At 39.3% G+C, this 72,089-nt stretch overlaps 3 protein-coding genes across 3 annotated transcripts in view; 2 read left to right on the top strand and 1 right to left on the bottom strand.

Moving 5' to 3' along the window:
• Positions 1-17,313, top strand: part of SLC9A2 (solute carrier family 9 member A2) — a 31,784-nt gene extending 14,471 nt beyond the window's left edge. Inside the window, exons 4-12 of the mRNA XM_042866783.1 lie at positions 2,269-2,486; positions 3,369-3,571; positions 5,999-6,088; positions 7,449-7,519; positions 8,999-9,160; positions 9,750-9,846; positions 10,737-10,868; positions 12,930-13,020; positions 15,137-17,313. Of these exons, the coding sequence (XP_042722717.1) occupies positions 2,269-2,486; positions 3,369-3,571; positions 5,999-6,088; positions 7,449-7,519; positions 8,999-9,160; positions 9,750-9,846; positions 10,737-10,868; positions 12,930-13,020; positions 15,137-15,507 (1,435 nt within the window). The 3' untranslated portion in view covers positions 15,508-17,313. The remainder of the gene's footprint in view (positions 1-2,268; positions 2,487-3,368; positions 3,572-5,998; positions 6,089-7,448; positions 7,520-8,998; positions 9,161-9,749; positions 9,847-10,736; positions 10,869-12,929; positions 13,021-15,136) is intronic.
• Positions 17,314-22,476: 5,163 nt separating this feature from the next.
• Positions 22,477-32,687, bottom strand: MFSD9 (major facilitator superfamily domain containing 9). The gene is made up of 6 exons (XM_042868466.1): positions 32,581-32,687; positions 28,743-28,830; positions 27,366-27,409; positions 26,052-26,181; positions 24,599-24,808; positions 22,477-24,094 (listed from the first exon to the last, which is right to left on the bottom strand). Exons 1-6 carry the CDS (start codon positions 32,665-32,667, stop codon positions 23,307-23,309), a joined length of 1,347 nt encoding a protein of 448 aa, XP_042724400.1. The 5' UTR covers positions 32,668-32,687; the 3' UTR covers positions 22,477-23,306.
• Positions 32,688-41,659: 8,972 nt separating this feature from the next.
• On the top strand, positions 41,660-65,281 carry TMEM182 (transmembrane protein 182). The gene is made up of 5 exons (XM_042868476.1): positions 41,660-42,044; positions 42,429-42,528; positions 43,566-43,664; positions 52,716-52,853; positions 63,826-65,281. Exons 1-5 carry the CDS (start codon positions 41,904-41,906, stop codon positions 64,047-64,049), a joined length of 702 nt encoding a protein of 233 aa, XP_042724410.1. The 5' UTR covers positions 41,660-41,903; the 3' UTR covers positions 64,050-65,281.
• Positions 65,282-72,089: the final 6,808 nt, after the last annotated feature.

Below are 72,089 nucleotides of genomic sequence, written 5' to 3'. Positions count from 1 at the left end.
TGAAAAGGATATTCTATATATAAGAGCATAGTCCCTTTAAATTCTTGTAGTTAAACATGGTAGGTGTTTTAGGTTACAGCTTGTAAAGATCCAGATTAATCTGGTGACAGATTCTTACCAGACATCTATTTCAGTGTCTCCATTACCTCAGAATCCAAAAACAAACTGTTCGGAGCTTCCTTCCTCACTCCCCAAGCTGCAGGGCTTTCCTAAATGGACATAATCATGAAAACTATTTATTTTAAGGGGGTAATAAATAGTACTGACTGTTGTGTTTTTTCTTTGATGCAGACCCAACAGCCGTAACGCTTCGGACAGTGTGCTGCAGCTGTGAGACCCTGAAATGACCATGTGTCTGAAAGGGGCTGTTTTGCAGCCTGCCTATTGCTTTCTTGCTAAATTGCCTTTACTGCCCCTGCACTTGCCCCAGTGCCATCCATACTGTGTGTGCAGTTGATTGAAGGTAGCCAGGACTTGTTACACCTGTGCAGTTAAACTTCACAGGAGGGCTATCATTGGCCGTGACATAACCTGACATATCTATAGTCCGATCAGTGCAGTCTCTGTCTTGACAAGAGCTGATTTGCCAATGAAGGAGTTCTGGAGGCTTAAAATGATAAGGAGATCTGATACCCTTCTTCACATGTACTTTTGAAGCTGCTGAACTGAAGAACCCAGGAATATTTCCAAGGCTTGAGTATATGTTCCTGGCTGGATCATCACTACATGCCAGGACAAAATCCGTGTATAGCCAAGATCCTCTACCACTTTCTTCCAGAGGTGTATGGGCATATATATATTTGGGATCTATGGTAGCATCTATTCTGAGATCCTTTTGGAGCTACTGCTCATTCTGAGATTCCGCTTTCCACTTTGCAAAAAAGTTTTTCATGGAATTGTTGGAAGTTGGAATGGACCTCTAAAGTTCACCTAATCCAACTCTTCTGCAATGAACAAGGGCACCTACAGCTCAATCACGTTGCTCAGAGCCCCGTCCATCCTGATCTTGAACATCTTCTGGGAAGGGGCATCCACCACCTCTCTGGGCAACCTGTGCCAGTGCCTCACCACAGAATCATATAATCACAGAATGGCCTGGGTTGGAAGGGTTCTCAAGGATCATGAATCTCCAGTCCCCTCCTGCTATAGTCAGGGCCACCAGCCTCCACATTTAACACTAGACCAGGCTGCCCAGGGCCCCATCCAACCTGGCCTTGAACACCTCCAGGGATGGGGCATCCACAACCTCTCTGGGCAGCCTGTTCCAGCACCTCACCACTCTCTCTGTAAAGAACTTCCCCCTGACATCCAACCTAAATCTTCCCTCCCTCAACTTAAAACCATTTCCCCTTGTCCTGCTGTTATCTACCCTTTCAAAGAGTTGACTCCCCTCCTGTTTGTAGGCTCCTTTCAGGTACTGAAAGGCTGCAATGAGATCACCCTGCAGCCTTCTTTTCTTCAGGCTGACCAAAACCAGCTCCTTCAGCCTGTCTTCATAGGGGAGATGTTCCAGCGCTCTAATCATCTTTGTGGCCCCTCTCTGGACTCCCTGATTAGAGAAATTATGCTTACTAACACAGGCCTAGAGAATGGACATATAGGCATAGTAAGCCCTATCTGTTCTTTCACTTTTTAGATGATATCCCCATTTCATTCTTTTTTGGGTGCTTTAAATGCTTAATAGCAGGTTGTGTTTTTCTCCTCTGAGGCCTTGCTCAGCTCTATGCATATGGAAAGCAGGCAGTAGCCTTGAATGGAGAAGTTTTCTGTGGCCTTGCTGCTTATGTTCCCTGGAAAAAGGAGCTGGCTGCTGTCATTGTCATCAAGGGGGAGATGATATGGTGGGCAAACTACTAATGGGAAGGGTGTGCAGTCCTGCCCCAGGGCTTAAGTTGCCATCCTGTCTGTTAGTATCTGAATAATGTCTTTCTGATGTCCTTCAGCAGCAGTAGGAGTAGCAATTCCTGTTCTCCAGAGCTGTTCTGGCTCTCCTTAGCTCTGCCTATCTCTAAGTGCATAGTTTGAGTGACCTCTGAACATCGCATGTGGATTTGGAAGATGGCAAAACTCTCCATACTCTTATGTGTTCTCAGAAAACTTCCTATCATGGAGAAAAAAAAAGAAAAAAATCACGTGCCCCAAACAGGATTTCACTAAATCTATAACTTTGAGATTTGTTGGTGATGGAATAAGTCATACTTTGTATCTTAAAGAGCAGTATGGAAAAGTGAAAAGGCAATGAAACAGAGGATTGTGTTTCCCTTTCAGGATTACAGCTTGTGCCATGACCATGAATAAATATGTGGAGGAAAATGTTTCCCAAAAATCCTATACAACAATAAAATATTTCATGAAGATGTTGAGCAGTGTCAGTGAGACCCTGATCTTCATTTTCATGGGAGTGTCTACAGTTGGAAAGAACCATGAGTGGAACTGGGCCTTCGTTAGCTTCACTCTCCTGTTCTGTTTAATATGGAGGGCACTGGGTAAGCAAGTCTCAGAGCATTTGTCATGTTATTTACAAGTGATACTTCCTACTTTTCTTCCAACAGAAAATAACAGTATTTAGAAAGTCCCATAATCTTGTTTGTAACATATCCTAGATCTCAGGGTTAGCTTCCATCTTGCCCCAAAATGAAATCCAGAAATCATTTTGATCTTGGTCCTGCCCATCTGAAGGCAGAGGCAACCAAGTTTGTTAATGAGAGTGAATGTATCTAATTACTCATTTCTTTACAAACACTTTTCTTAAAAGAATATGCTATTCTGCTCAAACTTTATGCTGAAAAATACCCTGACTGCTCCTACTCCTGGCACCTAGGCTTGCTCCCTTATACCCTGCCCTTATGTTTTCTCCAGCCTGCTGCATCTCTGTAGCCTGTGCCTTTGGTACACCACCATGCACTGATATTTTCTTGCTCCATTCCCAGTACTCCATCTTTCCTGTCTAAGGAAATAAAGTTAAGTAACTGAGTAGGATTGTGAAGATACTTCAATCACAGCACAGATTGTTGGAGGTGGCAAGCCAAAGTGCTCCAATGTAACATAACTCCCATTAAAAAAAGTAATTTAGGATTCTGGCCCATGCTGAAACAAGACTTACTACAGCATTAGAAGTGGCTGTCTCGTGGATATCAGTTAGGTGCTTCAGGTCCTAAATCAAGCTGGCCTGAGGTCACTAAATATGATTAAGAAGAATTAAAAATCTTTCTTTGGTGGTGTTTTCAAGCTGCTGTGTAACATTTTATTCCTTCAATAACATGCAAGTGCAGGTGTTTCAGAACAAGTACTGGCACTGTGGGAGATTTCAGTGTGATTTTGATTTCCTTTTTTCTCTTTCTTGCATTTTCACTTTTTTTTTTCCTCAGGTGTTTTTGTTCTGACTCAGATCATTAACGTGTTCCGGACAATACCTCTCACTTTTAAGGACCAATTTATTATTGCCTATGGAGGCCTTCGAGGAGCTATTTGCTTTTCACTTGTATTTCTGCTTCCTCCTTCTGTGTTCCCCAGGAAGAAATTGTTCATCACTGCTGTTATCGTGGTGATATTTTTTACCGTTTTTATTCAGGTAATGCCTTTCCTCTTCTGGACCTTTTCTTTCTCAGGCAAGATGTAAATAAGCTGTGGGTAGAAAAATAGATGTCCTAAATTACTGGAAGGAATGTACTTGAAGTAACATGCTTCTATATTGCTCCATGGTCATACTTAAGAAAAAAAAGCTATGCAGTCAGCGGACAGATAGCAAAACTATGTCAGATATTAAGTACTTAGGTGAATATTTAAGTAGTATTAAGCATTTAGGACCCAATGAGGTTGGAGTAGGGATTAAAGATAATCTGGGTAAAGCCCCAGTACTAATTCCTTGTTAGAATATTTAAGTTGTATGTTTACTAAGGAGCTGGGTATTGGGTGCAGAGAAGAGTGGAAAGAGGAATGGAAAGCACTTAAGGGCACTGAAAAGTGAACTGCAATATTTTAATCTGGGTGTTAAGCAGTAATATTGAATACCAGTTGAATGTCCATTCAAAAGCACCACTGATGTGAAAGAACGTGAAGAACAGATCTTTGGTATCACATTGGTCATGGAGAACTGGCCTGAATGAACAGGAGGAATGAGAAGAAGGAAGTGAACACTGACTTCGAAGGATAGAATACTTTAAAATGTGGATGTATCAGGAATGTGTTATGAAATGCATTGGGGTTTACTAAAGAGAAACCTGATATCATTCTTTGATAAAGAAATTTGAGAGTAATCTCATAAAACTAGATTATTGTAAAAGTTTCCCTTTTTTTAATTTTTTTATTTTATTTTATTTTTTTAGGGATGAGGTGGAAGACAGGGGAGCTGTACAGGAGATTATTAGCTTAACTGTTAGTAACACATAGGTTTAGCTTGGCTTTCAGGTGATTGCAAAGTGAATGAGGAAGTGAGGAAGGAGCTAGCAATTTCTCCTATAAAGGGAAATAGACATATAGGGCAGTTTGGGTCTGAGGATGTCTAGTGCAACCTCATGCCCAGAACAAGGCCATCTGCAAAACAAGATTGACTTACTCATGAAGATGGCCAGTTTTATTAAGTATCTCCATGAATGGAGATTCCCCAGCCTCTCTTGGCAGCTGCTTCAGTGCTCAACCACCCTCATGAAATAATAGGCTGATGAGTTGTTGTTGACAGAATTCCTCAAAAGGTGATTCCAGGGGATGGTTTTGTTTAATATTGTTGTTACTGACCATAACATAGGAGTTTTTTGGTGCTGATGTTTCTTAATGACGGGCCTTGGAAGGTGGCAACATGATGGCATTAAAGCATTAACAACATGAAGCATTAACTAGAAAGAAAAGAGTAAATGGGGACCAATATGATGGAAATAGAATGAACTTTAATAGCAGCATGTGCAAGTGTTGTTCTTTCTAGGACATTCTTAACTTTAATAAATAAATAGGCACCTCTCATTTGGAAAAAGAATAAAAAGGGAAAAAGACACAGGTGCATTGGTTGATAATGTGCTGGAGCTTAAGCCACCAATGCACTCCAGGCATTAAAAAGATGTATTGAGACAGGTGTTTCCAACAGAGAACAGAGCTGTGTTCTAGAGTAATCACATTGGACTGGTAAGCTTGTGTGAAAGAAGACCAGAATGTCTCGGTCTTGGCAAAATGAAGGAGAAGAGGGAATGTAATTACTGTTTATATCAGGGAGTGAACATCAGGGAAGGAGGAGCACTGTTTAAGCTAAAAACACAATGTTGGCAGAAGAACAAAGTAGTACAAAGTGACCATGGTGTAATTAAGAGGCAGCTTTCTAATTATCAGAACAATGAGGTTCAGGAGAAGTGTTCCACGTGAGCAATGGGGCAAAGAAACCTAACTATTTTTGAGATAAAGTTTAATTTGTTTATGAAAACAAGTACAGGGCACAGTTGTCTTGGATAGTGGGGACTGATCTCAACATGATGAGATTTCTCTCCTCTGTCGGTACGCCTGTACAAGTAAACGGTGATGTCGATTCTTCCACAAATAATTGTTCAAAAATCATTATATCCTTCTGGGTCAGCCAAAACTTTTGTTCTTTCTCTGAGAACTGTGTAGTATGGATAAGTATTTACCAAAAGTCTTTGTGTACTGGGTCTGGTCTGTGCCACTGTTGAGGCTACCTGAAGGTTACTCAACACAAATCCCATTAGCAGTACGTCATTTACTCATCTTGAGCCTCTCTGCTTTTAGACAGTGGGACTTTCTTTTCTTCTGTTGTATCAGTGGAGTTTGTGTGTTGACAAGAACTTTGCAACTGTGTGCAACACCTGCTTATTACAAGAATTATTTGCTATTAGGATTGTCAGACTGGATTTTTGGGAGCTAAAAGAAAAATTTTAGGAGCTAAAATGTTATCCTCTGCCATTTTCACTGCTCTGACAGAGATGGAGAAGATTGAAAGGTTTTGTTCTTCCTTAATGTTTATGGAAAAACACAGAAAGATTTGCTTTTTTCTTCACAGGGAATAACAATTCGTCCGTTGGTGGAGTTTCTTGATGTCAAAAGGTCAAATAAAAAGCAGCCTGCTGTCAGCGAAGAAATTTACAACAGGGTATGTTGTAGCTTCATTGTCACAGATGAAACCTTCATAGAGATGAAATTCCCAATGGCTTTCAATATGATAAGGATTTAACGCACAGCATTACAGAGAAACATGCATTCTTTAAGATTTCTTTTCTAAATCTGTTTTAATCAAAACAACCACAAAGTTTATATTTTACTCTTGATAAGTATCAAAATTATCATTATTCGGTATTTTTTAATTTGAGATCTTCACTTGGTGTTGCTCACTTGTTGAGGTAAATTGTCTTTTTGTAATCTGCTTCACATAGGAGATCTGTGTTATTTTAGAACTTGACTACGTTGAGAAACCTTTGGCAATTTAATTACATTACATTATAGTTGAGCGAGTCTAATTAAACACATGTAAAATCCTCCTAAAGACGCATTTAAACTTCCTGAACTCTCACATCATCAGTGTCTTAATAGATTTGTGTTTTGAATGCATGTCTCTAATGATGGTGGTTCATTAGCTGTGCATTTTCTTGAATGTAATTATCCTTGCAGCAAATCAGCTGCAAAAACCCAGTGATTTTTAAACTACAAAAATGAGGAATAATAAGGGTCACATCCAGTAGAGAACCGAATCTAGGCACCCAAAAAGTCAGTCGTTTCTGAGCTTACCCTTTCAATATATCTAGCAGGATTTCCCCCTGAAATTTAGAGACCCCTGCTGTGGTACTTGAATCAAGAGCACAGTTGGCTGTGAGCTGCTGTGAGTATCCAGTGAGATCTTAGCTGAATTGATTTACCCTTTTGTAACTGGTAAAAAAACTGAAGAAGAATGTGGTTCTAATACCAGTTGCTCAGGACATTTTGAGGTGAGGCTGGACCACAGTACCCTGAAACAGGAGCTCGGGATGTTGGTTATGGCAGATCTGTCCTGTGCATACAGAAGGGCAGTACTGGCTACCCACTTGGGCTGTCTCCTCCACAAAGTCACACCTGACTGACTGCCAAACCTGGGGAAGTCCCTGGAGAAGTTCCAGGCTTAGATCCAAGCAATTGGAGAACTTGAAAGAAATGAAAATATGGCAAAAACAACTCCAGATTTAGTCAGGAGCTCAGCAAGTTTGATGTTGTAGAGATTGGCTTCTGTCTTTCTGGGTCTATGAGCTCCAGGGGAGAGCAGGAACCAGGTGTCCCCCTGGGCATGTGAGTGAGGGAAAAACTGACCCCTTTCAATATCTGTAAGCCAGGCTCATGCTTATTTGCTTAGACTGCATTTAGTTAAGCATCGTCCTGAACTCTGCCTTGACTTTTCTGTTTCGAAGTAAGTTGAAAATTAAAGTCTAATGGTAAGCCAAATTATATCCATATATTTATGTAATGGATCAACATTTCTTATTTAGTTCTTTGATCACGTGAAGACAGGAATTGAAGATGTGTGTGGACATTGGGGTCACAACTTCTGGAGAGATAAGTAAGAACGGCATTTAAAACTCTCTCTTTGTTATAAAGGGAAGAATGAACTGGCTCTGCAGCAACAAACTAAAGCTGCTGGGCATCAGATTTCGTTTTCAGCATTTTATTCTTGAACGCAGATGGTTGTTTTTAGAACGCGTGGGTTACAAAGAGAGAGCGGTAAAACAATGTCTTTTTAACTAAACCACAAGCAAGTAGTACAAAATTTCCAGCTGGGAAAAAGCACAGCCCTTTGGTCCCAGGGTAGATTATTCTACCTTCTGAGGGTGTGGGTAATCTCACTGTTTCTGACGGTTTCAGAGCATTTCCTGCATGTCTGCTGAGCTTTTGATCCTGAGCTGGCTTTCCTGCTGCAAACTATCTGTCTCCGTGGTGTTAAGTGAGGGGTTAGTTCCCTAGCTGATGAGAAACAAGCGAAAGCTCTGGGACTTCCGCTAGGAAGATCAAGGCACTGGCTGGCATGAGGTGCATGAGGGATCCTAATGGCAGGCAGCTCCACAGTTGCTGATGGTATTATTTAAAACTCAGCATCAGTTAAGAGGATTACCAGTGGCTATACCTGAATTATTTATGTGTGCAGTTGAGCTGCTGAATCATCATCATTGTTTGTTTGGATCTTACTCCCATTTCTCAGAAGCACATTCTTTTTCACCCAAATCCTTCAGAAACAAAGCAAGGGCATTGCTCACCCACCTTCTGGTCATTGCTCTGACAAGAATTTAAGCATTTTATACAAAGAGAAACAGCATCAGCAGCAGAGTCTGAGGATCCCTCTCCAAATGACTTGAGGGCATGGCTGAAGATGCTGTCCTGACAGATGGATGACATGGCTACAGCTTTTCTTAGCTTGGTTCTCCACCAGTTTGTGTGAGATCTTTAACCAACAGATTACAGACTGAAGGAGGGTACCACCTCTTCGTGACCTTCTGAAACATTTTTGACTGAATTTCAAGAATAATTTCAGAATGACTGGAGTGCAGGATATTTTCTGACAAACAAAGTCACTCTGCTCCAATCAATATTTTTTCACTAAGCATCCAAGAGGGCTGAAGTTGCTCTAAATAAAAGGAGAACTTTCAAAATTTTACAAGGGCAGGCTAAAGTTTCAAAGAAAAAGCAGTGGGTGCAAACGTAGATCTTTTATTTGTTATTACAGTAAATATTTAATGTTCCCTTTGTCTCCATGAAAATGGAGAATTAGAAATAATATTGTGCAATAGCACAGAGTACATAGAAGCTAAAAGTTGCTGCTAGGGACACTGTGCTTTAGCAGATTAACCAAAACATAGGTTAAGACTATCTGAAGCAAGGATGAATTTGACCTTTTATTATGATACCCAGCAGTAAGTTACAAATATGAACAGACACATTCCGGAGGAATAAAATCCTTCACGATTGCTTTAGCAACAGTATGGAAACATTCCTCAGCTCTGCCTAGTAAAAATTAACTGGTTGGGTTGGTTTGCTTCATGCACAGGTTTAAAAAGTTTGACAATAAATACCTGCGAAGACTTCTCATCCGGGAGAACCAGCCCAAATCCAGCATTGTTTCTTTGTACAAGAAGCTGGAAATAAAGCATGCCATCGAGATGGCAGAGAGTGGCATGATAAGCAAGGTGCCTTCATCAGTGTCTCTCAGGTAAGGCAGACAGGCCTTTTCAACTCAGTGTTACAGCAGGGCCACATTGTGTACTTCACAGTCTGGTCCGTAGGCAGGATAATTGCTTTGACTTAGGACATTCTGTGTCCTAATATCACATGAACAGTAACCAGACGTGGAACTGGATCATTTTGCCGCAGCTCACATACAAAGCATGAGTGAGCCTTGCTCTTCCGGAGCGTGTAGTTTTTCAGGGGCAGCTGCATCCAGCTTCCAGAGAACATTGCTGTGCTATGTGGGGCTGAACTGGGTTTGATCCAGTGCCTGCACATCTGCTGCCAGGAGCTACAGGGGAGCCTGAAGGATGTGAAAAGTGCCTTAGTCGAATTTACAGCTCTGTGCAATCGATACAGATTTCAGAGGGTCGGTTTTGACCCTTATCACTTGAGTCAAATGAGATCAAGGTTTTGTTCTCACCCACTACATTTTCACCTTTTCCTCAGTTGTTTTAGAATGCTGTTTCCAATACAAAAGAAACAGTTAAAATGTAATTTCTAATCATAAAAACAAAAATATTCTCTCTTTCTCATTTTTTTTGTGTATCTTCCTGGGTTTTATTCTTCCACAGTGAATATCATGAAGGGAAAATAAAGCCACTCTCCCCCACTGAGATGGAAAACATGCGGGAAATACTAACAAAGAATCTCTACCAAATACGTCATCGAGTAAGAATAAAGTTTTGCATACGTAAATATCCCTCTACTCTTCAACTATACTTCTTACCTTCATTAAATATCTTTGGGCAAGTGTAGTTTCTGCTGTACAATATGTACCATTTAATGCTGTTATTTACTTCTATTGCCTATGAATAAATGTCTATAACATTTTCAGCAACATATGCATACTCCTTCATGTAAACAGCTTATTTCATTTTATACTGTTGATAAAGCTTAATGTTTTTGCATATTATCTGCAACATACTTCCATTACTTAAAAAGGATCATAGGTGCAAATTCGACCCAATCTTGTCCCACTTCTATTAGTTTTTTGTTCACTTTACAATATGCGATTAGATTTCTCATTTGCCTCCAGTTGTGAAGTTGCTTGTATTAAAAGCAGAGGTGATGAGCTGGAAAAATAGTGAAATAAAAGCAAAAGGACATTTCACAAAAACCATCCTGTGGCTAAGTAGTTTGAATGTCTGTGCCCTTGGAAGACGTTCAAAAGTTGAGCTTGTCTCAGCTTGCTGGAGGTAAAAATGACTTCCCCCTAGGTGACTCACCCTATCACTTTCAAATGTGCATCCTCCATTGGCATATTGACTGAGCAAGTACAACGTGGGGATAAGCACTGTATTAAGCCAGCTTTTTCCAACTGCTCTTTCGTTATAAATATTGGCAGGCTTAAAAAACAAACAGGTGCTCATGAAGCCTCTGACTAAAAAAAAATCTGGCGTAGTTATTGCCCTTGTTCTTAATTGTCTTTAACGTGACTTTATTTGCAAGACTTTATGGTAATTATTAAAATAACAAAGCAAAAAGGCCTGTTTTGTAATGTGCATAGAGATCAACACATTTGTGCTTTTCAGAAAGTAACCACAGCTTTTCTATTTCAGACCATGTCATATAACCGACATAGCCTGGCTGCAGATGCAAATGAGAAGCAGGCCAAAGAAATTCTGATCCGTCGCCGACACAGCCTTAGGGAGAGCCTGCGGAAAACTAACAGCCTGTCAAGAGAAAGACCGGTATTTGCCCTTTAGTTGATTTATAGAAAACAGTTCTCCATAGCTATATGCCATGCAGAAAAAATCTTCTGAAATGCAGGAAAAATAAATCCCCAACTTGAAAGACAGCTGCATGTATAATGTCGCACTTACACCCTGAAATGCACACATAGGCCCCTTAGTTTGCATTGAACCCTTCTGAAAAGCTTCCATATTGTAGAATGTAATATGGAAGTGGGATCTGCTGCCATGATTTTATCTCAGAGGAACTGAGAAAGCTTCATACCCAATGTAGCTCTATGGCATGGTGAGAATTCTCTATCAGAATTCTGATGAAGAGTTGATGACTGAGGTAGAGTATAGCTTTGAGATAAACAAATTCCTTGCAGTACGCTCCAAAATGTGGGAAGGAGGAGAGCTTCTGGTCACACCAAAAAGTGTGAACACTTCATTTGAAAAATGCTGTGGGCTCCTTAGGAATCTTAAAAAGTGGCCAGTGCTTCAGGTTTTGACACAGGATATGAAAACCACTACAATATGCAAGAAATGGTGTGTCATGGTGACATCTGACTTTCTGAAGCAGTCCTTTTATATCAGACTGTTTTTGAAAAGAGCACACTGATTAAACAGTAAATCCGAAGCCCCCCTTTTAACTCTGAAGGAAATTAATCCCCCTATAAATAGGTATTTTCAAGTTGCAGGAACACTTAGTGACCTCTACCTTCACTGATGCAGTTGTCCTTTAGCTACTGAGGCTGCTGCTGCTGATGTCCACAATAAATGTTATATCTCATTTGTGACCATTACCTGGGTTACCTGTGGCATTAGTTGTAACAGTAAGTCTGTTTCTGAATGATTTTTTTCCTTCTCAACCACAGTTACTTATATTGATTTTTTAGGGGGAGTAATGAAGAGGCTTGGCAGGAGTAAGGCATTTTTTTGGGTCTGAGAGAGAGGTGGTGTATGTCAGCTTTTTCAAACTCACAGACTGTAATTTTAAAAATAATTGTCCTTGAGTAAATGATCATCCAGTTTCAACCCTCCTGCTACATGCAGGGTCGCCAACCACCAGACCAGGCTGCCCAGAGCCACATCCAGCCTTGAATGCTTCCAGAGATGGGGCATCCACAGCTTCCTTGGGCAACCTGTTCCAGTGCGTCACCACCCTCTGTGTGAAAAACTTCCTCCTAATATCTAACCTAAATGTCCTCTGTCACAGTTTAAAACCATTCCCCCTTGTCCTATCACTATCTACCCTCATAAACAGCCATTCCCCCTCCTGTTCATATGCTTCCTTAGATTACTGGAAGGCTGCCATGAGGTCTGCCTTCTCTTCTCCAAGCTAAACAATCCCAGTCCTTCATCCTTTCCTTGTAGGAGAGGTGCTGCAGCCCTCTGATCATCAAAGGAAGGATACCCTTAAGAAATTTCTAAATTTTTAAGAATGGTCCTGTCCTGGAAAGAACCTCATATGTTCCAGGAAGCATGAGGTGCACTCTGTACCTAGAGACTGCAGAGTTTAAACTTGGGAAAACAAGGCTTCTGTGACCTGTGCTGGTAAACAGTCACACTGGTGCCCAGCTTCCCCATCATCCTGAGCGGGATTAATCAACTGTGTAAAGTCATTTGTATGTATAAAACATTTGTGGGGGTAGAATACAGATTAGCTTTTGTGCCCGAGCTTCAGTCTCAGCCTAATTTTTCCAGCTGAGTAATAAAGTTCCAAAACAGAACTGCACAAAATGAAGCTATGTTTGCCTTCCACTGAAAAACCCGTGCAGGTAAAGCTAGAGTCTGAGAGCATACATTTATTAACTCTGATCTCAGAGGGCACAGCAGTAGGTTTTGCTTTGATTGAACTGCTTGAGATTACTCAGTCCTTACCTTAGTTAGTAAAGACCTCAACCAGCAGTAAGTGTTAACTTAAGTATGTAATAAAAGATCACATATTAGCTAATCCCAAACTACTTGTGAGCCCTTGAGCTACGTAAGCCTATTCAAGCCTCAGCTGTGTATCTCAACATGCATTATGCAAGTACTTCAGTCTGCTGTGTCTTAATGATTCTGTTATTCTTTGCACAGGCTGCTGCAAATACAAAAAGATTTCTTTCACTTCCTAAAAACACTAAGCTCCCAGAGAAACTACGTGTGAGAAACAAAACATCTTCCAGAGGTAATGGAAAATTTTTTGCCCTCTTGTGTGCTGCACTCATTTTGCCTACATAAAAGGAAGGTTTTTCCAGGGATGATGTACAGGAATTAGTATTTCAATTTCTAAAAGATATGAACTACTTTATCTGCAAGGGCTAGAATTTTTCTAGCACTTGTACTAAAACACGTATTTTATTGTGAAGAAATGCCCCAACAAACAGTCCTGTGGAGTCCTTAGCCTAAAACATTTGCACCAGAATTGCTGATTCTTTGTATCTTTATTGGGTAATATCCAAATCTACCTCTTAGATTATGACCCTATGTGGTTTCTTTTCTCACTGAGGTCAGAGTAGGCAGTGCCCTGAGAACCAAAACAGTGAGGAAAATGAGTATGTGATGAGTGATATATAGATCTCACATAGAAATCTTCAAAATTCTCTGCTTAACAACCTAAAAGTCTTTTTTTTTTTATGCCTAAACTCACTAATGTGTCATTTTGGAGTTCTTGAATTATAAAATTAAAAAATAAAAATAAAAATCCAGAGGAATGCAACTATCTAATGTGAAAAGTTTGATTAGTTTTGTACATTACTTTTGCTTGTTACCATTTGCATGACCACGCTTATGCCATGAACAGGAACAGTCTCTTGGTGGGATTAAATCTCTACACACTCACTAAAATTCCCTGACCACACCCCAGACCAATTAATTTCCCACTCTTCCAAATTAATTTAGCAATAGACTATGTCTTTGTCTATTGCTAATTAAATCTTTGCTCTCCTGAGTGCAGGATGTCTTTTATTCTGTAGTTATGTCTACAGAGGTCACCTACTGTCACCTAGCATTAAATACTAAAAAGGAAATGTGCCTCCAGATTATTCAATTGTCAAAAAAATGTACAGTTTGATATATCTAGGAGGAAAAAAGCCTGCAAACATAATCTGATGAAGACCTTCCTTGATATAAAATTATCTGGGTGAATGGATAACTATGTGGTGATAGGTTTTGTTGACCTCTTTCTCACCTTTTAAAAAGAAATAATATGCAGGCTACTAATGGAAGCTGTGCTTATGACAGTTGCACAATGTGCTATTCTTTGCTTTGATTTGTTTGAAATCCATATCTGACTTAAATCTGAGAACAAATTTGAGTCATTCATAAATAATTCTTAAAATGAGTATTGAGTGACTGAAACGTGCCTGTTTTGTTGAAGGTATTGGTCAATTAAAAAAAAAGGAAAAAGTTCTTCACTGTGTGGGTAGTCGGGCACTGAAACAAGGCAGTGGTTACAGCCCCAAGCTGCCAGAGCTCAAAAAGCATTTGGACACTGCTCTCAGACACAGGATTTGAATTTTGAGTGATCCCGTGTGGAACCAGGATTTGGACTCCATGATCCTCGTGGATCCTTTCCAACTTGGGATATTCTGTGCTTCTTAGTCTGCTGCAAAAACATATTGCACATCTACACAGCCTGATTGCTCCCAGCTTAGTTTACCTGATAGTGATCACTGCATTCCTTAAATGATTATCCCAGCTTTCCCTTGGCATTTTCTACTCTGCTGCAAGCAGGTGAAGGAGTCTGTGGCAAGCTGAGATTTGCACAGTGGTTGTCCTTTGATACTGTACATTCTGGCATCTTAAGGATGGGATGTTTCCTTTCATCTGGTCAATTGCCCTCCTTTGTTTGGTCAAGCATTGATGCTTCTTTTCCAAAGCCCAGTTTTTCTAGAGTCCCTGGAAATGCCTCAGATTAGGCTTGTTATGTGAGGATAAAAAAATCTCATTTCTTTGTCTTGCTTAGGCACCACTAGGGACTAGACCCTAAGTAACACAGGGTCAGGTGTATTCCATTTATTCCATGTCCTGACAGATCTGAAAAGCTTAGGGAAATGTCAGCTTAAAAAGAGTAGCACCCTTTGACAGTGGAAGATTTCTAAATGTCACTGTTTTGAGGAAAGGGATGTTTGTAAGTCAAATCTTAAAGTGTTTGATGCTGGGCCTAATCTCAAAGGAATGAATTTAAGAAACCCAGTTAACCTTTTTACTATGGCTGTTGCTGCTCAGTATGCTGTTGTATGAGTATTCCTGAAGCACAAACATTTCACAGCTAAAATCTTTATTTTGTTTTCAATTAACAGTGGGTGACAGCAGTGACTCTGAAATGGATGCCACTACTACAGTGCTCAATTTAAGACCCAGAGCAGGAAAAATCTTGAGAGAGCAGAGACTGAGACAGCAGCGGCCACCCTCTGAGTTTAGCATGGAGTGGAAGAATGAAGTTGATGGAAGCCAGAATGGACAAGGAGAGCAGCAGGAGCCAGGCAGCCTGCCTCAGCCATCCATTGGGTTCAGGCAGCCGCTGCTGACAAGACCAAGATTTGGCACTTTGAGCAGGGAAGATTTGACTGCAGACCATGGGTTGGCAAGACCTGTGCCACCACCACGATTAGTTAGGCAGGCATCACAAGGGGAAAGGCAGAGAAGTAAGCCTGAGAACCAGCCATACTGAACATAGCAAAGATTGAACTGTTGATATCAAACCATGGATGTACCAAATTCAGATTCTAAACTATCTGATCAGACGACGGGATCCATTAAAGAGAAGACAAACTTCAATGTGGATCTAAGCATTTCCATTTGGGTAAAGCCAATGCCATTAACTAAGTGAAGGGAATACTGCAGCAATTGCAAAACTGAAGACATAAAAATATCTATTTTATAGATAACTTATGGCAATGCTTTGATTACATTATTTCCACTATTAAATAGGATGGAAATGTGCCTTATCACATCATCTCATGGAACCAAATCATGCAGGCTCAATACCCAGCTATCCAGTGAAAATCGCTGTTGAAAGTCCAGTGATGAAGGGATTCTTTGCAGAAATCTGTGTCATTTCAGATTTTATTTATGATCAAATGATATTTGTTTTGACCAGAGCATTAATATGAGTAACACTGAAAATTGCACAATGCACCTATCATATAGACTTTGTAAGAAGCATAAATATATTCCTGAAGCCCAATTTGTTTGAAGAGCCATGATGTGGAACAGAGGAAGAAGAGAAGGAACAAGCTATAGGAGGAGAATTGCATGTGCAGTTCATAGAAGTTGCAACAAAGACAAGACCTGAATAGCTTGAACTTTTAGTTTCTGAATTTTTGCCAATATGTAGCTTTTAAAACGGTACTGAAAATCACCAAGGGAAATCTAAATGACTTTGATTGTCACTAATGTCAGTAAGAGCTGAGGGTACCTAAAGGTATACCAGAAGCCCTAAAATAGGAAACTTCAGGTAGATGACTAGTTCTCCTGTTCAAGATTGCTTTTTGCACCTTAGCATCTTTGCAGTGCAAACATGGCAGTAGAATAGTTGTGGAGCTCTGCACATAGAAAACTGAGCGGTGTCCTGTTTGAGTCAGGGACCACTGAGACTCAAGAAAGCTCCTTCCCTCGTGCTTGTGATCCTATTTTCTTTTTATTTCTTCATCTATGAAAGGGGAAGGATATCCTTTCTTTCTCTCCCACTGATTTGTTTGTACAGAAAAGTAGCACTCCAGGGGCTCTGGAATCAGTTGCAGTCACTGTGCACCTTAATAGCGCTCATAAGAAACGCAGACTTTCTTCATCCCAGCATAAATAGCAGTCACTTAAGAACACATGGGTAGGAAGGATGCATTAAAATAAATGATACTTAATAGGTCTCAGGAATTTGCACTTTCTGTCCTACTTTATCCTAAGTTTTGAGCTTGCTTCAGCACAGATACACATTTCAGCACAATGCAAAAATCATTTTAATTCTTCTTGTTACAAGATTCGTAACTTTCATTTGAGAATGTACACTGTGAAATCATAATTTTTCATTAGCACATTTCTAAATCTGTGGGCAATAAGATTCACTTTTTTATTTAAGCTTCTTTTGAGAGGACTATTAAAAATCAGAATTTGCTTTTAAAATCACAAGGTAGATTTCTTTGAAAAAATTTGTGGGCAGGGATGGTAAATGAGCTTAAAAAGGGATGATGACTTAACAGCTATTCCAAGATATTCATTTCATGTACGTATTTGAAATGCCAAACTTGCCTTTTATTGGCTCATGTCTTTTAATTGTTTTACTGTGTTCCAAGTATGTAATTTCTGCCAAATGCAAACTTTAAGCTGTGGAGAGATGGCTAGGTCAACCCTAGGAATCTTGGTCAGATATTCATGGCTGTTCTCAAAAAAATTTTGTGGAAAGCGTTACTTATCTACCCTTTAATGGTCACCTCCTGTTTGGGAATAAAACTGGGCTCAAACAAGCTAATAAGCTTTAAAATCAAATGTGATTGTCTTTCTACATGGAAAATATGTTTCAGCTGTAAAGTTGTCAGCAAGCACTTTGTCACTGTGTTACTGACAGAATGATTGAATAAGAAAGAGGCCTTGAATTTGGATTTCGTTATTGAAACTTCTTTGCAGATTGGACTGTTTAGGTTAGGTGTTTTATAGCAGACCCACCTGAAATCTGACCAAATAAATACAAAATGTTGCACATCAACCTTCAGTTAGTTCCCTGCAGAGCTTCTCCTTCATACGCTGTTAATGATAAATTGACTTGTGTCTGGGGAAAGGTGTCTTATTTTAAGAATTGTTGTTGGATTTGTTGGCATAATTTTAAACAGTGAATGCGGGTTTCAGGAACCTGACAGCTTTGCATGTCGCCCGTTAATGCAGCATGTGCTTGGATCATTGCTACTTAAACTAGGCTCCCCATAGCAAAAGCACAAAGTTGGAGGATGTTTGATGTAATAGGGTCCTAAGCTCTTCGTGCTTCAAAACACACCAATATTTTGTTACTTTTTCAAAACACTTTGAAAGCCACAGAAGATGAGCAGTAAGGCAAATCTCCAGGATGGTTACACTGTGAAGCAGAATCACGGGTCTCCTGAGACTTGCACTCCTCCCAGGTACTCTCTCCCTTCCCCTCTGCTGCTTATCACACCCTTTTCAGGCTCTTTTCTGCAGCTGCTGGTCCAGAGCTATTCACCTACAGAAGCTGCTTCCCTGAGCATTTGAATTTCAGTAACAAAGAGAACAGCAAGTGATATAGGCTGTGTCCCAGGTAGTCCATCTCATTCAGCTCTTGCTCTCATTTAAGTCTCATGTTTGAAGTTTGTCTCTTCCTTATTCTTTTACTTCCCTGCAAAAGGAAAACAAATTCAGTAGCACTTCTGGCTCTTCCTAAAGTGTCCATCAAGCTTCAGCTTGTGGAGGAGATTTTTCCTTAAGGTTGTAGCAAAGAAAAGTTTTCCTGCTAGAGAACGAGATGCCCAATAAATCTGTCCTTGAGCACCATCTGATGGGGAAAATCATGTATTGACTGGGAACGTTTTTTGCTTTGGAAAAACACATCTTCAGCAGTGACTGGGACATTTGCCAAATCCACAGGGGTTGTTTTTTTTTGTTGTTTCCAGATGGACTCCTCAGTGAAATCTGTATTATCAATATTTTACTGCCTTTGAAATGCCCAGCTGTCCAGTTTTAGGGATGAGAATGTAGAGAATACATTGTGTAAGCCGTTTCTGAGATTCTGAAATTCAGCTGCTGAATTTGAAATTGGAAGTAATTAGGATAAGAAAAGTGGCAAAGCAAAGGCTAGAGTGTAGACAGACACCAGCTACCTGTTCTAACCAGATATCTGACAATGAAAGCAACAATAATTTGCTGTAAGAGACCAGATTTTAAGGGCTTTGCTACCTGGTACTAAAGTGTAATGCAAGGTCCACTGAAAGCACAGGTATTTTGTTAAATAAGACCATGCTGCCTAACAATCTAGCAACTTGAGAACATCCTCTGTTGAAGCTGCATATAAATAACATAGGGGAACAAACTAGGTTGAAAATTTGGCCAAAATAACATGCTATTCTGCATGCTATTCTGAATAGTGCCTTAGGATCTCTGGAAGTAAACACAGTGCATCAGCTTTTTCAAGAGATGCCAAGTTCATCAGATCCAAACACCAGCAACATTTTAAGGCTGACACTGCAAGTAGTTTTTCAGCTGGTCACCATTCTCAGAATTGTTCTGCCAACTTCTCTCGGCTTCTGAAGAGAAGATGAAAGATCTTGAAATCAGCTAGAGGAATGCTTTTTGTACTTCAAGAGCTCTGATTCTGTAAAACTGTGCTTTTGAACATGCTTACAGCACAGTTATACTGGCTGTGTTTTAATACTATATACAGTGCATAGTAACACTACTATACACCGTGCCAGCCAGGCCAACAATAGACTGGAGGAGAAGCCTGGCAAATAAAATGCAGGAGGTATCAAGTCCAGGCAGTAGAAAGAGGATCTGCTATAGGACACAATAGAGAGGTAAGTCATAGGCTACCTAACTCACCTTATTCAGGTGCTATTTAAATTCTGGAGAGAAAGGACTAACAGTCCTAAAGTGATTTAGCATACTATGATGTAATTTGTACTTTCTAGATAAAGCTGTAGCTGTACTTGACACTGTCAATTGTGTGAACCACCATGAGGAAGCTGTCTTAGGACACTCAAAAGGTTTAATATCCCTCTTGGCTTGTTAGATGGCCAATTAAACAGGAAGCTACTTGAAAAAAAAATCAAAATTGTTAATAAAAATATATGGCAGCTTCAGCTTGATTCTCCTGCAAACATTTAAAAATACCTCAGCATTTGGAAGCTGATCAGATTTGGGTTTGTTAAGTCTCTCTTGGATACTGTGCTGCACTGCTTGAAAGTTAACTTCATCAGAATTCCTCCTGCAGGTGCTAGGCAGTTTTCTAATAGGACAACACAATGGGATATTGGGTTAGCATCATTTCTAAGGCAAGTACTGATGCATTTCCTGTACAGGCGCACAGGAGAGATTGTGGAAGCTCTGGAAGCCTCTGCGTCCTGTAACATTCAACAGGATATCAGTGAGTAAACACAGGAGGGAATACAACAGTTATGGGGATTACTCCATTTCTTTATCTGAAATGTGCTGGGCTTTACATTTGTGTGTTGTGAATTGAACCCACATTCTTATTGCAAAAGGTTTTGTTTCAAGAAGTAAATTTTGGAAGCAAGAAGGTAAATTCATTTTAAATACTGCAAGTTATTTCGTTATTATTTTACATCATTTCCAAAATCTTCTGTTTACTACATTTGAGAGAACAGTCCCTGTTCCAAAGCTTTTGTCAGAAATAACTCCTAGATGCTAATATTGAGTTAAAAATAACTGAAAATGTATCTTAATTCCTCCTTGTAGGTTGAACTATGAGGTTTTCAAGGCTTACCTTTAAAAAAAAAGCTCCCTTAGCTATTTTATTTCGCATAGGGAAGAGATCTGAGCTCCACTCAAAATAGGTTGATTCTCAAAATTCAGGCCACAAATAACTGCCTTACAAGATTCCTGCACAGCTATTTGTAAGTGTTCAAAAAGTATCTGTTGGAGTGTATGAAACAGTAACCAAAATGCAAAATATATTTATTTATATAGAAAATAACAAATTGAGTATCTCTCATAACCCATCAGTTATTTTACAGAAAAATTATTGCACTGTATATGCAGCTCCTTCAGCGTCAGCTGATCACGAAGATAAGTGCTAAAAAAGTGAAAATTTCAAATGATGAACAAAACCACAAGCAACACATCTGAGAAAACTAACTCAAAGAGTGAGCAAGGGAAAAATCTCATTTTGCAGTTATTTCAAGGTTGAACTTTCCACCTAAAGACACACACCTTTAGTCCTGGATCTTTAGTCCTTTGGAATCTTGAGATCCCAGAACTGGATTCAGGAAACTGCTGAGTAATTCAGTGTAGCCCCAGACAGCTGCAGCTTCTCCTCCCTCAACTTCAAGGGAGTCACACCTTCTCCTCCAGGGATGTCACTTACTCATCTTGCTGAATTTTATCATGGCAACCAAGAGACAACACAAGGGATTTAAATGAGGTCTCCACACACTAGGAATGCTAGCTTTCAGCATCCCGTCTCAAAACTGGTGAATTCATTCTTTGCCTTTCTTTCCTCTTTTCCATTCACTGTCAGGTGACTTCTTGGTTGAATCCTAGGGCTCCTTCACCTTTTATGTGAAAAGTTTATTATTATAAGTAACAATTAGACCACGAAGAAAAAAAAAATTTGCACCTCTTTAAATTGACCATCTGTATTTCACACCATAGTTTCAGCAGAGTGAAAAAAAAAACAAAAAAAACAGTGACAAAATGATAAAAGTAGATCGTAACTTCATTTTATTACTTTTCCTTAATTAATAAATAAGTAAATAAATAAAATAGTGCAACTTTTCTGTAACTGAGGCTTTCCAAAGAAATGTTTGCACAGACCTTTATTTTGGCCTACAATTAAGAACCTTTTGTTCTGTAGCATTACTTGTAATGTCCCTGAGATCACAACCTCCTAAAGGTTTCTCAATGCAAATATTAATTTCATTTTTATTTAGTGTGTATTGAGACCTACTTTTCAAACAAAAACATTAAATGTGTAGGCTTTGAAGATTTTATAAGCAGAAAAGTAACATTCCGGGAGTTTTACAGTAAAGCTGTATTTTGTGGTGTTTACAGAGTTTAGCCTTAAACAGTGCAGCAACTCTAAAATGTTGTTACCTAGTATAACCAATAAGCATAATAAAAATTACTAGATCTTTCAAATATGTTTATTTTTGAGAAATTCTCCACCTTCCCTTTTAACTTTTGCTACAGTTGCAAAACAGAAAACCCTGGTTTACAGAAGGATAGTTTTAGTTGCTATTTGAAAATATGGATTGAAAGAGGATAGGAAATGTTGGGTGAGAATGTTTTGAAGCATCTGCCAAGCAAAACAAGGAGATAACATACTTAAAAATGCCTCAAGTTCCTCTAGTAAATTCAACATAGATCATTGCAGTAATTATCTATGATGATAGCTACTGAAATCATAGCAGCAATAAAACATTTATTATGTCAACATATAAAATTAACTCAGAGTTCTCTATATTCTCATGGTGGCATCACTGAAATGACTGAGGTTTCAACAAGGACTTACACAATCTCAGGCACTGGAAAAAGAAGGAAGTACAGAACATTACCTGTGACTCTCTTGAAGTAGCAACATCATTTGCACAGATGTGTTGAGGGAGACAGCCAAATGGTTATTAATGCAAAATTCGACATAGTGGATGGTAGCTTCAAGTAGTTTTAGAAAAAGTGCATGGAACATCACCAGTGCAAAGTATGTTTCAAAACAAATTCAAACAACGACTAGTAAGCAATATGTGCTTGAACAACAAATAGCAAAGTTGCAAAGTACTACGACTCTCACTACAGCTCTGAGAGTGAAGTCATTACTTAAGCAGTTCAGACCAAGACTGAAATATAAATAAATATTTTTCGTCCTGTCACTAAAATGTCACCTATGCCTCCAGAGATGAGAGAGAATGTATTTACTCAAAGTCACCTTTGAACTCTTCTCCAGCAAATCTTGAACAGTCAATCAAAAGACTTGAGAAGCAAATTTATTCTTAAAATGAAGGCAGGAAAACTGCACAGGAAGCATTAGAAGATAATTTATGACAACGTTTCTCAGTAAAGTTATCAATAAACACGAACTAGCAGTTCAAGTTTCAGTAAAGTTTAGGTTCAGTCTCAGTTTCAGTCTGAATGACTCCATGTTATTCCAAAATTGTCCATTTTAAGCTTGCTAATACAAAATTAGCATACATCCAAATCTGTTGCCTGGGAAAGATGGTAATCAAGGCCAGATGGCTACCTTAAATTTCAAAGACAATGTACACTCAACAAAATCATATAAACAAACATCTTTTTAATTATCTATTGTCACAGCAGAAAATGGCAACAGACCACAGCATAAGAAATTAAGCCTGGTAAGTTATGATCCAAATTTTCCTGATAAAATAATAAAAGCTCACCTCTAATTAAATAACACAAATTAACTTGTCTGTACATTTTACAAGATATCAGTCTAAATTCTGTTTCAAAATCAGCTACAAACAGCATCTGTGTACGTAAGTCATTCTTCTATTCCCTCCAAGAAAGTTAAAAGTTCTTAAAAAAACCCAGCCAGTGCTATACATTAACACTTGTCCCTCTTGTAAGAATTCTAGTGGTCCCAGTTCAGAAAGACAACTGTCCTGCAGCATTTATTTCTATGTGTGTATATATACACTTGTCTCTGCATCAACAAAATTGGCCCTCTTAAATGATCCTGTTCCTACTGTACAGGTCTGGCAGGTGTATGTATCAACCCTGGTTGATTCACTGTGCTTCTTCTGTAAAATACATCCGTGCAATCCAAATTTGCAGCTATTACTGATTTTTTAACTTAACATTTCCACTGCTGCAATATTTTTGCTTGTTTATGTTCATTATGAGAATAGCTATTAAAGCTAAGACAACCCCCAGACTTGGAGGGCCGCAGGGACTGAATTCCTGAGCAATTCCAGAAAGGAGTGGGGCAATTATACGTCCCACTGATGTCACAGACTGTCCAACACCCAGGAGTGTACCGCTGGCCTCATTGCCACCAATGGTCAATTCGAGGTCAATGATGCAAGTACGACCTATAGTAGTCGAAAAGGCTAAGAATGTGGAAGACAAAACGACCATCCACATGCCAGGTGCTGATGCATACAGAAGAATCAACACGCAGGTAAAAGTGCTAGAGTGCAACAGAAGTCTGTAAGTGTTGTGCTGATACAGTCTTGTTATTGGTCCAAGAAGACAACCAGCCAGAACTCCAAGTGTACTGCTATAGCTCATTAGGTATCCAGAGAACAGGGGTTTCACCCCAAATCTCTCATCCAAAGCCAGAGTAAAATTACTGTAGTACAGCAGTATAGCAACAGACATCAGTAACCGTATTAAAAATATATCCCACAAATCAGATGATGCAATTTCTTTAATCCTCTTCAGCACTGTTGTAATTTGGACCCACGGAGACTGGAAAGGCACATCATTTACCATAGCTCCATTAGTTACTGGTTTCAAGTGCGAGTCACAATCTCTTTTTGCTGAGGAATTGTCTGTCCTTTTCTTGCCATGTTCATGTTTCTTGTTGACTTTTTCTTCATTCCAGGGTAACATCCAGACAAGACCTATACAGACAAAAATATTAGTTGATTGTATTTAATTGCACAATTTTTACACGGTTTCCCATTAGTCTGATGGTAACAGTTTACAGAGTGTAAAAAACAAAGTTTAAAAAGGAATTGAACTACTTTTTAAAAATCACTGTAAAAAATTACAAGGATTACATATAGTGTTATTCACAGTTCAACTTCAAATGCAATGAAAGCAAGGAAGGAAAGCACTGAGACAACACACAGCATGCAAACCTAAGGGCTGAAGCCAAAACTCTGATTTTCAGTTGTCATTTTTGGGCACTTAAGTTCCTATTCCCATGCTTGTAAAAGCAATATAAATAATTTAACAGAGAAGCAACTGGAGGTTATCTGCTTCAAAATTCCTATTCTTCTCAACAGCCGTGTATTCATAATACAAAACATGTATGCCAAATATGATAAGAAACACTACAAATTCCAGGTATTACAAACAGCATAAATACACAAGAGTGGAGCAAAAAAAGATACAAAACCTACCAGCATTCAAAAGGAAGATAGAGGCACAGATGAAAGACGTTTGATAAAAGCCATTTTCCAACTCCGTAAGGTAGCCACCAACAACAGGCCCCAGAATGAAGCCCACACCAGAGGCTGCATTGAAACGGCCCATTACTAAAGGGCGGTCTCTCTCAGAAACCAAGTCGGAAAGCAGGGCTTTAGAGATGGAAAGTGTGTGTTTGAAAATACCTGCAACATAAATAAAAACCCAAAATGCAAAAGATTAAAAACCACGTAAGCTATCTGATGTATCAACGTAAAACTTGTACAATTCCTATAATTAATATTACAGATCAAAAATTCTTTGTGCTCGAATCATAGTGTGTTGAGCCACAATCATGGTCCTGCTTGTTCAAGGATTTGGAAGTAGCTATCTAAATTATTTAGGCATTTGTTTTAAGGGAACATTCCTCCAACCCTACATGGAAGGATAAGTAAATAAGCTTGTGCTGGAGCACTCTAGGAATAGCATAGCCTCTAAAATAGGATCCTGTGGGTAAAGGTGGAGTAGAAATGGCTTGTTTGTTTATAAATGTAGCTCTGTAACAACTTTGCTGAGTATGGAGATTTCCAGGATTACAAGGCATTATAAGAGACTGGTGTGGGCAGACAAGTGTGCTGCAGGAATAGCAATAGCACAAACTTTTATATTCCTTCACCCTGACCAGAGCTATGCTATCCATCACAGGCACAGTGCTGTTAGAACTAAAAATCATTACTTCTACTGTGTAATCAAACACCAACCACATCATTCATTGGCAATTTTTCTTTAAGTAAAGAAACAGTATGAAGAGTTCCTAGACCAGGACCATAGGCCACAAAAGTACCCTTTTGTAAATGTGTTCCAAGTAAAAGCAATGCTTATTATATCAGAATATGTAAGTAGCATATCAGAATACATGATAAATATTCAGCTACTGTAAGAATTGATACAAACCTTGCCACAAACTTAGTTTCAGTGTTGCAAACACACTTGCTTTGGCACATATTCTATTGAAGTGCTGACCTAAACTTTCAGCCAGATTTTGCAGTTATCACTTCGAAATATGCAATCAGCATAAGAGAAAATCAATAATGAACCAGTTCATTCATAATTCCATTCTGCCTAGTGAGTGCAGGTCATGATTTCCAGCAGATATACCAGGTATTTCTAATGACTAACAGTGCAACTTTCAAGGAATTGCTGCACTCCAGTCCTACAAAATTCAGCTGCTTAAAGCGGTATAAAAATTTTGACAGTTTGAGTACATATTTCAATTGTTAGAAAAATCATAAGAATGTTTAACCTGTAGAAATGCCTCTATTACCAGGGTCCAGTAGGTACTGCTGGATGATGCTATGTCAGTACCTACATACCACCACTTCTCTAGTAGTAATTCTTAAGCTGAGACAACGTGAAATTTAAGCTGCAAAACGCCAAGTGTTTACTCACCTATAGGGACTCTAGAAAGGGCAAACAGGAACACAGTGGTGCAAGTTCCAAGAAGGAAGTAACCCAGTGCACTGAGAAGAATACAAGTAAGCAGAGAGTACCGTCTTCCTACTATATCACTCCAGCAGCCCTTCACAAAACAGGAAATTAAGAACATTTTATAACATTTAACTACATAGAATGAGCAATCAGTTTATCTAAGTTAAACTGAGAAAGAAGTTCAAAGGACTGTTAGCAGAAGCTTAATAAGCTTATTACACAACTTTACTAAGTGCATGAAGTCTGGAAGTGATGAGCAGAGTTCTGCCCTGCTGGGAGTGCATCTGCTGAAACTGTACTCTATTTCATGCCATGTAGGGGGATTTTTTTATTTTTATTTTTTTTTAATACTTTCTCCCTTTAAAAACCACAATCCTGGCAATAAACATCGTCAAATACTACTATTACTAGCACTCCAAACACATTAGCACAACCAACCACAAATATTAGGTAGCTATGCTCAGACACTTGCTGAGCATCCTAAAAGGAACAGTAGGAGGAGTTTGTCATCCCAAAGCAGATGAACAGTAAGTAGATATGAGAAGGGAGAACAGCAAACTTGCTGTAGTATGTTTATAAAACAGCTTGATTCCAAGAAGGAAGTAGATTTTTCAAGAAGGTAAAGGTCTTGCAGTTCACAGAAAATGCCACATTAGAGAAGCAAATTATCCCAGGTGTCCTATAGAACATACTCTGAAAGGCTTTTTCACAAGATGCTCAAAATCTGCTCTCCTGAGAGACAGGAGATAGCAGGATAAAATTAAAGGTTTTCCTGGTTAAATACAGGGATCTATGGTATTTAAAAGTAAAGCATGCTTTCAGGATGCATGGCCTTGACAAAGTTCAAAGACACACAACATGAGAGCTTAGGCCGTATGGGAGATTACAAGACACTGCTTATTAAGCAGGGAAAGCAAGATCTCTATAACAGGCTTACAAAGAGCTGACTCATGAGATTGCTTTCTGGATGGGCTATTGAATTAAGAGAACTGCTTTACTAGTGCTTACATTGGAGACAGAATGGCCCGGGTTGGAAGGGACCACAAGGATCATGAATCTCCAACTCACCTGGCACAGGCAGGGCCACCAACCTCCCTGTTTGATACTAGACCAGGCTGGGGAGGTTGGAAAATAAAGCAAAACAAAAAAACAAAAACAAACAAGGAGACAACCGTGTTTGATTGAGAATTAGCTCAATAGAGATAAGAGAATTAGATCCCCCCATAAAATCCATAGAAATGACAATGTACTTAAAAACACAGTGTTAGAACTCACCACAAACGTGCTGGAAAATAGTTGCATTATACCATAGAGAGATCCTAAAACAAACAAGTAAAATACCAAGAGTAAAAATTATTATTTTCTTCTATGAAAACTGCATGAAATTTTAAATGAGAAAACATGAAAGTAATTCTGGGAATAATTTACTAAAAGAAGAGGAAAGGATGAAGCTTAAAAAGCAAGGGAAATAGTTTAAGGAATAGGAAAAAAAGCCCACAATAAAGCGACTGCTAATCAAACTTATACAACTTTGTAATGTAGAAGGATGTTGCTTTGGGTGGTGCATTAAGCAAAAGAGATCTCAGCATTTGTGATTCCTTTCTCAGAATCAGAAGAGAATTTCATTACTGGGAGGCTGTTATTACTTTCCACTCAGCTCTTCAACGTATTACAAGGCACCACAGAAACCCTAAAAAAACCACACACCCTACTCTTTCATTTGGGAGTCTGAGTTTAGCTGCAGTTAGTGACAGAAGAGAAGCAGAAAAGACAAGCACATAGAAACATCTACCAAACCTTTTCATTTATAAGAATACATCTCAAAATCTATTTTTTTTTTCAAGTTTAAATCAAAGCAGATGAAAATGTATTTTTGATGAATCAGTGCTTAAAGTGCCACCACCTCAGAGCAGAACGAGAGTTATTTCACAAAAACTGCTCCCATCCAAAATAAAAGTAAGTAAAGAAAGAAAGAACAACAAGCCCAAGTCAACCACATGTAGGTAAGAAGAATACCATAATTCTATATCACAGCAAACCATAAACAGTACTACAATATATAAATAAGATCCTTAGAATCCTGGAATTTCAACTTAGCATCTCATTTTAAGACAGAATTCCAAACCTTCAGAATTTACTGATAAATAAGTTTCTAAGGATGACAAACACTTCTGCTAAAAGGTAGCTACAAGGAATTTAACTGAATTGGAAGCAATCAAGGGCATTGGAAAGCTGAGGAGAACCAGCTGTAGACAAATTGTCTGCAAAGCCTGCAAATAACAATAAAAAATAAAGCCAGCAGCTCTGGCTCCCAAGGTTGCTGAGATGTGAATTCTTGGATGCTGAAGAAACCAGGTCAGCTGGAAAAGCACCTGTACAAGTATTGTACAAGTACTGTAAGACTTCCTTCTTCTTTCCAAGAATGTACTTTCCCAGACATCTGCTTTTGGCAACCAACAGGTTGTGAGCTTGGATTGATCTCTGCATCAAACACAGCATGGTTTTCCTTACTTTTCTATTTGGAATTTGGCACTACTTTTTATCACGCTACTAGCAAGGAAGAATTATGCTATAACATCCAATATACAGGAAGGTACATTTCAGTTCTCATCATCTTATTCTTTGGTAAATCAATTGATTATTGCAACTCACCTATTATTCCAGCAACTGTATGACTTGCTCCTAGAGATTTGATGTGAAGATTCATTAAAGGAACAACCATACTCACACCAAATAAATCCTGAAAAGAAGGCAGGAAAATTTTAAATAAGTGATTATTTCTATAAAGATGGTAGCAAACTGTTTTAAGAACAGTCAGTCCGCATTTCAAAAGTTTTAAATGTCTTCTGTATCAGTACAGGATTCAAAGAAAATTCTTCATGGCTAATGTGGTATGTCACAACCTCTACAGTGTACCCTGTAATGGACAAAATTAAAACCACACAGGAAGTTAAAAAAAAGGTCTGCCTCACAGAGGAGTGAAACTTATAACGTTAATACTCATCCTTCCTGCACATTCAAACATTCTGAAGATATATATCTAAATAATATTTTTTTTTATTTCTGTCACCTAAAACACTCTGTGCTTGGGTACAAGGAAAATCTACAGTATTTTCACTATCAGCCAGGATGAGGAAGAAAGGAAGAAGTTGAGCTTTCTGTATAACTTCAGAAATGTAAGGACAGATACATTAAAAAAAAATATCATGTAGTGTAAGTAGAAAACTTTTTGTATAAGGGCAAAGGACACTACCCACCCTGAAAGGTACACGAATCTTCTACTCAGTTCTTTTGACACTTTATCTTTTGTTGAGCTAGCCACATTAACCCAATAGTTCCTTCACTATGTGCTCCCGGCATGAGTCCTTTATCAGAGCTGAACCTTACAGGAGAGAGCTATTGAAGCAAGATCACCTTTTATCACTGACTGCTGCAGCTTCAGCAGACTAGCTAGCTGTTCATGGCACACCCACAGTCAGAGTAACTGTAACAATGCACATTACTAAATTCTTGCAGTCTATCATTAAGTACCTTACAATGGAAACAAGAAATTAGGACATTAAATATATTAGCATGAGTGAAAAGCCCACACAGCTTACTAAAATTGTTAGTAAAACAGCATCAGAGCTCAGAAAACTATTCCATACACTAGTATATACAATCATGGAATAACAGTAATTCACACTGAAGGGATCTCAGGTATCTAGTCATGCTCTCAGCAGGGCAAGCTTTGAGTACACACCCTCAAGCTTTATCCAGACTTGTCCTAAAAATCTTCTAGGACAGAGACTGCACAACTTCTCTGGCAACCTTTCCTACTGCTTGGCTGTCCTCATGTGAAAAGATGTGTCTGTGTCTCAGTACAGGAGAGACATGGACCTGTTAGAGTGCATCCAGAGGAGGGCCACAAAAATTATCCAAGGGATAGATCACCTCACCTGCCTACAAGGACAGGCTGAAAGCTAGGGCTGTTCAGTCTCGAGAGGAGAAGGCTACACAGTGATCTGATAGCAGCCTTTCATTATTTAAAGAGGAGCTACAAGAAAGAAGGGCACACAGACCCTTTAGCATCATCTGCTGTGATAGGACTAGGGGAAACAGTTTCTAACTAAAAGAGAGGAGATTTAAACTAGATACAAGGAAAACGTTTTTCACAGAGAGGGTGGTGAGGCACTGGCACAGACCAGTGAGCTTGTGGATGTCCCATCCCTGAAGACACGCAAGGTCAGGCTGGACAGGGCCCTGAGCAACCTAATCTAGCTGTAGGTGTCCCTGTTCATTGCAGAGGGGTTGGACCTGATAAGCTTTAAAGGTCCCTTCCAACTCAAGCAATTCTATGATTCTTTGAGGAAGGCTTTCTTGCAATTACAGTGAGAGGTTCTGACTGCATACAGGACCTTTGTCCCTCTTTCCTTTGCCATGCACCACACTAAGGAGCCGGCTCCATCTTCTTGGTAACCTCCTTACCCATATAGGAAAGGCTGCTGTCAGGCTCCCCTCAGCCTCTCCTCACAAGGCAACCTCACTAGGCATCCTGGTGGCCCTTCAAAGCTCACTCCTTCCTGGGCACAGTATTTTAGATGCATTCTCACAAGTACTGATTGAGGGAAGGTCATTTCCTTGTTTGTACAGCTCAAGATGCTGCTGACTGCCTTTCAGTCGGGGCACCCCTCTGTGTTTGGAAAAGGTTATTTCTTGCTGACTGCAGGACATGGTAGTTGTCCATGTTGAGTTTCATAAGGCTATTGTCAGCCCATCTATTCAGCCTGCCTAGAATCACAGAATCGTTAAGGCTGGAAAAGACCTCTCAGATTGTCTTGTCCAACCATCAACCAATCTCATCATGCCCACTAAACCATGTCTTTCTTTGCCACAGGTGCCCCTTGGATAGCATCCATGTCCTAAACTGCACCCCACACTGAAATGTCATCTGAAAACGTGAAGAGACTGTGGATCTGCCACTTTACCTGGGTCAAGGGTAAAGGTATTAAAAAGTCCAGATCTCAGGACACACATCGGTGGTACTGGACTTGTCACTGGCATGCAGGTTGTGCAAGACCCATTAATCATTCTTCTGCAATAGGTTGTTATCTCATTTAAAATTTCTTATGTCAAACGTTAATGACACTGCATTTGCTGGCTACAGGAAGATTGTGTAACAGGTAACATGTTGCTCTTTATTACATTTCACCACAATCTAAACTTTTAAACTGCGCTAATTTCTTGCTGGCTTTCAGAATGTACTACATGCTTTATGTCAAAGTATCACAGAGGAGGTATGAAGACACAAAAGTTGTTACTACGCTCTTTGTCCATTATATTATTTTGTAGGATAGAATAACAGAATACTGAGTTGGAAGGGACCTCTGAAGGCCACTTAGTCCAACTCCCTTGCAGCACGCACAGATATCCACAGCTAGATCAGGTTGCTCAGACTTCATCCAGCCTCAACTTGAAAGTTTCCAGGAGTGAGGCATCAACCACAACACTAGGTAACCTGCTCCAGTGCCTCACCACCTTCATTAGAAAAGAGATCTTCCTTACATCTAACCTAAATCTAGCCTCCCTGAGCTTGAGACCATTTTCCCTTGTTCCATCACCACAGATTCTGCTAAAGAATCTGTCCCCTTCTTTCCTGTAGTTCTCCTTTAGATACTGAGGGCTGCGATCAGGCCACCTCATAGCCTTCTCTTCTCCAGGCTGCACAGACTCAGCGCTCTCAGCCTGTACTCATAGGAGAGGCGTTCCATCCCTTGGTTCATTTCATTTAAGTTCTTTACTGTGAGAATGGTGAGGTGCTGGAAGAGGCTGCCCAGAGGGGTTGTGGATGCCCTGTCCCTAGAGGTGTTCAAGGCCAGATTGGATGGGGCCCTGGGCAGCCTGATCTAGCATTAAACGGGGAGGTTGCTGGCCCTGTATGTGGCAGGGGGGTTGGAGATTCATGATCCTTGAGGTCCCTTCCAACCCTAGTCATTCTGTGGCCCTTCTCTGGATGCACTCCAACAAGTCTGTGTCTCTCCTGTACTGAGGACTGCACACTTGGACGCAGCACTTCAGGATATCAGTTCAAGGGCTGAAAAAAAGCAGAGTGTTTTTACACCCAATACACAGGGCAAATCCAACTGCTACGCTGCACTGTCGCAACAAGCATTCAAGCCCCAAAAAGGAGTTAGAGCCTTAAAACGGAGTAACTTCATCAGCAGCGCTAAGGGGGAACCCAGGGGAAGCCCAGATCGGACCGCAGGGCCGTTTTCTGCCCAACTTCGGATTCTGAGGGAACCAACGGCTGCCCGGCGCAGCTCCCCCACCACCGCCACCGCCACCGCTGCCACCGCTGCCACCGCGAGTACGGCCCCTCCGACGGCCACCGGGAGCCCCGGCAGAGGGCCCCAGAGCCACAGGGCCGCTGCGGCCGGCTCATGCGAGGCTAGGAAGGATTTCCCCCTCACCATCACGGCCGCCCACTCCACGCAGCCGGCTCGCCGCTTACCAGGAAGCCCACGGCGTACAAACAGCGCACGAAGCGCCGTGCCGCCGCCGGGCTAGTGGCGGCTTCCCGGCATCCATCCTCCTCCATCCGGCCGGCGGCTGCCCCGGGCCCGCGGCACCCCGCAGCGGCAGTGCTGGGCATGCGCAATGCCGGGGAACGACGGAAACATGGCGGGGGGGGGGAGGGGGGGGGGAACGGTTGGTGGTTGAGGGTGCTGTCGTAACCTGGGCGTTTTGTTTGTGTCAGCGATTATGTTTGTATCAGCAGCTAAATTTGTGTTTGTTCCCCTTCAGGCGGGGGAGGAAGATCGCTTCAGTTTTTGGAGTCTTTCAGAATCCTTGCCTTCCCCTGCTCACCTGTAGGAATTTGCCCTTCCTGTCACTTCTTGTGTGTTTGTGGGGAGATTCTCGTTGTGCCTGTCACCACAGGACCCGAGGCCCCGAGCAAAGCAGAAACGGTGGAGGTCTGGAAGCAGAAATAAGCCCTAGCAGAGTGTTGATGGTTCTCTTCGCATTCCTCCTGGCTGCTGTAGAAAGATGAGTTTTAAACCTGTGTGCTTCTCGTTCTGCCTCCCCTCCATGGGAAGCAGCCCTGTCTGACTGACACATCCTGGGAAGATGGGCATTCCAGTTTCTTCTTGAAATGTACATAGTTAGAATCAGAATAGAATCATTAAGGCTGGGAAAGACCTCTCAGATCACCCAGTCCAACTGTCAGCCCACCCTTACCATGCCCACTGACCACATCTCTCATTGCCACATCCACACGGTTCTTGAACACCTCCAGGGATGGTGACTGCACCACCTCCCTGGGCTGCCTGTGCTACTGCCTCACCACTCTTTCTGAGATGTTTCCTAATATCCAACATGAACCTCCCCTGGCATAACTTGAGGCCATACTCTCCCACCACTGATTACATGGGAGAAGAGGTCAACCCCCCACCTTGCCACAACCTCCTTTCAGGTCATTGTAGAGAGTGATAATATCTCCCCCGAGCCTCCTCCAGGCTGAACAATCCCAGTTCTCTCAGCCGCTCTCCATAAGACCTGTGCTCCAGATCCTTCACATCTTTGTTGGCCTTCTCTGGACAGTCCTCAGCCTCAATGTCTTTCTTGTAATGAGGGGCCCATTATTAGTGATTAGTGATTATTTCATTATCTCTGAGAAGCTGCTTTTGAAAAATGATGATGATGTTTACATTTTAAACATAAGCACCAGTTAGAATTAGAGAATGTCAGTTGTTGATTGATTAATGGGATAACTTCAGTTCTATCCTCATGTTTTAATGAGAAATAAGTATCACAAGGTCGAGGGTCTTCAACAGAATTAGGTCACAAAACAGGAGAAGGGGAGAAGGGTATGTCATTTTCCTCACTGTTCTGAATAGTTAAGCTAAAAGGAAAAAAAGCTTGAAAGCAAGAGATATTCCTAAATACGTGCCTTATTTATAAGATACCAGAAAAGATAGCCCAGTGTATGCATAGGGACAAAGACGCTATTGATTTCCCAGATAACTGAGCTGTTTGATATCCCAGTGCTTGAAATATTTTGGAGTTCACCCCATTTAGCTCTTTCACTTTGAATAGCATTCTCTCAGAATAATGATATTTTTAAAATTTTGGATATAGCGTTACTGAGAATCACAATTACATACACTTCCTCTGAAATACAACAAAATGCACTGAAGTATTGAAGTATTGGTGTATCATGAGAATTGACACTACTTTGTCAGTCTGCTCTCTATTATTCTGATTTGGTCACTTCAACTCTGATAGAAGAAATGGAAATGGTCTGAAGGCTGTCAACTATTAAAGTGGATGATTAAAAGATGTTGTGAGGGTTTAGATAGTGTTTCTGGGTCGTAAGACAGATTGACTCTGGTACCCAACTGAGACCAGCTGAAAAAGTTGAGATTCTTTGTAAATGTTAGCCTCTGCGACAAGTCTAGAAAGCAATTAGTAATTCCACTTTCTCTTCAGATTGTGAAGATCCAAATGATCTAATATAATGGGGACAGAATACTTTAGGCTGCCCCAAAGTTCTTGTCAATAAGAACTGATTTTTAATTTTGTCTGCTATTTGCATCTACCCTATTGCAGAATGGCTTGTAAAGCAGACAGAACTTAGTTTTTGATTGCTTCAATAACATTTTCAGTGCCAACTGTTATGGATCAAAAACAAAAACAAAACAAAACAAAACAAAAACAAACAAAAAAACCCACTCATATAGGTGTCTGTTCTTTTAACAGATTTCTTACTGCTTTTGTACTGGCAAACTTGATTAAATTATTTAAAAAGTTGTGCATCTGTCTTTTTTTGCATAATGTGTAAGAAAAAATGTGTAATATATAATGTATAATATAATATACATATATACACATATAATGTATAATAATGTATAATAACATAGTAAAGATCTCTGTTGCCTTTGAACTGTCTTACTGTAAGATACTTGACTTTCTACTGGATGGTTCTTTAATTAAATCAGTAAAGCAATACACACTCAGAAATGGAAAACAGCATGTGGATTCAGAATTTTTGGATATGTCTCCAGATTGAAGTTGTGAATGGAGACTCATCTCTCAAGAAGTACATCTAGATGGTCCTCTTATTTCTTACTTTATTTTTCCCTTACTTAGAAGCAGCAGTAGTATCAAAATTATGTGGTGTGAATACTAATTCACTGTTATGACTAGTTATGGTATAACTGAGGGATAATATTTGATAATGGGAGGTGGTTCTAAAAATGAGCTTTAATAGCAGGAAAAGCTTATCTTATGAGTGAGGTTACTATACATCTGACTCTTCTCAAGCTTGCCTCAGATTATGAATGAGCGGAGAGGTACGCTGGGGGAGAATGTCTGAGGTACAGTTTGCTAATGAGAAAAAGGGATACACACAATAAATAAGTATAATAAAAGATGTAATCAGAGAATCATAGAATCTCAAGGTTGGAAAGGACCTACAAGGCCATCTAGTCTAACCATCTTCCCATTGCCATTGCTTCCACAAGCTACTAAACCATATCTGGTAGTTCTTCATTCAGATGCCTCTTGAACACTGCCAGGGGCGGCAACTCCATGACCTCTCTGGGCAGCCATTCCAGTGCTTGACCACTCTCTGAGAGAAAAAGTTTTTCCTTTATGTCTAATCTAAATCTCCTCTGGTACAACTTATAGCCATTTCCTTGGGTTCTGTTTGTTGCCTGGGAGAAGAGGCCAAACCCCTTCTCATCAAAACCTCCCTTCAGGAAGGTGTATATTCTATATTTTGTATTATATTTGTATTATATATGTATTTGTAATATTAATAATATTTTAAAATACTATATATGTATGTATATATATATACACATTAAAATATGTAGGTATGATGGCTCATTAAAAAGATTGTTCTCATTAGTGTAATAGTGTTCCTGTTGAAACTATAACTGGCTTAGGTCAGAAGTGTAGTTACTGTATGCATAGTTACTATCATCCCTTCATGAGTTATGCATTTCAGCATAGCAGTTCTGCAGGATGAATGACTTGGTGATATCTGAGTTCAGAATGGCTTGATTTCAATCCATGTGTAGATAACTTCTGCTCTACAATCTCTACTCAGGATTTATGAGATCCAACAATGTGCCCTTGCCACAAAGGCAGCTGCCTTTGTTATCTTGGTCTGCATTAGGAGGGATGTTGCCAGCACATCTGGAGAGGTGGTTCTTCCCCTGAGCACTGTTGAGGCCACATATGAAGAACCGTGTCCAGATCTAGGAACAAGAGAGTCATGACCATACTGGAAAGAGTCCAACAAAGGGCCACAAAAAGAAAAATAAATAAGACAGTGCAGAGCCTTTCCTGTTCTGAAAGGTTGAGAGAGGTTGGCTGCTCAGCCTAGAGAAGGCTTAGGGGGATTTCATCTGTGCTGCATGCCTGTCAGTCTGACCTTGGTGCCAGGAAGGTCATGTAACAGAATCATCTTGAGTGCCATCACATGGCACATAGCAGAAAATCAGGTGATCAGACCCAGTTGACATTGGTTTATGGTAGGCAGTTCCTCAGTAAGTTTGCAGATGACATCAAGTTGGGAAGAAATGTTGATCTATTTGAGCGTAGGAAAGTTCTGCAGGGGGATCTGGGTAGTCTGGATTAATGAGCTACATACAATTGTATGGCATTCAACAAAGTTAAATGCTGGATCCTAAGCCTGTGCAACCTCTTGCAGTGGTATAGCTCTGGGGAAAAGCGGCTGGAAGTCCGATCAGCGGAAAAGAACATGGGGATGCTTGTCAACAGATGGCTGAACATGAGTCAGCAGTGTGCCCAAGTGGCTGAGGAGGCCAATGGCAACTGGGCTTGCATCAGAAATAGTGTAGCCAGCGGGACTGGGGAAGTACTCAGCACTGGTTAGACTGCTGCTCGAGTACTGTGTTCACTTTTAGATTGTTGACTACCAGAATTGAGTTAGTTGAGCATGTGCAGAGAAGAGCAATGAAGCTAGTGAAAGGACTAGAAAACAAGAGTTATAAGGAGTGGCTGAGGGAACTGAAGTTGGTTTTTCTGTAGAAGAGGCTTCCTGAAAGGAGGCTGCAGCAAGTACTGTGTTGGTCTCTTTTCTCAGGTGACAAGAAACAGAATGTGAGGAAACATCTTCCAAATTGAGCCAAGGGAGTTCTAGATTGGATATCAGGAAGAATTTCTTCATGGAAAGTGTGGTAAGGCATCAGAACTGGTGGAGTCCCCATTCCTGGAAATATTTAAGAGAGGTATGGATATAGAACTTAGGGCTGTGGTTTAGCAGTGGACTTGTTAGTTAGGTAAATAGTTGGACTTTATGATCTTAAATGTCTTTTTCAATCTACGTTGTTTTATGATTTTATATAAATACCTAAAGGGAGGGTACAAAGAGGACAGAGCCAGGCTCTTTCCAGTGATGCCTGGTGACAGGATACGTAACAATGGGCATCCTTTCTTACTGTGAGAATGAGAAAGCACTATCACAGGTTTCTCAGAGAGGTTGTGGAGTTTTTCCACCTTGGAGATCTTCAAATGCCACCTGGACATTGTCCTGGGCAAGCATCTCTAGATGGTTCTGCTGGAGTAAGAGATTGGATCAGATGACTTGCAGAGGTCCTTTCCAACCTCAAGCATTCTGTAATTCTGCAATAAGTGACCTGATTAACTATAGTATTAATTTTGAAGTGATCACATCTCAAACTAATAATTCCAGGCCCCCTTTTAGTCAGTGGAGAAAAAAAGTCATTAAAAAATAAAGGAATGAAACTTTAGGGTGTGATTCATTGTATATTGAACTAGTCATCCAAAAATAGATCAGGTGGACTGTGTCCTAGAAGTGCCAGTGTAACTGTAAAGGAAAACTGAGGTGACAAGTTTAATTGAAGGCAGCTACACTGAAACTGTTTAGTGTTAGGTAAGATGAATCCCAGCCAAGGACTTAATAGACAAGTTGTTCTATATACTCTGTATGTCTGCCCAGCACACTGCTGACAATTTATCTTGTAGGTGCAATGTATAATGTGCTACCCAGCTGGGAAGGATGGACAGGATAAATATCTGAATCAGTGGATGAGATATACTGTAGATGTTCAAAATGTTTTTCTTCAGCAATAAATGGGCTTCAGGATTTCAGAAGGACCCAGTTCTGAAGCAGCTAGAGAAACTGTTTTTTGGTATGTAGTGAGACATGCAGATGTTTCTAAAAGTCTGTTTTAGATCATGGACGTATCTGCCAGCACAGATAAGAAGCTGCTTGCCAATTCCAAATGTACACACATGACATTTACTCAATCACACATAAACATAAACAAGCAAATAAACAGCCCCCTCCTCCCATAAACTAATCAAGCTTTTTCTCCTTCAGATAGAAAAGGAGGAAAGAAATAGCCTGCTATTGTTTTGTCTTTAATTATTTTCTATTTTTAAATATGAGGAGGGGCTCAGATAATGTATTGATGCTGGAACCATTTAGATACGTAAGTAAACAAAAATATGCAGATTTAGGAATTAGTTTAGCCTTATCTGCAAAAGAAAATTAAACAAAAATAAAATCATAAAACTTATGCCAGCTTTGTTCAATGAGACTGGAATATATCCATTATGGAGAGCCTTCAATCTTCACGCTATGAATCAACAAAATCAATGACTGTTGGGAGTAATTGACCAAATTGATTGTATGTTAAAACTGATTTAATTATATCATTGTCATTATGGTTGGGATAAATTTGGCTTTGATTTTAAAGTGTCAATCTTTCTGTAGAAATTCTGTAGGAGTGTTGGAAGGAATTGGGGAATTAACTTGTTTAAGAATCGTATTAATGGTTGTTTTTATTTGATAAGCCTAGCCCAATTTATACTGCCTTGAACATTTTTATATTCTGTAGAGGAACATTCAGAATTTAATTTAATTTAAGAAAATGCACCCTGGGACTTTCTGTGAGCATTTAAGTAGTGTAAAAGGTGAATTTTTATGATGATATAACAGATATGAATATGTCTCCTGATTCATTTCTGCCATAGTCAGGCATAGTACTGGAGATGTTAGACTATTTGGAAGGTAGTGCTGCCAGAGAATGTGCCATAAACATAAAAGAGAATAATTAAAATAGATCCTCTCAGGAAGAACATTCTATGCTGAGACCAGGATGCATGTATGGTATATTAAAAATAAATACTTTTACTACATAGTCAGAGCTTCAGCTGTCATTTGAATGCAGTGAAACTCTTCATACAGACTGATTTCTGTGAAGCTACACATGAAAGTATGTTACTTCCATGCAGAAATGAGTTCATAGAGTCACTGATGTGTTTTCTTTTATCTGACCTGAAGTCACCTGAAGGCAGGTGGGTGCAGTAAGAATGAAACCAACCATTTTATTTCTTTCATTATTTGTGTTCAGTGGCTGTCAGGAGACTGGAATTCTCTTTTCACTTCAGATGTAACATTGAAAAAGGCATTTTGTCACTGTGTGCCACAGTTTCCTTGTTGCTTCCTATGAATAGCAGCACATAATAAAAGCATTTGTATTATTTTCACTGAATTCTGCCATGCCTTTTGCAGTACTTATACATAATCTTGTCCAATTAGTATTCTCTTCCATAGTGTCTTTTACAGCGAGGATGCTGAGACACTGGAACAGGTCGCCCAAAGATGTAGTTGATGCCCCATCCCTGGAGACATTCAGGATGAGGCTGGATAAGGCCTTGGGCAACCTGATCTAGCTGTGGTGTCCCTTTTAACTGCAGGGGAGTTGGACTAGATGACTTTCAAAGGTCCCTTCCAACTCTAAGGATGCTATGATTCTATGGAGTGGCAGCTGAAAGCCAGTAGGATACCTTGAGAAATCAGTGGAGCTAGGTGTCTACATGAGGGAATGAACTGAGTTCTTTGGGTGTAGGTCATGCTAAACTTCTCTTCAGGCTCCACCATTTTTATTTATTAGAGCTATATTGACTGTAATGCATAGACATGTAGCTCACATGAAATTGTTTGGATCTGGACAGGTAAGTCCTGCACTGAATCTGACTTTTCCATTGTTCTTTTTCTGATTTTTTTTTCTACAATTTTTTTTTTCTAAGGGGCAAGTAGGTGTTTGCAGAAAACATGCTCAAAAATATGCATTATTTTCTCACACATTCTTACAATCCTGGAGTCAGTAAGGTTGGAAAAGATCACTAACGCCATCTAGTCTAACCATCAACCCATCCACACTATGTCCACTAACCATATGCCTCACTGCCACATCAGCACATTTCTTGAATACCTCCAGGGGCAGTGACTCCCGGGGCATTCTACATATTTTTCTTCTTTTCCTGGATAAATTTTTTATTTATTTTTCTTTAATAGCATACTCTCCAAAGATCACCACCTTCAGGTATAGCAAAAATGTACTACAACAGTGTCTGTCAGGGAAAGAAAATACGACAAAAAAAAGGTTTGTTTGACTGGAAATTTATTTACTGTTTTGTGTACACTGAAACTATGCAGTGCAGAAGTGTCTAAAAAAGTCAGAAATGCTTGTGTTAAATTACTATAGTGTCAAATTTGAATAGAATATGAATTGTAACTTGCAAATATGGCATTAGGCAGATGATGTAGTGTTACAAAAACACTGAGGACACATCTCTGGTTCATTTGTCTGGATATTCGAGAGGGCAGAATCAGTCTCTTCTGTTAGTTTCCTTCAGTACACTGCTGTACTGCCCGAGCAGACAGTAGCAGTAGGAATACCAGTTTAGAGAGCTAAGTCTGATGCAGAAAAATCTGTGGCAAATACTTTCTAGGGTGAATTGACTTCATCTTTCTCTTGATCCCAGCATTTCCCAGCTTAGGAAGATAATGGAATATTATTTACTCTGCTGATAGATAATGCCAGTGGAATGTCACTGGGTAAGACTGCAGGATCCACTGTATAGTGTAAACTCAACGAATTTCTACAGGAGCTTGCTCTGTGGTCCACTGGAGATGCTAAGTAAGGACTGCTTGGCATGACAAGAAATTGTTGGAAAAGCCTTTCTCTTGTGCAGCAAATCCTTAGAGTTTATATATGTCACCCGATCACCTTCCAAAATGGCCAAAACATACATGTGGAAAAGTGTCTTCTTTTTGAAAAAAGGTTAATGCTGCTGTACAAGCGTGGGGAGCTGTGGTACAGGTATAAATTTCTAAAACTAAGTGCACTTATAATACCTCCAGATCAGGACTTCTCAAAGGCATCTCTGTGATTTGGCTACCATGTTTTCAAAGTTTCATAAAAAATCTCAGTCTTTATTTAGTAAAGTGGCTGCTAGTAACTTCCAAAGTGATGTGTGTGTTTCATTCCCTGCTAGTAGCCAGGGAACCTTTCACTACCAATACTGGATCTTAGAAGCCCTTATTGCACCTCTGCACTCTGTATCATGTTTTGGATGGACTGACAGGGCTATTGCAGCTCCAGCTCCACTGAAGTTCATGTACCAGCTGCAATAATATTTCAAGTCAATCCTTGATTAGTTAGGGGAAGGTCAGCTATTTCTGACTGGCCTCGCCCAGACAGAGAAACAGAATGAAGCTCTGCCATCAGTGTCCTAAAATAGATGGCCCTTTTCATCTGTCAGGCTTGAGCCAGCCACACGGAACACGAATTAGGAGACACAAATCAATTCACAGGGCATTGGGAAACACAGCAGAAAATCAAGCAAAGAGAAACTTCTTCAGATATGAGCCGTACTCTCCAAACTACTTTCTAGCCACTTGCCTAATACTTTTCTTTTTTTTCTTAAGTAACTAGAAAAAAAATTGCTTTTTTTTTTTTTTTTTTTTTTTTTTTTTTAAGTTCAATAATGAAACTGAGTGTGGGAATATTTTTTGGAGGTTTATTCGCAGCTCTAGGAGTTTTGCTCTTTTTGGTGGCATTTGGAACTGATTATTGGCTTCTTTCTACAGAAGTAGGAAAGTGTTCAAAAGCACCTGAAGATGTTGAGGTTAGTATGGATTTTTATTTATAATTTCTTGGATTTATTTGTTTCATAGGGATTGAATTTTGTATGAATTTTTGAACATACTCATACTGACATTCTGGAGGCTTTTAAGCCTACTTCAAAACCTCTTGTAAACAGCTGTAATCAAGTCTAAAATTCATTAAATTTTTATGATACTACTTTTGCAATATGACATTCTCTCACTATAACTGTAACTGTGAACTATAGCTGTGTAGAGAGGCTATAGCTAACCTCTGTTCAGACAGGCTGTGTGTCATTGTAATGGTGTTATTTTTTACATATCTTAATTTCACTTGAACTTCATTCTTTCAGCTGTTTGAAAAATAGTATGATAAAGGCTTTCATTTTTATTTTTACTTTTCATAGACTGAGATGGCCACGTTTCATCATGAAGGTTTCTTCTGGAGGTGCTGGTTTAGTGGAAATATAAGAGAGCATAACACCAGCATGTGGAAGTTCTGGTACAGTAAGTAATACCTTTCTTTTTATGTTATCTACAATAGTTGGATCTCAAAGCTGTGGAGCTTTTCTTAGTGCTGATGAGTCACTGAATTTCATTTGGTTTCTTCAGTAATCAGGTTCTTTATCTTCAAACAAATTCAAAAGTGACAAACACTTTTAAAATATGTACTAAAGGATATCCCAGGACAAAATCCTCCATGTTTAAGTATCAGCTTACTCTTTCAGTAGTAGCCTGTCATCTTAACTGAGAGTCCATTTTTATCAAGACAGTCTCTTGCTGTGTTGTTAATGGTCTGTTCATTTTCATAAAGCAGAGAAACAGAGCCTCATGCTTAGGACAAGTCCATGAGTTTTTGCTTGCAGTTTCTCCAGCTGATTCTATGAGTAGGTGAGAATGGTGTAGGGCACATCTCCTTCAGAAAAAAACCTCTACTAAATGTGTGGATGACCTGTTTTCTTTCAATATGTGCCAGGATTCTGGAAGATAGTATTTGCCACCAAAATTTCAAATGAAGAAAAGTTCGCAAATCTTACCTTGTTGTGTTTGACCCAACCTGTGAGATATAGTTATCCCTCACCTTATTGCTGAGTTTTAAGAAACCTAGTGAAAAACAGATGCTTTCATACAATTTTAACTTCAGTAACCCATATTTTGCTAAATACATTGCTTGGATATGCTGTAATGAGCAAGAAATAATTAACTCTCGCAACAGAAAAATGCATATGCATGTAAAAGCATATGTTAATATAAACATATAAAAGTATGTATAAAAGTATGTGTTGCAGTGTACCAGATCCTTCCCTTCAACCAGGCTGCTTTACTGTTCCTGTAGTACAAATCTGAGCTGCCCTTTAAGGAGTATCCCTGGCAGAAGATCAAGGCTGCTGTCTCTTACGAAAGCAAAATCCTCTGCAAAACTACTACGAGGGAACACTGAATCTTGTCCTATGAAACTCTGCTTATCAATTTGAAGAACAGTCTTAGGATATTAAATTCTCAAAGCAGTAAAATATTAATAATGATCTTTCTTTTTCTTTTAGCCAATCAGTCACCTTCTAAGATTTGTACACATGCTTACCTCTCACCATTTCCTCATATCCGAGATGAACACAACTCAACTTCTTATGACTCTGCAGTCAGTAAGTATTTTTTTTGGCTGCAAATGGATACAATGCCCATAATTTCAAGAAAACAATTCAGATGCTTCAGTGCAGAACTGCATTATCTATCCACTCAGTTTAATTAATACAGTTTTGGTGTTTCGTACTTCTCAGACTTTTACAACATGCATATTTAAGACACTATTTAGCAAAGCACTTAAATGAATGCGTAGCTGTAAGTATGATGGCAGAATGGAAATCATTTCTATAAGCAGAAACATTTCCTTTTCATGCTTTTTTTCTTCAAAATAAAAAGTATCTTTCTTAGGATGAATGCTTTAAACAATTACTTCTTCTCATGTATTCCAATTAAACTGTTTCTTCTTAAATAAATAAATCACATGTGGAAATATATTGCATTTTTACCTTATGAGTAATGAAGAGAGGGGCCTTGTTACAGTCTAATTTTATTCAACTATCTCAGATATACTGCACTGAATGCTGGAGGTACCAGTTTCTCTCAACTGACACAGACACTGAATATTATGTGCTATACATGAATAATATAAACTAACACTATATTACTGTGAAGTATTGTTCTGTGAATTAAATTCTAGTATTTTTAAATATTTACTATATTAAGCTGATATTAATACCAAGAAACTGGTGCAGTAACAGAGATACATACGTATATATATATATATGTATGTAAGATACAGAGCACTGAAAACCTTGTGTTTGAATACATAAGGAAAGCTCTGGAAAGCTCTGTTTTTTCTACTCAGCTCAAAAAAATGGTCACATTTCATCAGATCAAGGGCTTTTTTCAAATGTATTTTTAAGACTATTGCTTCTGATGGTTATTTCATATAATTTTTAAAATAACCTGTGACATATGAATGCTGCTTGTATCTGAGCCTACTGACTCAATGACTTAAGTGATATCTGAAGCTGTAATTATACCTTTGCTAACTTTGAAGTGTCTTTCTAATCCATTTTTTATGCTGCAAAAATGAGAAGGAAAAGAATTTGTGTTGGTAACAGTTCTGTTAATCTTTAGAAATTATGAACTGTTTGTCCACGAAGAATTCATACCTTACCATTCAGAGTCAGAGATCTAATCTGTAATGTTGAAGCACATCTAGAACAGTTTATCTTTTCATTTGAAAATGACAGAGCCATCTGCTCCTAATAATCTAGACAAAGTTGGTATTCAACCATGCACTCATACATTCACAAAGGATCTTCAAATCATATTGCATGATTACATAGAAGTGGACAAACAAAGAAGAAGAAAGGAGTAGGAATATCATCAAAAGTTTAATTAATTTCAGTTAATATTTGCCAAAAGAACACTGCTCAAATATAATTTTCCTATCTATATTTCATATTAGAAGATTAAAAATAGGCAGAACTGTACTATAGATACTGGCACAGGTAGAGAATATTCAGAGCCATTCCTGCTGTATAAATAGATACAGTTGGATTGCTTTGGATCTCATTAAAACTAGAGAGTTTTTTTTTGTGCCTCCAGTTCATTTTCAGCATCTAAACGGAATTATTTACCAGAGCAGGTATACTTGCTTAAGAATCTTTCACAACTTTTTATTAAGAAAGTTATATCATCATCTCTTCTATTAGTACAAACACTCAGTTTCCTTTTAGTGTACTTTGACAGGCCTGCCCATCATATTTGGCTTTTTAAAACCTCACAGAATCTACAATTACTAAATTAAGAAGTACTGAGAGTTACTGCCTTCTTGATTCACAGTGAAGGAAATGCTTTTCTGTAAAAGATTGCGGTGAAAACTCTCCATTTGACTTTGTGCAGAAAAACAGTTTGTCAACTATTTGTACATCCACATGGCTGAATCTAATATTCTCATATTAGATATGAGAATATCTCAATAAAAGAATAAAAAAGCTCAGAATGAAAGGGGTTATTGTGCCTTTTTTTTTTTTTTTTTTTTTTTTTGGTTCTGCTACTGTACCTTGATAGAATAGATAGAATATTTCCATTTTTGTGGATAACAGTTTTGTCAAAATGTTCACTTTTGGGGATAAAAAAGGTCTACCACACACTTCTTCAGAATGATTTTTCACTTTGTTTTTAGAGAGATCCTCAAGTTTTATTTTTATTAGGAGTGTATAAGAAGAAATATGCTGTCATCTGAAAAATATTCAATTTGCTGAAAAATAAACAGCTGAATAAAAAGCTTTAAATTTCATTAGAGAAATCAAACGTGTATGTACAACACAATTTTCTTAAAAACTCAAGCCTTCTGTTAAGAGAACTTTCTCAGCAAGCAAGGGCATGTGAATTCTTTTATAGACAGTTTGGCTTAAGAGGCAGTGGGGCCTTATCAGAGCAAATCGGCTTTAATTGAAGCCCCTAGTGCAAACAAAAGCATAGTTTGTAGCTGGAATGCTATGTTACCATTCAGTTAGAATAGCTCAGGCAAACATAAGTTTCCTGAGGAACCATGAAATCTTGGATGAATTTTGATTGGAATGAGTGGACCAAGTTCTCTATTGCAGTAATTCCTTTGGCTTTAGTATCAGTAGCAGTTTGGCTCAGATATTTTTTTTTCTAAGATATAATTAAAAAGAAGCTAAATCTATCCTCTCTTAACTTATTTACATCCTTTCATATATTGGTTTTAAGGTGTGTATGTGACATATTCCAAAAGACTCAATCACGAAAGATCTCAAAGTCTAAAGTGTTAGTATGCTCTACTCAAAAGGCTTGGTTCAAGCTGGTGAGGAGACTTAGACTATGAGCTCTTGGTGCCAAGAGTTACAGTCTTATTCAAATGCATATTTTAATGTCTCAGGTTTCCTTTCACCATTACTGTCAGATGCATGATCTGCTTGGAAGGGTTAGAAAAGACTTATTTGAAATTGCAGTTTTCTTTATCTTAATCTCAATTATTATGGCTTTATTCATGCTCTAGTTTTGTTAAGTATTATGGTGGAGAGAGGAGGACTTTACCTACCTGCAGTGTAAGCTTCAATCAATATCTGTGCTAGCCATCATTTACAGTTAATGGACTTAAAGAAATTTGCAGTCAATGCCATTTGTCTTAACCTGAAATAGGAATCTAAGTGAAGTCAGGGGAATCCTGTCTCCAGTGGCTTTCTGTGATGTTACAATGGTTTATGGTGACAGCCATGCCAGTGTGCAGCTATTAAGCAGTCAGACAGCACTTCATTGTGTCACCAGCAGATTCATTTCTTTGATGATTCACAAACGTAAGTGAAACAGACTGAAAGCTAGAAATAAAAAAAAAAGTTAGACCATACAGTGAAAGTACTGGAGTAGTGATCTTTTATTTATTTTATTTGAAATATATTATTCTAAAATATACCTATAAAAAACATACACATATGTATAATCATAATTAGATCAGTTATCCCATCATGCTATTTTGAAAATATAATAGTATTGTACTTAAATAAAAATTAATTGCAAGCTAAGTTAATTAATGGTATCACATCACTGGTTTACTTAACAGTGACATTCAAGGCTCTCACACTTTTATAAAAAATCTCTTGTACTACCAGACAATACTAGAATTGTTTTGAAAAATGTTTGAAGTCCTTACTCATACAAGTAGTCCTGTTTGTCTAAAGTGTGATAATTTCTAAGAAAAAGAGGTGCAAGATCTAGCACTTCCTCAGATCATTAATTTTATTTTTGAGGGGTGTTTTTTTTCCGAAGTTTATTTGGAAGTAAACAGTAGTTTCTTAACTTTGTAAATTGCCTCAGTGCTGCCTGAAGCTACATTTGGAGCCATTTAATGGAGTGCTCTGGCACTTCAGTTTAATACTCCGATCTGTAGCTGCTAGTACATTTTTCCTTGCCTTTATATCTTATTTAGTCCAGTCTTGGGCACATTGCCAGTGTTGAAGTAGTGCCTATGATATGCAATGCAGAATGTTTGCAGAACTGAAGAGAAATTGTGGTTCAGCAACTATTGCATCTATAATAGTGTTATCAAATTTACTGGCATGTTTGTTACTGGGCTAAAATTAACCTACTGTAATCTAGGAAATATCAGCAATGAAATCTGAAAATAATAATTGTTTAGTGAAATGCTAGAAGTAGCCTATTTTTAGGGGAAAAAATGCTGTTACGTAAGATGGTCATATAATTGTTCATGAGAAATTGTAATGCAGTACATTTACTGAGGGAGAACTCCCCAGCCACTAAGCAGTAATGAAGCAGGAAGTATTTAAAAAAGCAATATATTCATACTACAAATACTATATTTGTTTTACTGTTAAGGTTATTTGAAAAAAAAAAAAAAAGATTATTACTACTATGGCATAGTGAAAGGTACTTAGTGAAACTGGAACAGTTTCACAAGGTTTACTGTGTTGCCTCACTCTTCTGATGGGAGCTGTAATGTTGTTTACAGTGGTTTATCTGCAGAGAAAATGCTTCTGATTTAGAGCAGCTCAGGCACTTACCTTTCATTGTACTTTATATTGTGGGTGGCGTTTTGATGCCTGTTGTCAAAAGTACTTTGATATCTCTTACATTAAATAGTAAGCATGTTCTAAAATACTCTGTATAGTCAAATCACAGGAAAGGTTCACTTTAGGACTTAAATTTATTGGTAAAAATTTTTGGCAAGTTCTCCAAGTCATTTTAACTGTTATTAGCAATGAAGCACTGTACTCACACAAACATTCTTCAAAAAGACTTTCAGCTTTGTAGTGCGTTCAATATTAAACAGATTTTTTTTTGTTGTTGTTTTGATTTAGTTCTTGGTCATAGAATGTTGGGCCAAGTCCTTTCCATTGTTGAGATTTTGAAACTCCTGAAGCCAGCAAGGGCAATAAAATATGTGATATATATCTGTGAGGTTGATATCAGTGTCTCTAGTAGTAAGTAGATGTGTGCCACGTGGTGTTATGGGCTAAGCTTGATCCTGAATAGCTGACTATGTAACTTCTGAGGTGCGCATTGCAACCAAGTAAAAACTATCATGCCTTTTAGGTGGCATGACTGTGTAATTTCTCAAATGCATTATTGCTTCCTTTTCACATCATGCACCAGTAACATCTTAAAACATGAAACTGTGGCTCGAGTTTATTGTGGATCTGGAATCCACAAAAGGAGCCTTTTCGTAACTAAACTATTTCTCCATAATTCACTCACTTGCTCAAAACCCAATACTATGGCTACTTTTCAAATGATGCAGAAGTCTCTTGAAGAATCTGACTTAGGATGTTTTTGGAGAAAAGCAGTAGCAAGGCAGAATTACAGGTCATGCAATTTTGGAGGAATATATTGCAGCTGTGCTATTCCCGCAGCATATAGGTTGAAGGTGCAGAGCTCAAAGACAAACATACCAGCTGTACTCCTGTTGTCCTCTAAGTACTGTCTTATTTTTAGGCCTGCCTGTCACTACCAAGACAAATGTTGTACCCTGATGAAGGGACAGCTTACCAAGACAAGTTATACATCTCTCTGTTTAGCACTCTAGAGCAATGATACCTAAGGTTAACACTGCAAATATGTTTATTACAGACTGTGTGGTAATGCTTATACTTTATTTCTTCCACTGCAGGAAATACTTGGAATAATATACCTAATTGAGGTAGATAATTCTGACATACCTGTGAAGTAAATTTACTTAGTGCCTACTACCTTTTGCGGAGGTGAATTCCTTGTTGTCTGGCCAGAAAATGGGCAGTCTTATGAACTACTTCAGCAATACTTGAAATATGCAGACTTCTCTTAACACCTTATATGGGTGCACTGAACAACTATTCATTAAAGCAGACTGCTTGGATCACAGTATCATTCCTTTTCAGGGGCTATAAAGAACCATAATTCAAAAAGCATTTTCTGTTGCTTTTTAGCTGTCATGGTTCACCTCAATCTCAGAGCAGTGATGCTATTGACTTAGAAAGTTTATTATTAGGTAGGCTGATTTCAACTAGCTCTTTTTTGTTCATCTGTTCATGCCAGCTAAACTAATGACAGCAATAGGGTTACACTGTAATTTTGACTTATTTGCCCCATGGGAATTGCTCATCTAAACAGAGAAGGTGGGAAACTGGTCTAAGCAAAAATTGTCTGAATATGAAGTAAGTGAATTCTTCTTTGCAAAAAAACGGTTGCCTTTTAACTGCTTTAGTAAATCATAGAATTGTTAAGGTTAGAAAAGACCTCTCAGATCATCTAGTCCAACCATCCACTACCACCAATATTACTCACTAAACCACGTCCCTAATAATTACACCTACCCTTTCCTTAAATACCTCCAGTAATGTTGTCCCCACTACCTCCCTGGGCAGCCTGTTTCAGTGCCTCACTACTCTTTCTGAGAAGAAATTTTTCGTAACATCCCACCTGAAATTCCCCTGGCACAACTTGAGGCCATTACCTCTTGTTCTCTCTCTGTTACCTGGGAGAAAAGACCCCACCTCACCTTAGCCTCCTTTCAGGCAGTTGTAGAGAGCGATAAGGTCTCCCATGAACCTCCTCTTCTCCAGACTGAACAATTCCAGTTCTCTCAGCCTCTCTCCATAAGATTACTGCTCCAGACTCCTCACAGCTTCACTGCCCTTCTCTGGACACACTCCAGGGTCTCTTAAGATGTTTCCTTGGACTTGTGCCACAAAGGATCTTAATGTCTTGTAGATTGTGGGGGTAGGATTTTGCATAAAAAGATAGATTAGGGAACTCTGCAGATTTTTTACCTATCTTCTTTATTTTCTAATTGATGTTTAATGATAGATTGCCGGATAAACAACTGTTAGGATTGTCAGAATACCCCCACAGTTCTCTAGAGAAAATAATTATTTATAGAGGAATACAATGGAAGGTTATGCCAGAAGATAGCTAGGTCAAATCAGTATTTCACTTATAATGCATAAAATAGTTATTCTGTCCAAGCAGAGAAACTGCTTATCTCTTCTATAGTCACAAAGAGGTTTAAACATTTTTCCATCAATTATATTTGTACTCCTTTTGTGTTTATTTTTCAGGAATATTTGAGCAAATCAAGCTTTTCTGGTAAAATTTCACTAAAAGCTTATGTCAGGAGCAGATAATGAAACTGCACACTGATTTCATTATGCTGTAGAAGCTTATGTCCTCTTCCATCTCTAGAAACACTGCTGTACAACTTCAGCGAGTGACAATAATGATATTGAAGTAAGCCCTTTCAAAGTTCATTTTGGCCAATGTGCCCTGTTATGTAGCATGACTTTGAAGTACCTTGGGCCATCCATGTAAAATAGTTGGGTGGTTATAGGCTGATTTAGCAGTATTAGGTTTTAAATGAGGAAGTAATGTCCCATGGACTTGGGGACTGCAATGGAGCTTAACAAAGTAGCCCCATGAGTAAAATAATATGAAATTGCTTCAAAGACCCAAGACTGAAGGACTTAGGAGATTTACTTTCTCTAGCCTCCATTCACTGTCCATTTGCATCAAGTGAATCATTAAACTATGTGTTTAACTTTAAACAGGTTCCTAAATCCCCTAAGAATTTGAGTACTTAAAGCATAACACACACTTAACTGCTTAGCTGAACCAGAGCCTTACTTCTCACCTACTATTTATTTATTTGTTTACATAGAAGGAAGCCGTGTATTGGATATGAACCAAAAAAACAGTTTTATTCCTCTGCCACCTAATTTCAGACACATTCATCTTCCCTATGCCCAAATCTGCTGATCAGTGTGGCGGAAAATTATGTCTCTGAGTCTTTGCCTGGATTAAAAAGGGCGTTATTTTAAAAGTCTGGCTAATGTGATGTGGTGAATGTGATCTAACTAGCACATACATATATAAGGCTGAGATAAGCAAGATGATGTATATTTTAACATGAGTTAAGCTGGTCAAGTTGAAAACTGTAGATTTTTGAAACATATTGATGGGAAGCACAAGCTGATAACATGTAGTTCACCTCCAGATTTCAGATGAAAGCAAACCTGAATTATTCCAGAAGCTGGCTTTAGCAGGCAGGATGGATTTGAAACTTTCAGGATATGAACCAGTATAATAGTTACTTAGTTGTGTTTTGCTATAACAGTAAGTAGGTGCTGTCAAATGATAAGTGGCAGTTTCTTTTGTGACTCACTTTTTCTGACATGCCAGCTGGCTTATGTGCTTTCCCTCAGTTGGGTGGAAATGTTTTTCACTGACTGAATTGTCAGTGCTTCAAGATTTTCTGAACTGACGATGGAGATCTTTGCAACTCATAATTTTACTAATGGGTTCTGTTAATGTACCAATTTTTAAATTCATGGGAGAAATTTATGTCAGTCTTGTAGCATTTGTAAAATGATGACTTTGTTAAATGGATGTGCAATTAGGCAGCTAAAAAATAGTTGTTAGAAAGACTCTTTTGGCCAGAGTATGTCACAAAACTCTCGGCTCATTTATCACCAGCTGCATCCATTAATTAAGCACTGCTTGGCACTGTCTAGCAGGGACTTCTGAAACATCAAATTCTAATAAAATAAAAAGAACTTTAGAGTGGAAACAGCCTGGTTTAAAAATTGCTTTTTAAATTAACTTTTTTTTTCTTAAGTTTCTAATGTTTCTCTTCTTTCCTGCTTTAGATTTCCTTTTGTTGTATATAAACTAATAAGAACGATGTACTTGAAAGTTATAGAGAACTTACAGATTGCTTTTGGTGATAGGAACTGAGCACTGAGAAAGTCATAACGTTACAGTTCTCTGTTTCTCCCAGTCAATTTTGGTAAAACAATTAGATCCAGCCAGTCCAATCATTTCTCCCAAAGAATCTTTGCTGCAAAAGATCTGATCTTTTTTTTCATAAATTTTGTCAAGTTACTGTTTTTCAAGTCACTGTCTAAATGTTAAGCAGGTAGACTTCATTTGAGGTAACTTAAACCCTGTTTTCCATGATCATCAGATAGGAACTGGGTTCTGAATCTCCTTTGATCCACGTGACACATAATGCACATGCACAACGGAATGAATGTTCGGTTTGTCAATAAGTGGAAGAGTGGAAAAGAAAAATCTTTATTAGCCAAATACATAACTTGTTTAAGTTCTAAATAAGTGTGATATGCATTCTTTTTATTTCTTTTTTCCAGTTTATCGAGGTTTCTGGACAGTTCTTATGCTCCTGGGAGTGATCACTATTGTGATGGCTAGTTTTCTGATCATCTGTGCAGCTCCTTTTGCCAGCCACATTCTGTACAAAGTAGGAGGAGGCTTTTACATTATTGCTGGTAAGTATATTGTTTGCTCCATCAGTTAAGGCATTAGAATAGAAAGGATGAGGTATTTCTCCCCATTTTCTGTAACAAAAATTATACAATCATGGTTTAAAAAAAAAGAAATTTGTGCCTCTGTGCTTTGACTTGAGGAGCATCTGCCCAGGGTGCAATTCTTTCTACTGTTATCTGAAGCCATTCAGAAAGCTACCTTTTGATTACAATAAAAAATTAAGAAGTACAGGACCATTCATGGAATCACTGCATTTTCAATCTACTTATTGAGCAGGAAAAGGCATGTATCTTTAGGGATACAGCCTTGTAGGATTCTCAAGGACTTCTGCTAAGGAGCTTTTTTTAGTCAGGGACACAAAGACAGTGAAGGTGGTAATGGGAGATTCTAAAGAAGCTGAAAGACACAGCATATTCACATGACAAGTATAGGAGACGTGTTTTGTATGTGACTGGAGTAAACAAAATAGTTGTCAAATATGAGTAAGTGGGAGCTCTAAACTTCTGTGAATGAAATGCAGAATTCAGTAAATTCGGAATATTCAGTAAATAACCAAATTTTCTCTTTCCTCATAACCCACACATAATTTGTAGCATCCTCCCAAGATTGAGCTGATACGGCCAGCTTTCTGGGTCACTGTTCTGTTAACTTTGACAAGTCTGGAAAGATGTAAAAGATAATAGTTTTTTAGGATATAAACGACAGTATGTGCTCATCATTATCCTAGTTTGTATGCATCTTGGTGTTGTGGGGCAGAACACTCACGCCAAGATCAAAAGGCTTGAACTCTATTTCTAATTCCATTATTGACCTACTAACCTGCTTACCTTCTTCATATTGCATATCTGCATACACATGCTGATAAGATCATAATTTCCTCTTAAAACACTTTCAGTGAAATGTGAAGTGTTTTATAATATTGTTGCTGAAAAAACTCTGGAATATTTGCATTTGCTCCTTTGGGAATTACTCCTCCACACTTTTAAAACACATGTAAAAATATTCATGATCTGTTGGAAATTCTAAGGTATTTCATTACTTTTGTTCACTGATTTGCTAATTAAAAGCTCTTGTAAGTCCTGCTCATTTGCTACATTTTTAATCTGTGAAAATCTCTGCTGTCTCTAGAAAGTGTTAGAGACTATAAGGGAGGAAATGGTAAGACACCAGGAACTAGCAAGGAGACCTCTGAAGTGAAGTGTGCTTTCTCCACTCTGGGTCAGTTAGTCTGCCCTAGTTTAAGCAAGTTAGATTCCACAATTCTAGGCTAGTCACCCTTGGCTTCCCTAAGGCCTGCTGAAGGCAATAACAATAGTCATTAAAAGTCAAAACTTTAGCTAGGAAGTTCTCCAGCTGGCAATTAATTTCATCCTGGAGGAGGGGCTAAGCTATTCTGAAGGGGGCTCAGATGAACATACTATCGAATCATAGAATCATCTAGGTTGGAAAAGACCTTCAAGATCACCAAGTCAAATAGTCTGCCTGACCTACTAAGCCCCATCACTAAACCTTGTCACTTACTGCCACAACCACACATCTCTTCAATCCCTCCAGGGATGCAGACTCCACACTCCTGGGCAGCATGTTCCAATGCTTTACCAAGCTCCCTGTGAAGAAAGTTTGCTTAATGTTCAATCTAAATTTCTGCTGGCATAACTTATTCTATCACTTGTTATCTGAGAAAAGAAACCAACACCCTCCTTGTTGAAACTTCCTTTCATGTAGTTGTAGAGCAATGAGATGACAGCTGCTCCTCGTAAGCTTTGTTTTCTAGTCCCTTTAGCAGCTTCATTGAGCAGAGCTGTTTTATTTAAGATATTACTGTTTTTCTTGTTGAAAAGCAAGAGCATTTAGTAAAATTCTGGTATGATTTCCCAAAAGAAACTGGTGACAACAGAGTACAGGACCCATTGGGCTAGCACAAGATATTTTAGCTTGGATGTGGAGAGAGAGATCCTGACAGCTCTTCTGCATCTGCTCCATCATACCAGTAGGACAGAGATGCTTGGGAAATGTACTTACCTAAATATCATTATCCTATTCAAAACTTCAGAACATCTACAAAATCATACCCAAAAGTTTGATGCTCTCAGCTCTTCTCACAAGTCAGCATACTCACATAACCAAGGTGTCTAAAACATGTCCATAACTTGCTGCCAAAGTGCGATTAGCAGTTATACTGAAAGTAGGCTATTGAGAAGGAAGTTAGTCACCACAGTTTTTTTCAGTGAAAGTCTGAAAGCAGAAGATAGGAAGATTGTTCACATTCTTACTTTTGTGTGTCCTTAAAGAAGAATACAAGATGAAGCAATTTTAATAGCTACTACTGGACTGAAGTATTTGTATCCTTTTGCAATCTTAACTGACAAAATGGGTACAGACAATTCACCTAATTTCTGCTAAAGAAGAATGATTTGCCTTACAAAACACTTGACAGAGCCTGTGGAAGAGAGCCTAAGCAGAGATCCTGAATGACATAGAATAAATTTCAGTTGTAAAAAACCTCTTACGGCAATCACATTTCATTTCCCATTCTCAGCAGAGCTGGCTTCAAAAATAAGGCAGCACAGAGCCTTATCTAGTCAAGTTTTGAAAATATCCACTAATTGAAAACACAACATCTTTGAGTACTTGTCCTACTTTGTCCAGTTTGTGATTTTTTTCCATGTGTTCACCTGACATTTTCCTTGCTGCAAATTGTAACCATTATGTCTAATCCTTTCACTGTGCACTTCTCTGAAGACTTTATCTCCTATTTTCTCTATACCTCCATTTAGAAAGATAAAGACTGTTTTCTTCCTTAGACTAAAACTTGCCAGATGAGCCTCTTCTTGTCCTCCATCCCTCTAACAACCATTTTGGTAGTCATCAGTTTAACAGTATCACTCTTTCATGGGTGAGTTTCAAACTGGACACAGTGTTCCAGGTATGCTGTCACAAGTGCTGAGTAAAGGGCAATAGTAGTACTTTGAGAGCTGCTGATGGTGCTTTTATTAAGTGCAGCTCTATATGAGCCTGACTTTCCTTTTTGCTGGACCCTGCTTAAAATCTTGCACACTGATAGGGATCATTCTTGTGCTTTAAGGAAATTGCCAATGAGCAACAGCCAGTTCTTTAGGATCCTCTGTCCTTCAAGGTAGCCTTTGCCCCTCAAAATAATCTCCCTTAGGATCCTGTCTACCAATTCCCTGAACAGGCTGAAGTCAATTCCCCTGAAATTCTGGCTCCTAAATCTCCTGTTTACCTGCTGCATTTCTCCTAGGATACTAAACTATTTTATAGTCATTATAGCCATAGCTAGCACCATCTATCATATCCCTGATCAGCTTTTTCTTATTTAAGTCCATCATATTTTTTCCATTAGTTTGTCTGTTCCAAACATATCAGAAAAAGTCATTGTTGATGCAGTCCAGCTACTTCGTGGATTGCTTGCACTCTGTAGTGTTGCCCTTATAGCAGATTCTGAGATTGCCGAGTTGCCTGATGGATCTTCTCTCACCCCAATAGTCTTCATGTCTCTGAGAAAGGGTCTCATGGATACAGAAGCCTAAACCCTGATTGCAACTCTAGCCACAAAGGCAAGAGCTGATGCACAGTGCATGCCATGTTTTGCCCAAGACTTTGAGCAGCAGGTTTGAGACCATCATCACTTGGGCACCCATGCTCTTACCTCTCTCTGTTGGTGCTCTCTAGGAACACACTTGAGGACTGAAGGTCTCACTGCCAGTGTCACTGGTTCCCACGTAGATGAGCTACAAGGGGGTTATACTCCAAAACAAAGCAGTCTCTGAAGCTTTTGTTCCAGTGTCATAGATCTTGGCTTCAGAAAAGGCGAACAACTACTCAAAGAGAAATTCTCCTGCCTGATCTGTGGCAGAGTCACAGAACTGCCTTTTGATCACCTCAATCTTTAAGAAAATCTTCAAGGTTCTTTTATTGAGCAGTGCTTCTGGACTACTAAATGAAGAAACACACACAATCAGTATTTGTGGCAGCTTATTGACTAGCAGCTTTCCATGTTAAGCTTTCAAATTTCACCTGAGCTTGCACATGGAACTAGATATGCTATGCCAGGGGGAAAAAAAGCACATATTAGTTCAACAGTACCGCAGTCAATGACTCAAGCTGTCTCTTTGCAACCTCATTTCCATATCTTCAACATCAAAGGATGAAGCAAAAGCAGTTAAAGTAGCGCAAACTGTAAGAAGCCCTATGGTTTCTTCAAATACCATAAGACAAGAAAGTTGCTATAACATTATTACTAAGAGCAGTTCTCAGTAAAATCCAGATTATTCTAGGGCTGTTCTTGCAAGATGTCTGGATGGCGGTTAGAGCTTTCCTGTTGTACTGATAAGAAAGCAAGACCTCAGGGTGTGCATAGAACATTAGAGAATCACACCCTTGTGAAGATTACAAATTTCTGCTTCCTGCCAAAAGAGAAAAAAGCCTTCAATCTTAGCTACTAGATGAGGACAAAATCTGTCTTCAAACATATGTGCCAACTCCCATAATTCTAAAGTGGGATCCTCGGCATATACTTTGGAGTGGAATGTAAACAGTACTTTTCAAATAAAGGTCACAAGAGGCCAGAATAAGTGGATCTATAATAAGGACAGGGACAAAAAATTAATTGAAATATATATACATACACATAGTTGTGCAAGTTTTCCTCAAATGAGAGTTCTAAACTTCTAGGCAGAAGTTAAAACTCACATCATTCTTTCTAGCACCTGTTGTCTTTGTGTCTGCATAGTAAAAGATTCATGCCATAAACAGCCATTCACCATTGACAAGTGAAAGGCATTTCTACGTGGGAAGAATAAGTAGTAAAGGCCAGCAAACTGCTTCTTGAATTCATAAACATTTCTAAAGGTTCCGTATTCTTTTTCTTCTGCAATATGCAAAAGTATTGGTTTGAAACAAATTCAAAAGAATAAAAGCTAAAGACAGAAATGAGTGACCTCAGAGAAGTCCATGTCTTATCACACTGCACAGAGCTGTGTATCAAACATATGTGTTCTTTAAAAAAATGCAAAATGGAAGGAAAAAAAAAGGGAGGAGGAGGGAAGTATTTACTTGTCTTAATCTCTCTCAGACATACTTCACGTTCTAGGAATAATTTTCCCCATCATTCCTGAGTCATGCAACTGCTGTTTTATTTTATAGCCACTAGAAGCCAAGGGCAAATGGACAGCTGCATGCTATGGAAAAGGTCTAAATGCTGAAAATGTAGAAATACATCATCGTACACATTGTTCCTAAAAATATCTGCTTTTTTTGAAATTGAGGTTGTTGGTTTTTTGGTTTTTTTTTTTTTGTTTAATTTCAGCAGTTTTGCCTGAGAAGTTGGCTATGTGAGTTCATGACATTCATGATAGCATGTGCAAAAGTGTAGGGATAGATTTCCCAGAATAAATATATACTAATGTTAACATATTCTCCTTCATAATGAACAAGCATCCCTTATTAAAGTTGAAATGGATGCTTACTCAACTCCTGTTGGCATGACTAATATTCTGAAGGAAAGAGACAAACTGGTGAAGGAAACTTGTGGATACAGAGGAAGGATGGAATAGCAGTAGTTATATAAATAAAAGGTTTCTCCCTGTTGTCTTCCACAAGCAGCATAAACTTTATGTAAGAAAATACTCTCCAGCAGGAAGGAGTCTAACTCTGATCTCTCCTTAGTTTTGCATAGGCATGGCTGATGTTTGCGAGTTACTAGCATTTCAGTGATGTTCAGTCCAAATCTTGTGATTGGGGATGATGTAAAGAAGTAGATTATTTTTCTACTTTTAGCAATACATGATTTTTCTTCAAAAATATTGAATTCTCTATACATATATTGAGGCAGGCAGAAAAAGGAAGCTTAGAGGGATCTCATAATTGTCTATAAGTACCTGAAGGGAGGATGCAGTGATGACTGAGCCAGTCTCTTCCCAGTGGTGACCAGTGCCAAGGCAAGAGGCTGTGGGTGCAAACTGGAACACAGGAGGCTCCCTCTGAATACCAGGCAGCACTTCTTTGTTCTGCAGATAATGGAACACTGGCACAGTCTGCCCAGAGGTGGTGGGATCCTTTCCTTGGACATCTCCAGGAACCACCTGGACTCTGGGCACCCTGCTGTAGGTGGCCCTGCTGGAGCAGGGATTGGGCCAGATGGCCTTCATAGGTGCCTTCAAACTCAGCCATTGAGTGACTATGTGATCTTCCAGTGAGCTAGTTTAAAATACTTAAACAGACCACGGTAGATTATTTTTCAGCAAGATTTTGTGGTTACTACAATGCCTTTGGTTTAAATACATTCCAGTGAATGTACTTTTCACTTTTCACTTTCATTCTACTTTTCAGTGGAATGTACATTCACCAGCCCAGAAAGCCAACCTTATCCTGGGCTGCATCAAAAGAAGTGTGGCCAGCAGGGCAAAGGAGGTGATCCTGCTCCTCTACTCTGCACTGGTGGGACCTTGCCTGGAATACTGTGTCCTCATGCAGTCCTCAGTACAGGAGAGACACAGAGCTGGGAGTACGTCCAGAGGAGGGCCACAAGAATGATCCAAGGGATGGAATGCCTCTTCTGTGAGGAAAGAATGAGACTGCTGAGGCTGTTCAGCCTCGAGAACAGAAGGCCCCAGAGACACCTGATAGTAGTCTTTCATTATCTAAATGGGAGCTATAAGAAAGAAGAGGGATAGACTGTTTTTAGCAGGGTCAGTTGTGATAGGATAAGGGGAAATGGTTTCAAAATAAAAGAGGGGAGACTTAGACTGGATATAAAGAAGAAGCATTTTATAATGAGGGTAGTGAGGCACTGAAACAGGCTGCCCAGAGAGGTGATGGATGCCCCATCCCTCAAGGTCTCTCAAGGTCAGGCTAGATGGGGATCTGAGCACCTGATCTAGGTGTAGGTGTCCCTGTCCATTGCAAGGGAGTTGGACTCAATGACCTTTAAGCGTCCCTTCCAACTCAAACAATTCTATGATTCTAGTATGAATAACAAAAGCACAGCATTGCAGAAGTAGTGTAGATATATGTACAAGGTTGCAGGATGGATAGACAAAAGAAGGATGCTTATTATAAATACCTATGTTATGTGTTAAGCAAATCTGAACTGGCTTTGAGAAGCAAATCTCCTTTGAAAGCCAGAATAGTACCTGAATATTTAAAACCTCTGAATCTCGGGCTGTTTTTTTTCTATGGCTCTCTTCTTTTCCCCCTCAAAACAGATATAAACCCTACTTTTGATCTACATTTTTGCATTTTTGTAGTCAGCATATAAAGTAGTGACTGCTAATTGACATGCCTATTACAGTTCATAATTAATGTCCCAGTTAATGTCTTGTGGTCTTCAAAAACTATCTCATGTTATATGTATCTGAATCTTATGTACTACCCAGTCCACTGAACAAATTATGGTCTGCTTTTGATACTACTTCTCTTTCAAACTTTTCTTGAAGTTAACATCTGTTTTGTTAAAATGTGACAGTGCGAACTGACGTGAAGTTATATCTTCTGAAAAGAAACATAATTCTTTTAGAATCTAACAACCAGCTAAATATTCAAACTATAGCAACCTTTCTTTAAGCTCATAACTTGCCTTTGAATTGGGTGTTTTGATGCAATCAGTGTGGATGCCAGGAGGAAAAACCCTTCAAGTCAGAGACTTGCACATTTAAGCACAACCTGAAGTGCTTAATGGATGGAGAGGAAGCAATGCCCCTGGCCCTAAACATCAAACATTTTCAGCAGATGCATTAGTGATAATGGAAGTACATGATCTGCTTTCCTGTTCTCACCACTGCTTCTAATGTACTCTAACATCTTAGGAAACAAAACCACACTGACAAAATGGAGGGCCTATTTGTGAAAAAATGTTTCTGTTTCCCTTTTGCAAGGGAAACCATTTGTAACATAGAGGAGCCTCAGCAAGCTCCCCTGTAAGAGCTTAACTGCCATGGAATCATAAATCTGTGAAAATTAGACAAGATGAACAGTAACAAATGAAATCTATTGGAGCCAATGTGACTTGGCCAGTTTTTACTTAGCCTGATTCCTTTGCTTAAGACATTTCTTGAAAACACCGAACAATATACCTACTAATTAGCTTCCATTAGTAGATAGTGAGAGCCCTTAAATACTCTTTCAGTGCCTAATTAACTAAGAAGGTTTACATATTCTCCACTCCTTTTTCTTCTTTTTTAAAGGACATTTATCTCTGCTTGACATACATTTCTTGAGCAAATTTCCATACCCAGCAATTTGCCACAGACGCGTGTTAGCAGCTTGCTGTGAAATCACCTGATGGATTTCAGCTTAGCTGAAGTTGTTTTACCACTGGCAGCACTGGCTTGCTATTTTGCACCTATGTACAGTCAGCTCTAGTTTAACCACTGAGGTGTTTCTTCAGACTGCCTGAAGAATAAGGGGTGCCCTTTTTGAGATTAAAGCACCTCTCAAAGACTTCCATACTAACTGGGCTGCTTATCTTTGTGACTGCCCAGGAGGCTGGACGTCAAAAGTGTTCCAGATGTTCAAAGCCTTGTACTTATCTGACGCCATAAGGCAATATACATCACTGCTTTCTGTATTCATTATTCGTTTGGATTAAGGTTGCCCCAGCGTAGAGGATAAATTGAAGACTATGGGCATTTGAAAAGAAACTGCCACAGCCATCTGAAGAGATAAATTCCAATGTTTGATTGGGTTTTTCCATCTTATCAATGTATTTTTCCAAATAATTGAGTTGTTTGTGGGACATTTTTTTGTTGTTGACATTTGAAACATTAAACAAACTCCATGCCTAAGAATTTCTTTTATGAAGTTGGATCAGAATCTTTTCACTTTTTTGCATCAAAACTTATGAGCTCTGTTTGGATCTAATTTGCCTTTGTTGCCTATGTTATCTGTTACATGTTCTGTTACAGAAATCTTCTGCTCAATTTGACTTTTATTTGGAGTCTTCAATTTAATTTACTTTTTTATTTTTTATCTGACCCTGAGGTGATCCCTCCTTATGATTGTTTCAACAGTTGTATGTTTAATACAACTGTAGCACTAAATACTGCCAAAATTTTGTTTTTCTTGGGTAAAATGCTTCCAAAATTGAATGTATGCCTTTGAGTGTCGAGGGTTGGGTTTTTCCCTTCACTGTTTATTTTTTAAACTTTGTCAAGAATTCAAGCCTGTGCAAAAAATGTAATCCTGGAAATATATTACTGTATTTCATAGACAGGAAAAGTGCCTGCCTCCTTCTTATTTTAAGTTTTTCTCTTCTCTTTCGGTCTCTTAGAAATTGCAATTCTTTTGGGATTTTCAGGTTAACTACTTCAGCTTTTTTTTTTTCATGGGCTTCAAAAAACAATGATCATAAACACTGAGTTGTGAGCTTTCACCTGTCAAATGTTCAGGACATCCAGAATGTAAACTTCTTACATTTTGACAATAAAGCAACAACAAGAATGTCAACAGATCGCCATCATCAATTGTGGAAGCCAACCTGTCTGATTTTGCCTGAAGCAAATGGGAGATTGATGCAACTCCTATTGCTCCCCATTAAGTGGATAGTAATGGCAGGGAAAGGCAGTGATGAGGGAGCATCTCATGATGGGGATAAGGAATGGGAACCATGAAAGAATATCTGGATGAGTGGATCTGGAGGCAAATGCCTCTTTGTGGATACTTTCAAAGTGCATTTACGGATTTTGTCACAAGTGTCACATTTGTTCAGGGCTGTATTGTAATAAGTATTTAGCAGGACTGGGAAGAGACCTCAAGCACCTTAGACTTGTACTCTGCTCTCTTCAGCCTGCAGATTTAGGTTTGGCAGTAAGTGTTCCCAGAGGTACTGTGTTGCCTTATGGTTGTAATTAAGTATATGTGTCATCAGAGGAAAAGATAGGTGGTGTGCCCCTAATATTTTCATGTTAGAATAGATAGCCCTGCTCCTATTCCATGTACTACGACAGCTGAAGCTCAGGGAGCAAGTGGGTACAGGCTGGAGCATGCAAAAAATTCAGACTTGTGCCTTCAGCTTTCCAGTGAATCTTCTGCTGGAGCATCTGTGCTTCAGGCTTGCCTTTCCTAAGTGTCCACATTCCTCTAAACTAAAATAAAAGATTAGGCATGCAACTGATACTTTGGAAAGCATTTTCTTCTTAAATCTCCTTCTGGTTTATAGTAACAAAGAGATTAGCAAAATTTGTAAGTACATGTGCTCCTATTGCTATCATGTGTATACAATCCAAAGGCCTTTCAGAGGAGTGGCTGGGAGAAAGTTGTGAATTATGAAGTGGATTAATTCCAGGAAACTCTTGTATTCACTCTGAAGTTGATACTAATACCTGCTTCATAGTGGTTACTTCATTATTACTGGGTTTTGTTCATATACCAGCAATTTCTTTTCTAATGTGGAAGATTTTGAGCGAAATATATTTGAATTTGTCTGCATAATACTTGATAAGAATACTCCAAATATTCCAAACAAAGTGCTTCTCATTAAAAAAGAGGCAAAAATGTAGAGAGGTGATGAGAATAGAAAGATTTCCTACCCCTTACTGTTTTTCCCCTTATATGTCATCCAAAAGACTGTGATAGAAACAATATCAGAGAATGGGAAGCATACATAGAATTTATTTTCCAGGTCACCCCATCCCACCTTCTCTCCTTCCGCCTTCTCTGGCTTCTGAATTCAAAGCAGTGAATTTTATCCTCAAACATGACTGTGCCACAGTCTGCACACCAAAACCAAACGTACCCTTTGCCACGAGATTGTGACTTCCATTGCAGATCAGAAGCAAGGCAGAGAAATAAAGAAGCTTGTTAGAAGAAGCCAAGGGCAAAAAATACCCAGTAGTGGCTGACTGCCTTGCAGAGGGGCTGCAAACATGGGTGGATTTCTAGGTATTACTGTAACCAGTAAATGCACTCAGCATTTGTCTCACAATTTGTTGTTAAAACTGGATGTTTCTTTTCCAGGTGTCTTGTTTTCACTGGTAGTCGTGATGTATGTCATCTGGGTCCAGGCGATGGCTGATCTTGAAAACTACACAAACATGAAAAAAATGGATTGCCCAGACTTTGCTGTTTATGTACGCTATGGCTGGTCTTTCATGCTGGCTCCAATAGGAGTATTTTTTGCTTTATTAGCAGGCATGCTGTTCTTGTTGGTAGGGCGTGCCATTTATTTAAATTCAGACTAGTCATACACTGCCTAACGGAGTATAGGAATCCTAATGAAACTTCATGACACAATTTTGTGTATCATCACCGTTATGACAATCCTAAGTATGCAGGCACACTTACGGAATTTCTTCTGTTACTTGTTTAACAGTAAAGGACACAAAACTCAACACAGGAAGAAACCACCTTTAATACCCCTTTTAATTCTATAGGAAGTACACACATAATTCTCCACAGTGTATTATTTGCAGCATTTTTGCAGTTTTGCAAACCAGAAGAAGACAAAAATATTCTGCAACCAAAAGCCCAATATGAAATGGGCCAAATCAACATTTTATACATTTGTCTTTTAGTATTGATCATGTGCTTCTACTTGTGGAGAATGGTACAAGATGGAGGGAAAACAAATGTTCAAACACAGTAATTAAATCTACCTCCTCTCCTGTTTTCCACTACTTGCCTTAGCTTTGATGCAACCAAACATCTGCAGTCTATAAAAATAGAGTGCAGTTGTTCATGAAGAGTCCATGGGAAGAGGGCAAGAAAGAAGACAATTGCAGTGAATAGCAATTTGGTGCTAGTCTGTACGTGTAAAAGCTTAACTGCTTCTGTTACATTTCTCCTTTCTGTATGGATTTGCTGATGCTGTATACTCGTGTATTCTGAAATTCATGTTTGTTGCATGATTTTGTAAGCCAAAATACCATATCTAAATCACTAGTTAACCTTATGCCAAAAAACTGTACTTTGAATTATAGCTTTAATATTTTAATCAAGTATTTGATTTATTTTTGAAATCTGGGAGTAATTGGCTCCTCCCAGAAACATTTCCCTGGTGATGTAACAGGAAAGATTTACTGTGATGGTAACACCCAGAGTATGAAAATGTATATTTTATGTAGCCAACATTTTCTTAAATATTAAAAATCTGCATTACAAACCAGATCTGGCCTGGCTGCTAGTCATCCCTTGGAAAGCAACAAGACAAGCAAAGGCAGCAAGGGAGGAGGATCTGGTTCTGTGCTGTAGAAGTAGCTTGTTCTTGGTATATGTGAATGTAAGATGGAGTGAGGATGGGACTATATGCATGGTAGAGAAAAGATGGGGTGGAGAACTATGAGGAAACTTGCTTTGTCTGGCATTGGGCCCAAACTGAAATTAAATCCGTCTGAGAGTGTGTTCATTTTCACTTTGTAACCTAATAACTCAATGGAACTGATGGGGAAAAATAAAGACTGCATGTTGGTTTCTTCTCGTTTGTAATGCTTAATTCCACAGCTGTTCTGAATACTAAAAGCATCACTAAAAGGCAGGAAAGGAGTGCCCACCTAGAAGATGTGGTAAACTAGATTGGATATTGCTTCAGTTTCAGGAGCTTTTGTGATTGGAAGGTTTCCAAACTCCCCTGCTACTTATTTATTTTTCCATCACCAAGATTAGCTTGATACAATATAGAACAGGAAGAAACAAGGGCAGGGGGTAGAGGAGCACAGAACTCTGATGTTTGGAATAATTACCAAATCACAAAAATATTTTTATAGGCTACTAACATGATGTTTTTAATTACTGTGTACGAGGGTATGATGGGTGAATTTTAACCAAATATTCATAAACTTATACATGAACTCCACATAAATGATAGCCATCTTGAGAACATTAGGTTTACACCATAATGCCCTTGGTTAATCAGGAAATGCTGAAATTTACCCTTCCTCTGCTGCACATGGCGTTACACACCTGCCTTTAATTACACAATTGCATACTGTTTCTCAAATAATACAGTCTGTTGGTATTTACCCCTTTACAGTCTAGGACACTCAACAGTAATTGGGGAGGTAAATTCAATAACTGGGAGTCATTGGGCTGCACACCCCTCCCGAAGCCTGTCGGTTCTCTGCGGGGGGGAGGCCTTCTACACAGGAGCTTAGAGGAGGCAAAACACTCGAGCCACTTTCTTGCAAGCTTTAGAAGCTGGAGGAATTGAGAGGTGCCTCAGAGCTGGACTTCTTCCAGGAACTTAGCCATGTGTGCAGCAGCAACTAATAAACTCTGCAAGGAATGAGCCAAAGGCTCCTGTGGAGCCCTTAATTCAGCCCATGTGCATCTTCAGGGCTCTCTTCATTAGTCAGCTAAATTAGCTACACTCCTATGGGCAAGACACCATCTCTCAGAGGCAGCTCTTTGGGTCAGGCTGCGGGAGTAATGGCCATTGAACATCCAAGGTGTTTCTGACAGTTCTCTTAGAAACTTCAGGGAGCCTTTCTGGCGTCAGTAGAAATTGCTTAAGCCCTCATAAATTCTTCACTCAGACTTAAACTTTTGGCACTAGTCTGTAGCTCTATCCATTTGCTTTAATTGGATACCATTTTCTTCTCCTAATGGTAGACCTGAGAGATTCCTTCTGAGAGGTACAGACAGGTTGTTTGTGCACACCAAGACAGGGGTTTCACTGAGCACATGTGATGTACAAGTGACAAGCAGCTGTCATAGACCAGGGTGTTGGGTTGTAGGGAAGCATTTCCATGTAAATGTTACCTAAAAGCATATTCTTACCTCTGTACTTCTGGTTTCATTAAAATCTATGTGCACAGGAATGGTTTTCATAGAAGCATAGAATCACAGAATGGTCTGGGTTGAAAAGGACCACAGTGATCATCTAGTTTCAACTGCCCTGCTATGTGCAGAGTTGCCAACCACCAGACCAGGCTGCCCAGAGTTTGTCAGAACTGTGGGAAGACAGACCAGCTAAGGAGACTCCCTCTGTAGCACTCTTCCAGACATTTTTTGTTTTCGTCCAGAAAATCCTTACAGGGATTATCATGATTAAAACTGGGTAAAAGATTGTAAAGGGGATTAGATACTGTAATCAAAATATTCTGTGAAATTGGTCAAAGAACTCCATTCCCTGCAAAACTATTGGTTTTGGGGGTTGCTTTTAATTGCCTGGCTGGCTCAACAGCCTGTGATCAAATCAGCAGAGATTTTTTTTTTAAAGTCACGTGTCTGGAAAAGTGATGGTGAAAGGAATGGGTAGGTAAGAAAGATTTTTTTTATTAGTTTCAATCTGATCATCTGATTGTCCAGAGCAAATCTGGTGAGGACAGTGACTGCCCACAGCGGCAGTGCAAAAACGAGGGGATGGAGGCAAGAAGAAAGGCTGATTGTCCCTCTGCACTGCTCTCTGCCAGCCTGCTGTGCAGCTGTTGCAGATTCCCAGGGGGCATGCTGACACGATGCGGCAAAGGCAGCTGCTGACACAAACAGACGGGAAAGGATGTGCCCCTGGTTTATCCTTGACACTCATTGGGGTGGCTGCTGGAAGTTTCTCTGGAGTTGACCTTGATGAAACGTGTGGTCATCTGTTGACGTTTATGTTAGGGAGCTAAAGCAATATTTGCCTTTTAGGAAATGCATCATAAAGGCTGATCTGTTTCTCTGCAGGATGTCTCTGCAGCTGGGTCTGCGCTCTGTGGCGAGCTAATAAGCTGCTAGTAGGACGCTCACAAGTAGTGCCTGTGCTGCTGTCTCCATTCATACAAAATCCTACTGTCTGCCACATACATTGTGTTAATTACTAAGAAGTCAGATTGAACTTCTTAAAAGAGCTATTTATCTTTTGATGGAACAACTGGGTTTTCTTCTCTCTCTCCTGTTCCAATCGCTATTTCCAGTGGTGTGATTTCCACGCAGGGAAGACAAAATAAAGTATGCTGAAATTCTGCTGTGTTCACTTTTAGAGAAAACATGGATTCCTGCTGCTGAAGTCCACAGAGATGCTAAAGTCAATAATATATAAGCAATTATCTAGGATCTAAAGTTTCAGGAGGGATGAAGAATTCTTAAGCATAGACAGCACCACTTTTTCATCTGCGTGTCTTAATCAGTTTGCTAGTCTGTCCTTCTAGTCCAAAATGTTGGTCATCTACACAGGAAACACATTAGCAGTAGGGATCAGAAGAGCATTTTGGCATGAAGGTAAGAAGGAAAGGAGGGCTGGCAGCATCCTCCTGTCTGACACCTCTAAACTCTGCATCTGGTATTTCCCTAAGATGGACCTCATGGCATGCTACCATGCTACCAGGCTTTGCTGTGAGGATAAGAGGAGTGCCTGGAGCAGAAGTCACCCCAGCTTATTTGCTGTAGATCTGTTCCTTACCCTTTCCTAAAAATGGTCAAGGATGCATTTGGTAGACAGTAAGGGGAATATGTACACATGCAAGGTGCTTTCATGCTGGAAAGCAGTGACTCTGAATATGGTTTCAGCAATGAGACAGTCTCGGTGCCATCACGATGATATTTCACATTTGGCACATCACTGACCCCAGCCTGTGCCTTGGCTGCGGAGGGAGGCATCCTCTGAAATGACCTGCATGCAATTCAAGTTTTAAACTGGCTAAGGAAAAGACCTCAAATAAATCCTTATCTAAGATGGAAGCACTTTTAGGAAGAATGAAACCCAGAAAGATAATGAAAAATGTTATCCCCTCCACTCCTTTACTCTATCACATCAGATTGACTTATCCTCTGTTATGTGGGTTTACTTTGAAACAGATCACTCTCATTGCAACACGTTCAGTGCTGCCAGCCACCACATGGTTATTTGGCAGCTATTTAAAGCTCAGATCATATTACTGAGTCGCAGTGCTAGGCACCCATGTTCCAACTGGTATACAACTGATCTAAAGAGAAATCAGCTTTAGGTTTTGTTCTCTGAAATTAAATGTAACGGTATGATCTCTGTGATCATTTTTCCCCCTTTTCTCCTCTTTTTTTTTTCCTTTTTTTTTTTCTGTGTGCATTATTACTTTTTTTTTGGAACAATGTTTTGCTAATACCACAGGGGAAATTCAGTTAGGCTGTCAGCCTGATGTAGTGTATAATCAGACACCTTAGCTTTTCCTTCTCTTGCATTTGCTTAAGAGCTTATAAACCACAGAGAATAAAAATTGCTAAATAGAATGAAATGACCTGTCAAGTGTAGATATAGTATTTGTGAATGACTTAAAAAAAATTCCACCAGCTTCAAGGACCCCAGTCTCATTGACAGGCTGTGCTCTCTTGAAATCTGGCCTTTCTTTTTGCCCCAGGTAAAATGCTTTGATGGTCATCAGTCTTAGATGACGTGAAAAGGACTAGTTTTTTCTACCCATGTCCAGCCCAGGATGAGACTATGCAGCAGGAGAGGATGTCATTGTGAGGTTTGGAAGAGACTTGAATCCTTTTCTTAATATAATGAGCCTAAATCTTGAATTTTGCAAAACATTGGACAAAGTCAAGATGAGTGGCTCCCAGGAAGAATTAACCAATAAAGATTTCACACTGCAGGAAACTTTCATCATTGGAGAATAGGAGAATTTTCCATAGGAACAAAGTGACTGAACTCAAACCCAGCTAGCTGTTGACCCTGATAGATATATATTCAGTTGAGGAGCTGGGGTGTTCAGCTTGCATTTAACTTATCTCAGGAAGTATAGGGTAGTGCTATACCCAGAAGCACCATATGGTCAGGAAGTTGGAGTTTTGAATGTAATCCTTATTTGATTATTTTATTTTCTGATGTTCTGCCATCTCCTCTCTCTCCCTATACAATTTCAGGCTTTAAAGCTTTGCCCTGAACTTCAAATAGCAACTTCTATTGCTAATCAAAGCAACAGAAAAAGTGTATTTATGTTCCTGGACTAGTTCAAAGGCAATTCTGTAACTTGTTTCTTCAGTGTGAACATCACATAATCGAAGAGTGTCACACTTAGCCCTCTCTAAGGAGCAGGTTTTATGGAGAGAAGCATTGAGTTTCTCTGAGCACCACATACAGCAGCCCTCGATGTGCCAGGACCAACACAGGCAATGAGAAATAAGAGGATATGGATGTAGCTTAAAATATGTGCATAAAACTGAAAGAAGGCACAGTGGGCTGGCATCATATTCTCATTCATGTAGCTCCAGCTTTTTCTGTAGCAAACACTTTTCAATACTGTGCGTTGGAGTTATGCAACACACAGCTCACGTGAGGCTCTCCCAAGTCATAGAATCATAGAATGTCTGGATTTGGAAGGGACCCAGAAGAATCATCAAGTCCAACTCTTGGTATCACATAGGACCACCCAAAAATCAGACTGTACATTTGAGAGCGTTGTTCTGGGTCACTTCCTGATCTCTGGTGAGCTCAATGCCATGACTACTGCTCTGGGGAGCCTGTTCCACCACCTCTGATGAAGAATCTTTTCCTGATATCCACCCTGACCCTCCTCTGTCAAGAGTCAGCTGTGTCTGTGGAAATGAGCCAGGTGGGGTTCAGAACTGGATGGTATGGGTAGGTTGTGACTCTTCAGATGGGTTCATGTGTACAGAAGCAGAGTTTCCTACTTCACTGGAATATATTTCTGATGCACTTCTGATTCTTTGTGTCTACAGAGTGGTACACCTCCACAGGAGGTACCTGCTTCTCATCGCTGTCAGGAAGAATGTTCTAGGCTGCTCAGAAACAATCAGCTCCTACAAGATAATGAGAACCTTAGTAGTACCCTACTGTAGAAACAGTAGAAGTCTGTATCACAGGGCAATGACATACACACTCAAAGATGGGTCAGTGACAGCTGGTTCTAGTACATGAAACCCTCTCATAGCTCTAACCTGTCATTCATCCAATAGGAAAATATTTGGACAACCTTTCTGTTGTAAGAGGCTTTAATTCATAATTCAGATGTATTGAAATGTAAAGTAATTATATTCCAACTATTAATTGCTATAGAAAGGCATGTTTGACTTTTTTTTTTTTTTTCCGCTGCAGAAAAGAACCCCAACAAATTCTATGCATATTTCAATGACAGTGAAACCCTTCAGTTTGCCCTTGGTAGTCTATGTCTGTATCTCTGCTCCAGTGCAGTGAGCACACCCCATGAAGACTGCGCATGAATCAGCGAGGGGCTCCTTAATTTGACAAGGAGCTCCAGCGCTTGGAGAGGGAGGAAATTCGTGAACTGGAGAGACCACAGGAGAAGGCTCAGCTAGAGACCACTGTCCTATATCTTGGGATTTGAGACTCTTCGATCAGCCGTGCGCTTGGGTTATTTGGTCAGATCCTTGCTCCAATGCAATCACACACCGCCTGTTCACTGACTGCCTGTGAGAAAAGGGCATGTGCAATACAGGAGCTCCTGAACTACCTGATCTTCCAGCAGAAGACCAACAAACACTCCCCTCACAAATCATCTATGCCACCAACTGATTTCTTTGTGAAAGAACTGCAGCCTGCATCACGTCGATAGAGATTTCTACCCTCTGCTTAGCAGGAAAGGAAACCCAACCAACGGCCATTTGCATACCGTAACCTGGAAATCCTGCCAGCTGTGTTCCCGGAGCCGGGAAGGGACGGCAGGACCTGCAGGGCGGCCGGCGGCCACCAGGGGGCTTCGTTCAGCCTCGCACGGAGAAGCGGCGGCGGCCGCTTGGCTTTCCCCTTTCCTCACGGAGAATGTGTTTTCAGCGCTGGGTTTATCACGTTCAGTCCAGATTCTTAAATTCTGCCTCCTTAACACCGTTCAGGTTAAAGGCACTTCAGCAAAACTTATCCTTTTCCTAAGTGTTGTGTTACCTTAATAAAAATGAAGACTGTTTCTGGGGCAGGATAGCCCCAAACATTTTCTAAAAGCCCTTACAGCCCTCCAGAATCCTATTTCTGGAATACTGCTCTCCTTTTTACTACCAACAGGTATTTCAACCATTTATTCCTTAAATAATTAGCCATGAGACTAATTACAGAATCATAGAATTGTTTGAGCTGGAAGGGATCCTTAAAGGCCGTATAGTCCAACTCTTCTGCAATGAACAGGGACACATACAGCCGGATCAAGGCTCTCAGAGCCCCATCCAGCCTGACCTTGAATGTTTCCATGGACCCTATCCACCACCTCTCTGGGCAACCTGTGCCAGTGCCTTGCTGCCCTTGTAAAAAACTTCCTTACATCTAGTCTAATTCTCCCCTCCTTTACTTAGAAACTATTTCAGAATCACAGAATCACAGAATGGCCAGGGTTGGAAAGGACCTCAAGGATCATGAATCT

This window comes from Lagopus leucura, unplaced genomic scaffold (genome assembly GCF_019238085.1).
Source record: "Lagopus leucura isolate 7727_CA_CO unplaced genomic scaffold, USGS_WTPT01 Super-Scaffold_100001, whole genome shotgun sequence".
Lineage (NCBI taxonomy): Eukaryota > Metazoa > Chordata > Aves > Galliformes > Phasianidae > Lagopus > Lagopus leucura.
This window is presented reverse-complemented; position numbering and strand designations above follow the sequence as displayed.

Excerpts from the sequence above, each read along its gene's own strand:
- TMEM182 (XM_042868476.1), top strand. The coding sequence starts at position 41,904 with ATGAAACTGAGTGTGGGAATATTTTTTGGAGGTTTATTCGCAGCTCTA. Across the intron at positions 42,529-43,565 it reads CATGTGGAAGTTCTGGTACA|CCAATCAGTCACCTTCTAAG; the intron begins GTAAGTAATACC and ends TTTTTCTTTTAG. Across the intron at positions 43,665-52,715 it reads TTCTTATGACTCTGCAGTCA|TTTATCGAGGTTTCTGGACA; the intron begins GTAAGTATTTTT and ends TCTTTTTTCCAG.
- MFSD9 (XM_042868466.1), bottom strand. The coding sequence starts at position 32,667 with ATGGAGGAGGATGGATGCCGGGAAGCCGCCACTAGCCCGGCGGCGGCA. Across the intron at positions 28,831-32,580 it reads TGTACGCCGTGGGCTTCCTG|GATTTATTTGGTGTGAGTAT; the intron begins GTAAGCGGCGAG and ends CCTTCTTTTCAG. Across the intron at positions 24,095-24,598 it reads TATCTTCCTTTTGAATGCTG|GTCTTGTCTGGATGTTACCC; the intron begins GTAGGTTTTGTA and ends TTGTCTGTATAG.